The following is a 71,342-nucleotide window of genomic DNA, read 5'->3' as shown; positions in this document are numbered from 1 at the left end:
ATAGGATTAGGAATAGGAATAGAGCTGGAAGGAACCTTGGAGGTCTTCTAGTCCAGCCCCGTTGAAGCAGGAGAACCTATAACATTTCAGACAAATGGCTGTCCAGTTTCTTGATGGAACACGCACAATTTCTAGAGGCAAGCAGTTCCATTGGTTAATTGTCCTCCCTATTAGGAAGTTTCTCCTTAGTTCCAGGTTGCTTCTCCCTTTTTGATTAGTTTTCAACCGTTGTTTCTGGATGTACGATAATTTATAAAAGTAAAAGGATATAAATACGAATGGAGTAGAAAAAAATGAATATAATTTGGAGGAAGGTTCATATGTCATCCATTCGTTTCGCAACTGTTCAAAGTTAGGAGAGTGTTGAAAAAAAAATGACTTACTACTGTTTCTCACACTTATGAGTGTCACAGCTCCAAATGGCACAAAAACGGGCAAAAAATGCCCCCAAAACGGCCCGGAAAACAGCCCCAAAATAGCCTAAAAATAGGCCGTTTTGGGGCTGTTTTACCTGGCCAAAAATGGCCGAAAAATGGCCTGAAAACGGCTCAAAAAATGGCCTGAAAAATAGCCAAAAAACAGGCATGTGCGCACCGGCCCGTTGGTTTTTTGGGTTTCCGGCAGTGGTGGGTTCCTCCTGGTTCGGCCCGGTTCTCCCGAGCCGGTAGCGGTTACGATATGACGTCACTGAACCGGTTCTGGCCCCCCCGCCCCGCCACCCACCCCCGCGTTATTCTTATCTTTTATTTGGCCCCACCCCCAATCTCTTGCTGCCTCCTGAGTCCCAGCTGATGGCTGGAGGGAAAAAAACTGTTTAAACTCTTGCCGCGGGGCTTCAAAGGGCCGCCTTACAGCTGATCAGTGTTAAAAGAAAAGGAATGAGTAGATCAGTGCCTGCAAAAATACATGACTAGATCAGTGCCTGCAAAAATAAATGGGTAGACCAGTGCTTGCAAAAAATAGATGGGTAGATCGGTACAGCTCTGCAAACAGTTAAAAGCCTGGTAGACCAGAACCTCTGCTAAATCCTAAATAATTGTCACATGACCATCAAGCCACGCCCACAAAATAAGCCATGCCCACAGAACCGGTAGCAAAAATTTTTTAGAACCCACCCCGGTTTCCGGTGCTCTGGCAAACGCACTTGCAAGCACATGCACATGCATTCCGGTTTGGCCACTCGGTGCCGAAAAGGTTTGCCATTACTGACCTATACATTCTCGTAACAGAGTTCGAATTACAAACCCGTAGTGGGAACATATGTGTGTATTTATGCGTGTATGCCTATGTGCATCTGTTTACTACTACAGTTCCAAAAAGAGACAGCCATCTCCACTTTCCTTCAGATGCAAAAGCGAGTGACTCATCGCTCAATTAAATTTAAAACTTATGTAATCTATTATTAAAAAAAAGAAAAGAAAAGAAAAGAAGCAGCAGCGAAAGTTAGTCCCTGAAGTGAATTGTGCAAGCTAAGGTTTTCGTGGAAGCAAATGTTGGACTTGGAGGGAGAGAAAGACAACTTTGAATTTTGGTGTTGGAGAAGACGCCCGAGAAGACCGTAGAAAGCCATGAGACACAAAACCTGGAGGTCTCACTCAAGGCCCAAATGACCAAATTTATCAAACTAACTATCCTTCTTTTTGGGCATATCATGTTGTCAGGGAATTGTGCATCTGGTGTCCAAATGGAGTCAGAGACGCCAACAAGAATTGGTGGTTTTATATAAATATAAATAAATATCCTCATTTTAGCCATTGTCTATCCACTGCAGGATGAAGGCCTCTTCCGCCTTCATAAATAAATAAATATTTATTCATAAATAAATATATTTGCAGTAAATAAGAGAGGTTTTGTGGTCCGCCAGCAGCCTGCGGAGCTAGCAGCGGAGTCGGACAACGATGAGGCTGAGGAAGAACATGGGCCAGTCCTGGAGGCTGGGGAAGGCCCGGATAGGGCTCTGCGTTGGAGGCAGAGCTGGGGCCAGGGCCATCGGGGAGTGACGTGAGGACTCTGGAGCCTCCAGAGGCTGACAGTAGAGAAGCAGAGAAACAGGAGGAGCCTATTCTTAGTGTACGCATGAGAAGGGCTGCCAGAAGGCAGGAACAGATAAAGCAGAGAGGACGACTCAGGAGTAGGGCCAAGAGATGATTGGCCCCTCCCATAAGGCTTAAAAGATCAGCAACGGCTCTTGGCCTCTTTGTCGGAAAGCAATGTTGATAGACTTGTTCTTGTCTTGCTGCATTTATCTCTGCGTCTTCTGCTTCTGAACTTTTGCCAAGAGAAGCCTTTGGCAGTTTGCCTAATTATGCCAAGGTCGGTGATTAGATTGAAGAATTTGTGTTATGAAAAATTTGTTTTAATTTAGTTTGGACTACACTGAGAATGAGTTAATTCTCAGCTGTTCTAATAAAGTCTGTTTCGGAACTGTTTGCATCTAATACTACCTACTTGGGCCTGGGTCACAACAAGAGGCAAACAGGAGCCTCGTGAGGTAAATCAACACAGCGGGAACATCATGAGGTAAATCACGGAGAGCAGATGAAGGGGAAAAAGGCGGGAAAATAGGAAACTCCCCCTTTAGACTCAGCAACCAATCACAGCTCAGATTCCCTCATGGTGCACCCGACTCTCTTTAATCAATTAGCTACACCTGTGCATTCTTACTCATTGTCTAATCCTTCACTGCTCCAGCTATTAAATTTTAAATATCTTAACAGGCGTGAAGACCCAGCTGTGTTGTGGGTGCTTCATGACTGGAGGTTTTTTTAAGAAGAGGAAAACTCACTTAACAAAAGTCCACAGAAATGTTGGGCTCCACTGTGGCCGAAACTCGAGGACTCCTGTATATTCTTTGCGGTTACCTGGTTGTCAGGCACTCCAAGGGTCCTCCCCTCAGATGACTGCAAAGAATATAAATCCATTGTGTCGTCACTTGTGGACAGCCATTTGTCTGAAATGGTAGATAGGGTCTCCTGCTTGAGCAGGGGGTGGACTAGATGACCTCCGAGGTCCCTTCCATTTTTATTCTGATTGATTGATTGATTGAAAACATTGCTAGCTCTCTGGAGAAGGCTCCGATGTTGTAAAAGGTGGAAGGAAGGAGAAAAAGAAGACGACACAATGGATTTACGGTCCTCTGAGGAGTGCCGATGACCAGGCGACTGCAAAAAATATACAGGTAGTCCTCGATTTATGACCAAAATGGAGCTCAAAATTTCTGTTGTTAAGTGAGACCTTTGTCTCGCATAGAAAAAAGAACTTTTGGGCTCCATTGTGGCTGCAATTCAAGGACTACCTGTAAATCTTTCCTTTCCCTACCATTCACTTAGAACTGAAGAAGCTTCTTAAATGAGAAGTGCAATGTTTTCAAGGAAAAAAAAAATTCAGTTCCCTCTTGGAAAAAGCACCTTTGGGATAAGATGTCAGGAGGAAATTTTTGGTTGAGGGGGTGGGGGGGGAGTCTTATTGACTAATACAGCTTTCTATCACTTCTAAAGCAGAGCCCCTGCGAAATTAAGAGATTTAAGAGATTTAATTAAGAGAGATTTTCTTCTACAGCAATAGAAATTCAGAAAGGAAAAAAAAATCTATCCAATTCCTCCACCCACAAATATGCCAGAGAAATCACGGGGAGATCTTGGCAAAAGTAATCGCTCCTCAGCTAAATAGAAAAGAAGGTGAGGGAGAAAATGGCATTTCTAATTTAAAATGGAAGGAGGCGGAGGAAAGGAAGGCAGGCAGGCAGCCTGGCCCAGATGTGTCCTTTTGTATCAGATGTGCCATTTTTTCCCATCAGTGTTTGGGCATCGAAGTCTTGAACATCTGGGGTGACCCATGTTAGGGTATTTGTGGGGGAGGGAGGGAAGGAAGGAAGGAAGAAAAAAAAAAGAGAGAGAGAGAGAGAGAAAGAGAGAAAGAGAAAGAAAGAAAGGAAGAAAGGAAGGAGAGAGGGAGGAAGGGAAGGATGAATGGAAGGAAGAAGAAAGAAAGAAAGAAAGGAAGGAAGAAAGAAAAGAAAGAAAGGAAGGAAGGAAGGAAAGAGGGAGGAAGGCAAGGATGAATGGAAGGAAGAAGAAACAAAGAGAAAGAAAGAAAGAAAGAAAGAAAGAAAGAAAGAAGCAAGGAAGGAGAGAGGGAGGAAGGGAAGGATGAATGGAAGGAAGAAGAAAGAAAGAAAGAAAGAAGAAGGAAGCAAGGAAGGAGAGAGGGAGGGAGGGAAGGATGAATGGAAGGAAGAAGAAAGAAAGAAAGAAAGGAAGCAAGGAAGGAGAGAGGGAGGGAGGGAAGGATGAATGAAAGGAAGAAAGAAAGAAAAAGAAAGAAAGAAAGAGAAGAAGTAAGCAAGGAAGGAGAGAGGGAGGAAGGGAAGGATGAATGGAAGGAAGAAGAAAGAAAGAAAAAGGAAGAAAGAAAGAAAAAAAGAAAAAGGGAGAGGAAGGAAGGAAGGACGAAAAGAGATATGCAAAACAGCTACCAAGACATTTTGCAGAAATGAAGTGAAGGAGGGAAAACACTTTTAAGCCTCCCATAGTTAATACCTGGATGGGAGACCACCAGAAGATCCCAAGGAAGAGGCCTATAAGATGCTCCTTCGTCCATGTTTTTAATGCACCCTACTCAATTGCCCTGGAGGGTTTGGGGTAGAATAGGAATGGTGAATAAGACACTGCTACGTGTCCTGCACAGATCAATCGACCTTCTACTGCGGCTCCGTGTGTTGTGCGAACGTAAACCAGCGATTCTGTCTGCAGGACCTGGGACAGCCTTCTCTTCAACTACTTTCTGCTTTTCGACTGAGCAAAGGCTCAGCCTTCAAAAGCTGCGCATTGGAGCCTCTGTTAACGCCTACAAATGTTCTTCTGCTGGATGAAAACAGATCAAATGCCAAAGCCGCAGTTGGCAAAATTGCACCAACATGCAGATATTCTGCCAGGGGAGCGTTCCGAAGGGGGAGGTTTGCAAACATGGTGTTGTGGCTCCGTTACCTGAGCCTGTGTCATCGGCAGGAGAGGACTCCGAGAGTGAAGGAGAGGAGTTGGCAAGGCCTCCCTCTCCAGGACCCTCCTCTCTGGCAATGCCTTCGGTGTCCGCCGAAGGGCAAGAGATAGGGCCGGGGCCAAGCACGTCCATGCAGCCACAGATGGACAGTGATGAGGGTAATGAGTCTTGGCTGGATCCACACCAGCGTCGCAGAGATAAGCGCGCACAACAGAAGAAAAGGCGTGCCCGAGATTAGGCTGAGTCACTGGACCACACCCCACAGGATATAAAAGGGAGCGTGGTGGCCAGTCAAACCTTGTGACGAACAAAGCTGAAAGCTTCCACGCCATTCTGCATTGCCGGACTTTTGGCTATAGACTTTGCTGGATTATCTCTGGACTTGATTGACTCCGTAATTATTGAGCTGTTTCTTTTGATGTATCAGAAGTGGGGAGAAGTTATCTCTCCTCTTCATAAATAATAAACTCTTGGCAGGCAGCCACTAGGTTGTTGCTAAGTTCCGTTATCATAAGGAAAAGGATTTTGCCGGCTGGTTTGGTCTTTAACTCTTGAACGTCTGTTGGTGTATGTGCGTGTGGTTGGGGACAGAACACATGGCCTCCCCTGGGGATGGTATCTGAAATCTGGAGCTTCTTTGCTCCAGTTTCATGGATGGAGTGGGGTCACATCGCTAGGCGTTCATACACCATGCAGGAAACTCCTCTCCAGTATACAGATAAGCGGGGATTAACCCCAGACAAACAATCAAGCAGGAAACCATACCTTAATTAAGGAACTACCAAGGAGAAAACTACCAGCCCCCAATTAAGAGGGCACACTACTGTATATAAACAGACAGCATACCCCACTCCTTTCTAGCAGATTATGTAACCTAGTAGGGTTATAAAACATCTGCAAGCAAACAATCAAACTCAGAGGATACCAAGGACCCCACAGTCGTCATCCTCTCCTCCTCCTCCTCCTCCCTGCATACTCCACTCCCTTCTAGCATTGATGATGTTACAGAGTTCGGTAAAACAACATCTACAAGAAAACGGTAAGATGCCCAGCTCTTTCTTCTCGTAATTATTATTATTATTATTATTATTATTATTATTATTATTATTATTATTATCCTTATTATTCTTTCAAACTTTTCTCTATCTTCAGGATCCTGACTTCTGTGTGCCTCTTACCTTGCTAAACGAAAATCGTGCCGAGTATTCCCACCCCGTGAAAAGAAGACTTGTGATGCACCGATAGCCTGCCGTTGTATAATGATTTTCACTAGGGTGCTTAGCAAGTTGGAGTTTATTTAAGCTCTGTCTCTATAGCAGCATAATATCCGTGGGAGATGGAAAAAGCCGGTGCAGGAACGGCAGAAGAACAGAATAGGAAGGGACCTTGGAGGTCTTCTAGTCCAACCCCCAGCTCAATCAGGAGACTATCATTCCAGACAAGTGGCTATTCAGTCTCTTCTTGAAAACCTCCAGTGATGGAGCACCCACAACTTCTGGTGGCAGGCTGTTCCACTGGTTAAATTGTTCTCATTATCAGGAAACTTCTCCTTCGTTCTAGGTTGCTTCTCTCCTTGATTAGTTTCCATCTGTTGCTTCTCATCTGGCCTTCAGGTGCTTTGGAGAACAGGTTGACTCCTTCTTCTTTGTGATGGACCCCCAAGTATTGGAGGGTCCATCGCAGGAATGGATTGCTGTCACCTTTAGTCGTTCTCTTCTTTTACGCAATGACAGAATAACAGAATTGGAAGGGATCTTGGAGATGTAGTCCAACCTACTGCTCAAGCAGGAGACCTTCTACCATTCTGGATAAACAGCTGTCCAGTCACTTCTTGAAAACCTCCAGTGATGATGCATTTACAACTTCTGGTGGCAAGCTGTTCCACTGGTTAATTGTTCTCACTGTCAGGACATTTCTCCTTAGTTCTAAGTTGCTTCTCTCCTTGACTGGTTTCCATCCGTTGCTTCTTGTCCTGCCTTCAGGGGCTTTGGAGAACAGGTGGACCCCCTCCTCTCCGCGATAGCCCCTTCAAAATGTTGGAAGTCAGCTATCACATCATCCCTACTTCGTCTTTTCGATAAACTAGACACACCCAATTCCTGCAACAAAGGTGGGTACAAGGGTGTGAATGAAGGGTGTGTGTGGGGGGGTCTGTGTGGGACCCTTGTAAAATTCAGAACTCTTGTTAGCTGGAAGATGACCTACCCTGTCCCCCCCCCAAGCCCCCAACCCCACGAGTTCTTCCACCAGAGATGGGATAGAAATCCAGGAGACGCTCAGACTCAATCCGAACAAGATGGAGCAACCTGTGGATCCCTCAACCCAACCGATGCCAAGATTATTAATCCGTGTTTGGTCACTGATGTTAGCTGAAGTTGGTTAGTTGTCGCCTGGCAGAGGAGCGAGGAGGAGGAGTTTTGACCAGCTTTGCACCACTTTTGCCTTGAACAGGGACCACTGGGGGACGATTTGGTTGCACCTGTGAGGTCCCTTGATTAGACTACTGCAATTCACTCTCCGTGGGGCTGACCTTGAAGACATGCAGAAATGTTCCCTGATCGGTACGACCCTGTCTGACCTTTGCTGCAGGAGCTGCAACTGCGACAATTTAGAAAGTGCTGGGGGTGGGGGCGGGGGGTGGCAACTGAACGACAACCCTGCGAGGTTGGAATCAAATCTTATCCTGGAAATCTTATCCTTCAGCTACGTTTCTACTTAATGGTTTCCGTTTATAAGTCTAGGTGTGTGTGTGTATGTGTGCATACACTCAACTAGACTTATACACAGAGACCATCAATCTTTCTGTCTTTCCACAGTATCTGTCTGTCTGTCTATCCATCCATCCATCCATCCATGATCCATATCTATCTGTTTGTCTGTCTGTCTATCTATCTATCTATCTATCTATCTATCTATCTATCTATCTATCTATATCTATCTATATCTCCATCCATCCATGATCCATATCTATCTGTTTGTCTGTCTATCCATCCATGATCCATATCTATCTGTTTGTCTGTCTATCCATCCATCCATGATTCATATCTATCTGTCTGTCTGTCTGTCTGATCATCTATCTATCTATCTATATCTATCCATCCATCCATCCATCCATCCATCCATCCATCCATCCATCTCTATCTGTCTATCTATCTATCTATCTATCTATCTATCTATCTATCTATCTATCTCTATCTATCCATCCATCCATCCATGAATGATCCATATCTGTCTGTCTATCCATCCATCCATCCATCCATGATCCATATCTGTCTGTCTGTCTATCCATCCATCCATCCATGATCCATCCATCCATTTAACCATTCTCTCTCTCTCACCTATCCACCCATAATTTCCTTATCATCCATCTATCCATGATCCATCCATCCATCCATCCGTCCAATTCTATCATGTCTCTATAATCTGTCTGTCTGTCTTTCTCTCTGGTCTATCAACTATGTATTCATCTCAGTGGCGAAATCAAAATTTTTTTTACTACCAGTTCTGTGGGCGTGGCGTGGCTTGGTGGGCATGGCAGGGGAAGAATATTGCAAAGTCTCCATTCCCACCCCATTCTGGGGCCAGCCAGAGGTGGCATTTGCCGGTTCTCCAAACTACTCAAAATTTCCGCTACCGGTTCGCCAGAACCTGTCAGAACATGCTGGATTTCACCCCTGCAACCGACCCTCAATTAGGCCAAAACCTGTCCCACCTCAGTAGCTGAATTCTAGGTGCTGAACCTGCTGGATTTCACCCTTGAGTTATCTGTCTACTGCCGACTCTATCTATCCTCTTATCTGTGCCTGTGTCCATCCATCCAATCCATCCATCCATCCAATTCTATCACCTGTGTCTGTCTCTATAATCTATCTATCTGTCTGTCTGTCTGTTTTCGTGGGTGTTTGTATGTAGGTCTTTGGTTATTCGGGTTTTCTCCCGCGTAAAATTGGAAGTGTCTTGGTGACGTTTCGACCAAGTCCTATTCGTCATCTTCAGGCTGGTGTCTTCGGCTTCGTGCTTCTAGGAGCACGAAGAAGCTCCTAGAACAGTGGTTCTCAACCTGTGGGTCGGGACCCCTTTGGGGGGTCGAACAACCCTTTCACAGGGGTCCCCTGAGACCATCGGAAAACACATATTTTCAATGGTTTTAGGAATAATTTTATGGTTGGGGGGGGTCACCACAACATGAGGAACTGTATTAAAGGGTCGCAGCGTTAGGAAGGTTGAGACCCACTGTCCTAGAAGCATGAAGCCGAAGACACCAGCCTGAAGTTGACGAATGGGACTTCGTAGAAACGTCGCCAAGACAGTTCCAATTTTATGCGGGAGAAAACCAGAATAACCAAAGACCTACATATATATATATATATGTGTGTGTGTGTGTGTGTGTGTGTGTGTGTGTGTGTGTGTGTGTATAGTTAATATCTCGGGTTTCTTCCTGTGTAATTGTAAACATATCCTTAAAAGGGGAATGTTTACAATTACATGGGAAGAAACCCGATATATATATATATATATATATATGTAGGTCTTTGGTTATTCGGGTCTTCTCCCACGTAAAATTGGAAGTGTCTTGGCGACGTTTCGACGAAGTCTCATTCGTCATCTTCAGGCTGGTGTTCTCGGCTTCGTGCTTCCAGGAGCCAAGACACTTCCAATTTTACGCGGGAGAAGACCCGAATAACCAAAGACCTACATACAAACACCCGCGAAAACCTGAGAAAACAAATATATATATATAAATATATGTTTATGTAAGTTTTCACGGGTATGTATGTGTGTATAGTTAATATTTCGGGTTTCTTCCCGTGTAATTGTGGATATATCCCTAAAAGGGTAGAAGCGACGTTTCGGCAGAATCCCATCTGCCATCATCAGGCTTATGTTAGCAGTCATTTTGCACTAACTGACTATATAGATATAGATATATAGATATAGATATAGATATAGATATAGATATAGCCATTTTCCCACGACGACAACATCCTTTCCTTTTGGTTCAGGATACGGGATCCGCTCGCCTGTCAGGATTCGCACCCCCAAAAACACCGCACCAGCCCATCCATCCATCCATCCATCCATCCATCCAAAAACCAACCAGGCACGTGGTGGCTTCTCCTCGGGTGGGTCCTTCTCCCCCCTACCTTGCATTCCCACGTTACACTGCCCCCCCCCCTCCTTCCCATCAGGGCGCTCCGTGCACGTGGGAACCCACCCCCTCGACCCACCCCCCCACCCCGAAGCCGGCTCGCTCTCCGCCGGCAGCCCAGCTGGAGAATCGCTCTGCGGGGAGAGAAGAGTTACGAAGCCGGGCGATCCACCCTCCTCCTCGATCCTGCCCGCTGATAGGCTGAGGCCGGGGTGGGGGGGGCGTGGCCGCCGTTTGCCGCAAGAAAAGGGAGCAAGACGCGTGTCGGGCGAGGGCGCGCGTGGGGAAGCGGCTGACTCGCGGAGGCGGGGGGGCGGGCTCGCTCGCTCGCTTGCTTGCCATGCCGGTGGCGGCGCTCGCCTTCCTCCCTTGCGCTGCTCGTCTGGATCGCTCCCGTAGCCGCGCAAGGAAAGCTGCGCCGGTTTGCCTGGGCTCGGCTCGGGGTGGATGAACCCCCCACGCCCGGAAAAAGCCGGACCTCGGCTTGCAAAGAGTAAGAAGGGCAGCTGGGGGTGGGTGGGAATCCCGGGGGTCTCCCTCCCCCCACAGGCCCCCCCTACCTTCTTTGCAACCCCCCCCCTTTTCCTCCAGGGCCGGAGGGATTTTGGGGGAAGGGCAGGGGGGCGTGGAAGGGCTGGGAGGGGGGGGCGGCGTGTGTTTGCACGAGGGACCGGCATGCTTGCGCGTGGGCTTTTTTTTTTTTTTTTTTGCAACCTTCCTTTGGCCCGGATTGCTGCACGACGAGCAGCCGCGGCTCCTCCGTTTGCGCGGGCGCGCGCCTGTGTGTGTTTTGTGTGTGTGTGTAGGTGCGTGTAAAGCACGCCCACCTGGGGAGAAGAAGAAGAAGAAGAAGATACCTCGCGGTGGAGGATGCTCCTGGATGGCTCTGTGTGTGTGTGTGTGTGTGTGTGTGTGTGTATTGTGATTGTGCAAATCACACATGCACACACATAGAGAGATTGTGCAAATCACACACACACACATAGAGAGAGAGATTGTGCAAATCACACACACATAGAGAAATTGTGCAAATGACACACAGAGAGAGAGATTGTGCAAATGACACACATAGAGAGATTGTGCAAATCACACACATAGATTGTGCAAATGACATACCCACACATATATAGAGAGATTGTACAAATGACAGAGATTGTGCAAATCATACACACAGAGAGAGATTGTGCAAATCACACACACATATAGAGAGAGATTGTGCAAATCACACACATAGAGAGATTGGGCAAATCACACACACACACACACACACACATAGAGAGAGATTGTGCAAATCACACACACATATAGAGAGATTGTGCAAATCACACACACACACACAGATAGATAGATAGATAATACATAATTGGTTGACCAGAGAGCGAGACAGACAGACAGACAGATTATAGAGACATGATAGAATTGGATGGATGGATGGAGAGAGAGAGAGAGAGAGATTGTGCAAATCACACACACATATAGAGAGATTGTGCAAATCACACACACACACACACACAGATAGATAAATAGATAGATAGATAATACATAATTGGTTGACCAGAGAGAGAGAGAGACAGACAGACAGACAGATTATAGAGACATGATAGAATTGGATGGAGGGAGGGAGGGAGGGAGGGAGGGAGATTGTGGAAATATATATGCGCATTGGAGGTGGCTGTGTGGTCCAGAGCATCTTTCAGCGTGCAAACAGCGGCGCTCCGTTGGGCTCCATCCCTGTGCAAAGGTTTGCACGGACGATGCACGCGTCTATCCGCCCGCCTCTGGTGGAAGTCTTCCCCCCCCCCCGTGTGTGTGTGTGTGTGCAAAATATGGGTGTCCCCGAACCTATCTCCCGTGGAGAGAAGGCGTTGTGGGGAAGGGGGAGAGAAAAAGGGGGAAGGATGATGCGTGTTAGGTGCAAGCGGGAGAGAGGGGGGGGATGGAGCGAGCTAGGATGGGATGGGGTGGGGTGGGGTGGGCTGATTTTGGAGAGCAGCCCTGAGGCTCCGATTATGTCATCGTGTGTCGTGGGGAGGCTGGCTGTGATCGCGCCACCCTTTTGGGGCTGAGTAATGATGCAGAAGGTGGAGGATGGGGGTGGGGTGGGGAGATTGGAAAAGAGAGCAGAGAAATGCAAGGAATTTTAATCCTAATTTTTTATTTATTTATTTGCAAACCTATCCAGGCTTAGGACCAGAAAGCATCCTCTCGCTTGTCATTGGGAAGCCAGGAGAAGGCGGGATATGTAACCCCCCCTTTCCCCCCCCCCAAAAAAAAGAAGGACTGGACTTTATTTTGGAAAGAGGCTACAATATTTAAAAAGTGAGCGGCTTTAAACTGAAGGCTGTGCACTTTTTAAATATTGTAGCCTCTTTCCAAAATAAATCTCATCATTCATTGGCATTCTTCAGTCTCAAGGGACTATGGTATCGTGCTCTGGAAAGAGGTCCTAAAACAGCATTTAGTGTGACTAAAAAGGCCAGTTCGAGAGTGGCAATCCCTTCCACACATAAAATAAATCGATGCCTTCATATATTTATTCCGTCCAGTATCTGATTTTTTTTCCTCCCCACTGTGCTTCGATGGTAAGACACTGGTATCTGGAGAGAGAGAGAGATTTTTGGAACTGTTCATATTTTTTAATCGAGGGGAAACATTAATATGTACTGCAAATCCCTGTTAGGATAATGCCAGTAAGATAAATCAATAAATACGTTTTAAAAGTATCCTCCTTTTTTATTATTTTTTTTGCAAGTCTTTTGCTTCTTTCGCTGGCCTTTGATCCTATGCCCTGCAAAAAAAATACATTTCTGAAATCCCCATGCACGCCAGATATTTGGGGTTTTAATTAATTAATTTATATTTTTCGCCCCAAACATATTTTTCGCCCCTCCAAACATTTGGAGAATGTTTTAAAAGGCGATTCTTAAGGCCTCTCCGGTTTGATTGGAAATTGGTCTTATTTTTTTTTTCCCCCAGAAAATGTTTTTTTTAAATTTCCGTAGACATTTTTTTTAAAAGCCATTTTTATGACTCTCTGGTTTGATTGGAAATTGGCCTTATTTTTTTTTTTTTTTAGACCTAGTGGATGTAAAAATCTGACCTGGTCTCCTTTCGGTAGCTGCCAATGTTTCTTAAAATAGTGTGAATTTGTGTGTATGTGTGGATAATAGTGTATCTCTTCCGCACCTTCCTGAATTCTTCCTGGAACGCTTAATGTTAGCGTGCACTGATGGCAGGAGAGCCATAAATTTTTCCTGACTGTCTAGCAGGAGAGGAGAGAAATAAAATGGCTTATTCTGCTGAATTCTGCTGAATATATGTATATATATTTAGATTTTCCCCCTAATCATGGTCTGGTCTGGTCTGGTGGATAGCTTGGCTGTAGGACAATCCAGAGAGGGGTATTTTCTGTAGCTTGGCATCTAATCCTAGTGCTTTAGGGAGTGTGTAACCTGTGTTTTAGTGACAGTTTTTTTTTTCTAAAAGAGCGACTCAGATCTGCAGTGCTGCATTCAGGAAAAATCCAGGAAATAATCCTCTTTTAGCTGGCCCTGGGTACCGAGCACTTGTGTTTTATTTCCAGACTGGCTGGGCATGTTATAAGTGCGTTGGCAAGGACCGAGGCAGAGATGTGACACACAACCACAGAACTCGGCACTCAGTCGGAGGCCGAGCGGTTCATTGCATATCATCGTCATCTTCTTTTAAAGATCCCATAATTCCTTGCGAGTGTTGTGGCTCCGTTACCTGAGCCTGTGTCATCAGCAGGAGAGGACTCTGAGAGTGAAGAAGAGGAGTTGGCAAGGCCTCCCTCTCCAGGACCCTCCTCTCTGGCAATGCCTTCGGTGTCCGCCGAAGGGCAAGAGATAGGGCCGGGGCCAAGCACGTCCATGCAGCCACAGGTGGACAGTGATGAGGGTAATGAGTCTTGGCTGGATCCTCGGCAGCGTCGCAGAGATAAGCGCGCGCAACGGAAGAAAAGGCGTGCCCGAGATTAGGCTGAGTCACTGGACCACACCCCACAGGATATAAAAGGGAGCGTGGTGGCCAGTCAAACCTTGTGACGAACAAAGCTGAAAGCTTCCACGCCATTCTGCATTGCCGGACTTTTGTTATAGACTTTGCTGAATTATCTCCGGACTTGATTGACTCTGCAATTATTGAGCTGTTTCTTTTGATGTACCAGAAGTGGGGAGAAGTTATCTCTCCTCTTCGTAAGTAATAAACTCTTGGCAGGCAGCCACTAGGTTGTTGCCAAGTTCCGTTATAGGGAAAAGGATTTTGCCGGCTGGTTTGGTCTTTAACTCTTGAACATCTGTTGGTGTGTGTGCGTGTGTGACGGGGACAGAACATCGGGATGGAGTCTTGGGCAACCGAATGAGCTGAGTGTTTACTGGCCGGATGCCCTTCCTGTTGCCAATACGGAGTTTTGTTCAGCAGACATATTCTCAGTGTGGATCCAGAGAGAGAAATATCTGCCTCTACCTAGGATCGAAATCACAGCTTCCTGATTGTGAGGCAGGAGCGCCACCTCTAGGCTACTGCACCCCTCTTGATTTACGAGCACAGTGGAACCTAACGTTTCTGTTGCTAAGCGAGACAGTTGTTAAGTGAGTTTTGCCTCGTTTTACGACCTTTCTTGCCGCACTTGTTAAGTAGATCCCTGCAGTGGTTTAGTAAATAACACGGTCATTAAGTGAATCTTCTGGCTTCCCCATTGACAAGCGAAGTCGCAAAGAAGGTCGTAAAAGGGGATCACATGTCCCGGAGACACGGCGACCGTCATAAGTAACGACTGCAACTGTGACCACCAAAATAATGATGATGATGATAATAACAATAACAATAACAATAATAATAATAATAATAATAATAATAACCGTGTTGCTAAGATCATTCACTGGAAATTGTGCCAGAAGTTTGGATTTGAGTACAGCAAAAACCACTGGGAACATCAGGTTGAGAAAGTTTTAGGGAATGAGAAACTCAAGATCTTGTGGGACTTTAGGATTCAGACTGACAGGCACTTGGTCCACAACACACCTGACATAACAAGAGTTGAAAAGAAAAAAGGATGGTTCATTGACATTGCAATACCTGGTGATGCACGGATTGAAGATAAGCAGCAAGAAAAAAATCACAAAGTACCGAGACTTGCAAATTGAAGTTGAGCGACTGTGGAAAAAGAAATCGTGTGTTGTCCCGATTGTAATTGGAGCCCTTGGAGCAATACCCAAAGGGCTACCCCGCTATTTAGAAATTCTAAATTTGCCAGACTTGAACATTGTGACTCTACAAAAAACCACCTTACTCGGAACAGCTTCCATCCTCCGACGATACCTTAACAGTTCCTAGGTCCTTGGTTAGGACTCGAGCTGCTGAGCTATTAACCAGCCTCAAAGGCTGTGAATCTCACTAAAGATTAAATAATAATAATAACAATAATAATAACCACCTTACTCGGAACAGCTTCCATCCTCCGACGATACCTTAACAGTTCCTAGGTCCTTGGTTAGGACTCGAGCTGCTGAGCTATTAACCAGCCTCAAAGGCTGTGAATCTCACTAAAGATTAAATAATAATAATAACAATAATAATAACCACCTTACTCGGAACAGCTTACATCCTCCGACGATACCTTAACAGTTCCTAGGTCCTTGGTTAGGACTCGAGCTATTAACCAGCCTCAAAGGCTGTGAATCTCACTAAAGATTAACATAATAATAATAATAATAATAATAATAATAATAATAATAATAATAATAATAATAATAATACATCCTCCGATGATACCTTAACAGTTCCTAGGTCCTTGGTTAGGACTCGAGCTGCTGAGCTATTAACCAGCCTCAAAGGCTGTGAATAAGGTATCGTCGGAGGATGTAAGCTGTTCCGAGTAAGTGGTTATTATTATTATTATTATTATTTTATTATTATTATTATATTATTGGACTGCCTACTGTAACTGCCATGTACAGAGAGTCCTCGACTTACAACAATTCATTTAGTGACCGTTCGAAGTGGAAAAAAAGTGACCGTTTTTCACACTTATGACCGTTGCAGCATCCATTAAAATTTAGGATGTCCATATTATAAGCGTTAAATTATTTGGCTTTTCCATCCAAGGAGAGTTAGAACAGCTGTGATTCCCATCAAAATATTTGTGATACAGTAAAGATTTCAATCTTCACCTGATTATTTTACACCAAAGTCTCCATTTGTTTTGCAAAAGAATTAAAAACACCAGAAAGAGGGGGGAAAAAAGAAAAGAAAAGGGAAAGTAAAAAAACAAACAAAAAAACACAACAGTTGGGTTTCTGATTTTTCCCTTTTAATATATCTACCAATTTGCAGTATACGTAGACAAATATTCTAAATATTCCCATTTAGAAGCCAGACTCCAAGGGATTATATTTGGCCTGCTGTTTTTTCAATGGGATGCAAACGGGTTCCAATAATAGTAATAAGAGCAATTTATTAAATTGATATACCTGCTGACACCCGGTGACTCTATTTTATTTATTTATTTTAATATGACAATGGCTTTATAAAGTGCTAATAACAGCCTCTGCCTTTCATGGCGTTAAATATATACTCTTCAACCCATCACTCTGACACATAGATATTTTTCTAGGGGGTTTAAATTTGGGGCTAGGCAACCTCATGTGTGGCGCTCATGAACTCATACAAGCCCTGGTTCTGAGCAAAATCCCCGACTTACGACTACAAGTTCAGCCCCAAATATAGGTTGCTAAAACAGGCTGTCGTTAAGGGAGTTTTGCCCCACCCTATTTTACCACCTTCCTTGCCACATTCGTTAAATGAATCACCGTAGTTGTTAAGTTGTCAAACCATCGCTAAACGAGCGGTCGGAAGTCGAGGACTGCTTCTATTATGCCTATCACATTTAACTACAGGCAGTCCTTGACTTACGACCACAATGGAGCCCAAAATCCCTGTGGTTAAGCGAGACATTTGTTAAGCTTGGCGCCATTTTACCACCTTCCTTGCCACAGTTGTTAAGTGAATCACCGCAGACGATATGTTAGTCACTCGGTTGTTAAGTGAATCTGGCTTCCCTGTGGACTTTGCCTGCCAGAAGGTCGTAAAAGGGGATCACATGACCCCGGGACCCTGCAACCGTCATATCCGTGAGTCAGTTGCCAAGCATCTGAATTTTGATCATGTGACCATAGAGATGCTGCAATGGCCATAGGTGTGAAAAACGGTCACAAGTCATTTTTTTTCCGGTGACGTAACTTCAAACGGTCACTAAGTGAACTGTTGTAAGTCGAGGACTACCTGTATATTTGGTTGCTCCCCTACATAGAATCAAAATTGGTTGGAAGAGAAACAAGAGAATCTGTAGGTCAGGGTTGAACTGAGCTGTCTTTGGTTTTCTGACTTCGGCTTCCTGAGTCATTAAAACACACGAGTAGTCCCAAAAAACTCTTTTATGGCAACAGCTGTTCTGTCCCCAACGACACGCACACACACCAACAGATGTTCAAGAGTTAAAAGACCAAACCAGCCGGCAAAATCCTTTTCCTTATGATAACGGAACTTGGCAACAACCTAGTGGCTGCCTGCCAAGAGTTTATTATTTACAAAGAGGAGAGATAACTTCTCCCCACTTCTGGTACATCAAAAGAAACAGCTCAATAATTACGGAGTCAATCAAGTCCAGAGATAATCCAGCAAAGTCTATAGCAAAAAGTCCGGCAATGCAGAATGGCGTGGAAGCTTTCAGCTTTGTTCGTCACAAGGTTTGACTGGCCACCACGCTCCCTTTTATACCCTGTGGGGTGTGGTCCAGTGACTCAGCCTAATCTCGGGCACGCCTTTTCTTCCGTTGCGCGCGCTTATCTCTGCGACGCTGGCGTGGATCCAGCCAAGACTCATTACCCTCATCACTGTCAATCTGTGGCTGCGTGGACGTGCTTGGCCCCGGCCCTATCTCTTGACCTTCGGCGGACACCGAAGGCATTGCCAGAGAGGAGGGTCCTGGAGAGGGAGGCCTTGCTAACTCCTCTCCTTCACTCTCGGAGTCCTCTCCTGACGATGACACAGGCTCAGATAACGGAGCCACAACAACAGCTGTGAATTCTGTTCATTCACAGCTGAGTCCCAATTAGTTATAAAGAGTCCTTCGGGAGAAGTCCTTCGGGGTAATCACTCACCTTTATCTTTACCTTTACCTTGCGGTGGGACCGGAACTTGGCAAACAGGTCGTTTCCCGCCTCCGAAAGGCCTCCGGGCGGGTTGGGGAGGGGAAGGCCATTTTTTCGCCCTCCCCAGGCTCCTAGAGAGGTTCTGGAGCCTGGGTAGAGCAAAAACGGCCTACCGGGCCCACCGTGCCATTGCGTGCCAAAAGCGGGAGGAGCACGGGGGAGTCGTGCTCACATGCACAGGGGGTGGGGCGCATATAATTATGGGAGTAGGCATGCGCGACCCCCCCGCACTTTTGGCAAGCGACGGCAAAAAGGTTAGCCCTCACTGCCCTATACCATTTCAGATAAGTGACTTTCCAGTCTCTTCTTAGAAGCTTCTAGTGATTCTCGCTACAATTTCTGGTGGCGAGCTGTTCCACTGGTTAATTGTCCTCACCGTGAGGAAGTTTCTCCTTAATTCCAAGTTGCTTCTCTCTTTGATTATTTATTTATTTATTTAATTTGATTTGATTTTTATACCGCCCTTCTCCAGCAGGACTCAGGGCGGTGGACAGCCAAAGTAAAAACACAACATACAAAAATTAAAACAGTTTAAAAGATATTAAATAATGTCGGCCACAATTTATAATAACCCAGTTAAAATTAATTAAAAATTAAAACCAAAACGGATGGGATCAAGCCAGCCCGGCTAGATGAAATAAGTGAGCCTTAAAGGCCCGACGAAAAGTCCGGAGGTCCGGTATCGTGCGTATCTCTGGGGGTAGGTCGTTGCAGAGGGCCGGTGCCGCCACAGAGAAGGCTCTCCCCCTGGGGGTCGCCAGCCGATATTGTCTGGCCGACGGTACCCTGTGGAGGCCCTCTCTGTGCGAGTGTACTGGCCGGTGGGAGGCAATTGATGGCAGAAGGCGGTCTCCTAAATTAGTTTCCATCCCTTGTTTCTTGTCCTGCCTTCAGGTGCTTTGGAGAATAGCTTGACTCCCTCTTCTTTGGGGCAGCCCCTGAGATATTGGAACAGTGCTATCATGTCTCCCCTAGTCCTTCTTGTCATTAAACTAGACATACCCAGTTCCTGCAACCGTTCTTCCTATGTTTTACTCTCCAGGCCTTTAAATCATCATAGTTGCTCTTCTCTGCACTTTTTTTGGAAAAGCATTTTTGGAACAACTATGACCTAGATTGATTGAGACGTTCCCTAGAGTCTCTGAGCTTATGCCCTCGTCACTTCCCGCCTGGACTACTGCAATGCTCTCTACATGGGGCTCCCCTTGAGGAGCACCCGGAGGCTCCAACTGGCGCAGAGTACGGCCGCGCAGGTGGTTATGGGAGCGACGTGGCGCTCCTATGTAACACCTCTCCTGCGCGAGCTGCACTGGCTCCCGGTTTTGGTTACCACCTTTAGAGCGCTCCATGGTTTAGGGCCTGGTTATTTACGGGACCGCCTGCTGCCGCAAACAGCCTCCCACTGGCCGGTACGCTCTCACAGAGAGGGACTCCTCCGGGTGCCGTCGGCCAAACAATGTCGGCTGGTGGCCCCCAGGGGGAGAGCCTTCTCTGTGGGGGCACCTACGATCTGGAACGAGCTCCCCCTGAGATACGGAGGATCCCGGATCTGCGTACCTTCCGCTGCGCTCTTAAGACCTTTTTATTTCATCAGGCTGGTCTGGCCTAACCTTTCCCATTCTCTTTTTAATGTAAATTTTAATGTAAATTTTAATTCGTTCTTAACCTGGAGTTTTAAATTTGTCTTGGGCTAAATTGATTTAATTCGATTTGACTTCTGTTCTTAATTTTTGTATTTTACGTGTTTTATTCTGTGCCTGTTCACTGCCCTGAGTCCTTCGGGAGTAGGGCGGTATATAAATCAAATAAAATGAAATGAAATTTGTTTGCTTGCAAAATGACTGGGCTTGCAAAAATGCAAAAGTCTTCCCATTGGTTTGGTAGAAGTATGGCTGTGAAGAAGGTTTTTGCTTTGAATTCAGGCCCTTTCCGCAGTCACTTCTCGTAAGCAGGGGCCTCAGTAGACCTCCAAACAGCTGCTAGGACCTCTGCTGAGAAATCCTTTAATGCATGTCCACTTCCCTCCTTTTTCCTTATCGTGGCTTTTAAGCATGGAGTCGAACGCATTGATTCATTTAATGGCCCCATGAATCAACTGCCTCCCAACCTTATCAATTATTAGAAGAGGTCATTGCAAGGCCCTGTTCTAAGCTGCCGTTTCGTCCCTTGCATAAAGAGTCACGGCATTTATGGGTAAAATTTATTCATAAAATGTATTGGCTGCCCATTGTGCCACAGGGTAATTCTGGGCAGCTGACAGTCATCAAAATGTATCTTATGCATATACAGATAGTCCTCGACTTATGACCAATGTTTCTACCGTGTTTCACCGAAAATAAGATCCTGTCTTATATTTTTTTTTGAGCCCTGAAATAAGTGCTTGGCCTTCTTTTCGGGGAGGTCTTATTATTTTGGGGTGCATGGAGCAAGACGGGGCTCCTCTTGCCGTCTTACCTGATTTCCAGCTCTGTCTCCTAACTCAGGGGTCGGCAACCTTAAACACTCAAAGAGCCATTTGGACCCGTTTCCCACAGAAAAGAAAACACCGGGAGCCACAAAACCCTTCCCGCGCCTGACTATTTCTTGAGAGGCCACAAAACTAGCATATGTAGTTGAATTAAACGTTCTGTTTTCTTCTGAAACTTTTCTTTTCTTGGATTTATCCATGGTTGGCCTACCGGGGGTTGAAAAGCTCAATAATAAACCGTGTGCCGGTGGGTGTCGCACATTGGCGGTTGTGACGCATATTTTGAGTGACAGGGAGCTGCAGGAGAGGGGCGAAAGAGCCACATGCGGCTCCAGAGCTGCAGGTTGCTGACCCCTGCCCTAACCCTAACCAGAGGAAATTAAATTATTTTTAAGCGAGACATTTCTTAAGGCCCCCAAAATTGCTCGCACCACCCTAAAGGATCCTTGGTGCTCTCTGAACTTGGGTGCTTTCTTGCAAACGTTTCATGACCCAGCTAGGTAACCTCATCAGTGCTAGAAGGGAGTGGGGTTTGCAGAGAAAAAGAGCAGGAGACAGAGGTGGAGGACAACGACGACAACGACTTTAGGGTCTTTGGTGTTCTCTGAGCTTGGTAGTTTTCTTGCAGATGTTTCATGACCCAACTAGGTAACATCATCAGTGCTAGAAGGGAGTGAGGTGGAGGAGGAGGAGGAAGAGAAGGAGGAAGAGGATGAGGAGAACTGTGGGGTCTTTGATGTAACATCATCAGTGCTAGAAGAGAGTGAGGTTTGTGGAGAAGATGAGGAGGAGGAGGAGGACAGTGACTGTGGGGTTGCACTATCCAAACTAGGTTACCTCATCAATGCTAGCTAACCACCTGCTAGTTAAGCCTGTTTCAAAGCTAGTGAACACTTAAGCCTGTTTCGAAGCCAGATCTCTGGATCGACCCAGAGATCTGATGGGCGAAAGGAACGGCCTTGAGGAAACGGGAGGAAAAGTTGCAACCAAGACCACGGTCAGATAAAAGAAACCTGAATCTGGTCCAGAACCGTAACCTGAGAAAGCGTCTCAGACAAGACCCTCCCTGGTTCTCACAAAGACAGAAAGAGGAAGGCGGGAAGCCCATTCAGACCTGCAGGGATTCTATTACCGTAACTTTAGAGTGAAAATGGGATTAGCCGGCGTGATTGTGGTTCGGTAGGTATGGCCTACGTAGAAGGTTGGCAGGGGAGTACGAGGAAAAAGGCCGCTTCAAAAAAAACACCTGATCCTCCTGTGATCTGGGGGAGAGTGGCTACAGACTGGAGGGATTGTGTGTGTGTGTGTGTGTGTGTGTGTGAAAACTCAAAGTCAAATGGGGAAAGCCGGATTCACTTAACAACCGGGCTACTAATTTAACCACTGCAGTGATTCACTTAACAACTGTAGCAAGGAGGGGGTCATACAACAAGGCAAAACTCGCCTCGCAAATGTCCCAAAGGTGCTTTTTTTTCAAGAGGCCACTGGACTTTCTGGTTTGTTTTTTTTCTTTGAAGACATTTCGCTTCTCATCCAAGAAGCTTCTTCGGTTCTGACTGGATGGTGGGGAATGGAAGGATTTATACTCCTTGCAGACAGCTGGTCATTTGCATCCTTTTTAGAGAGATGTTGCGGTCTCATTAAGGTCGTAAACCTCCAAGCGGCCTCAACGACTCTCTAAAAGGATGCAAATCAGTGGTGGGTTCCTTCCGGTTCGGCCCGGTTCGGCCGAGCCGAGCCGAGCCAGTAGCGGTGATGATATGATGTCACCGAACTGGTTCTCTTTGTTCGGGAGCTGGGCCCTCCCCCCCGCGTTATTCTTACCTTTTATTTGGCCCCGCCCCAATCTATTCGCTGCCTCTCAAGTCCCAGCTGATTGGCTAGAAGGAAAAAAACTGTTTAAACTCTTGCCGCGGGGCTTCAAAGGGCCGCCCGACAGTTGATCAGTGTTAAAAGGCAGTGTGGTGGTAGACCGGTGCCTCCAAAAACAAATGGGTAAACTGGGACACTCCAAGGACAAATGGGTAGACCGGAACAGCTCTGCAAACAGTTAAAAGCCTGGTAGACCAGTACCTCTGCTAAATCCTAAAGAATTGTCACATGACCATCAAACCACGCCCACAAAATAAGCCACACCCACAGAACTGGTAGTAAAAAAATTTTAGAACCCACCCCTGATGCAAATGACCAGCTGTCTGCAAGGAGTGTCAATCCTGCCATTCCCCACCATCCAGTCAGAGCTGAGGAAGCTTCTTGGATGAGAAGCGAAACGTCTTCAAAAGAAAAAAAACACAGAAAGTCCAGTTGCTTCCAGAAAAAGCGCCTTTGGACGCCATGACCTGGATGACTGAGAATTTCCATAAACATTCACTTCGCCAATGTCTCACTTCTTCAGGGTGGATAAAAATGAATGATTTTTTTTAAAAAAAAATCAAAAAAATCAGATTTTTTTAAATTTAAATCGGATTTTTTTTTATTTAAATCAGATTTTTTTTATTTTTATCAAATTTATTTTAATAAAAAACTTTTGGGGTAAAAATCTATCGTAAGATAGTTTTCTATTTGAGATACATAAATAATTTAGTTTATTCAGCATGAAATGGAGCTTAGTTATGTAGCAGGAGGCTGTATATTCTGCAACACTGGGACTATCGGTGAGTCAACAGCGGGTCAAAGGAGTAGCAGAGATGACAGTTGCTCTTTAAAAATTATGATTTAAATCGAGCCTTTTTACTAGTGATTTAAATCACCATTTAAATTGTGATTTAAATCAACTCGATTTAAATCAAATCCACCCTGCACTTCTTCTTGTGCCATATTCATCATCGGACGTTGGCAATCACGTTGGCGGTCCTATTTTTATCAACAGCCGCACGAAAAAAGTGATGCTGAGCCCCTTAGATTTTGAAGCCACGATTTTCTTCTTCTGCCTGGACCTCATTGGCCTTCAATCTTACCCTGCCTGGAGGATTAAATGAAATAGGTGGCGTATTTTTCCGGGTGTCGCATCCCATGTCCAAAATATTCTAACTAAACGTCTCACTTAACAAGAGAAATTTTGAACTCCCTTGCGGTCGTAAGTCTGCGAAGGATGATTAGCTCTTTGCAGTCCCCTTCGAATTCTTTGGCGGTGTCCAAATCGGAGTCCCTTTTCCGTCTGGCTTCACTCTCCTGTTATTATTATTTTTCTTTTTGAAAAGTTGCCAACTTGCCAAAGAAGAGTTAATAAATCTGGCCGCTTGCAAGCTTGAGAACTTCCTGGTTGGTTTTCAGCCATCTGCAGGAACAAGGCTCAATCCAGCTTCAGTTGAGCGGACAGGTGATGGACGGACTTCCTCCAAGTATTAGCGTCTGCTTTTCTTTTTTCTCTCTTTCTCCAGAGTGCCTACGAGGCGAGGAAGCCCCTTCAACCCGAGTGTTTGGTGGGAGTTATATGAAGAAAACCTCCTGGAACATCCAGGTAAGGTTCCGGAGAAAAATTAAGTTTTGTTTTCCCAAAATGTCCTGCGTCGTTCTTTGTGTTCAACGGGCTTTTGCAAGAAGACAAGCTTCTTTGGAAGATGATTTGAGGAGCAGGGGGCTTTCAAAGAACGTGGGGGTGGGGAGATGTCTTTCATCCCCTCCACCTGCTTTGAAAATTCTGATTTTGGGTAGGTAAGTGTCTTTTTTTTCCCCCTCCCGTGTTTCCTGGCTAAATTTCTCGTAGCATTAAGATTGTTTTGCTGAGCCTTGCCTGGATTTGCAAACCCATATGTGAGTCCAGGAATCAAAAGCTCGGGTTGCGTTCGCACAACCCGTTCAAGCCCAAGATTCAGCCCACACCCCGTTTAGATTGAGTGAGGTTTTCTGCACTCGTCTCTTGGGGTGAGTTTGGGATTTGTGTGTGTGTGTGTGTGTGTGTGTGTGTGTGTGTGTGTGTGTGTGTGTATACAGCGGAAAAATCCTGATTAATTGATTCGAGAGTGTATATTTACTTAAGTGTGGGCAAAGGTACTGGGTGAGCCCAAGCCAAGAATGCCAACTATGAAGGCAGAGAGCGAATTATCTTGAAATAAACAACGATTGAATGTTCCACTTGGAATGGCATGCGGAGCGGAGCTTAAAAATAACTTTATTTGGGTTCTTAAAGCCAGCCTTGACTGTTTCTCTTCGGAGAAAATAAACTCCGGAGGGACAAATTCGTTGTAGGAAAAACAGAATAATTGCAACTGTGGGTCATTGTTTAAAAATGGCTCTCCGGCAGGCTGTTTATATCGGATGCATTTGGGAGGGTGGCAGTCGGCTTGGCTGGCACTCTGCGCATGCTTTGAGCAACTCTTGGTTTTTGAACAACGGCTCTTGGCCTGCAGAAGAATTTCAGCTGGTTTTTTTTTTTTTTTTTTTGAGAACCTGACCAGAGGCTCAGTCTTTATTCCGGTTTGGTGTGAAGTTGGACAATTGTGGCTTCTCTTTTTTGGGTTTATTTTCTAGAAACTCTCGGGCAGTTTTGCAAAGCAGAGGCAGCTTAAATGAGTGAAGGGTTTTCTTCTTTTTTTTGCCAAAGTTAGAATACAAAAAAGAGAAGAAAAAAAAAAAAGAAGAAGACACAAGCTGACAATCCTCTGACACTAATAGTAAAAATTAAAACAAAAAATGTGTCTAAAAAAATAACAAATATATCGTTCATATTAATACTCAGCGTAAAAAGCCCACTCTGGCTAAATGCTGATATATACCGTATTTTTCAGACTAGAAGACGCACCTAAATTTACAGTAGGAAAACAAGAAAAAAATGATTTTGGCCTCCGTGCATCGCATTTTCATCCTCCCCGGCCCCCAGAAGCAAAAACGGGTGCATTTTGGTGAAAACAGGCTGTGCAAAGCACTGCAGAATGCTCCTGGGGGGATCTGGGAGGGTGAAAATGCAACACGGGGAGAGTTCGGGAGCCCAAAAACGCCCGTATTTGGTCTATAACAATGGATTACTGCAATGCCCTCCACATGGGGCTGCCCTTGGGGTGCACCCGGAGGCTTCAACTGGTCCAGAATGCGGCCGCGCGGGTTGTTACGGGAGCCTCCCGTTACTCCCGTGTAACACCTCTCCTGCGCGAGCTGCACTGGTTACCGGTGGCCCTTCGGATCCGCTTCAAGGGGCTGGTCTTGACCTATAAAGCCCTACATGGCATGGGCCCGGGGTACTTGCAGGACCACCTCCTACTGGCCTCCCACCGCCCAGTGCGGTCACATAGGACTGCCCTCCTCCGGGTGCCATCGGCCAGACAATGTCGGCTGGTGGCCTCCAGGATGAGGGCGTTCTCGGTGGCCGCATCGACCCTCTGGAATGAATTACCCACTGGCCTTCGGACGGTCCCCGACCTCCGTGCTTTCCGCGCTGAACTGAAGACATGGCTTTTTCAGCAAATTCCCTGATCTGCTATGAGATTTTAGTTGTTGGGGGTTTTTACATTTGGATGTTTTTAGTTCTATTTATTGTTATATGTTTTTATTCTGTGAGCCGCCCTGAGTCCTACGGGAGAAGGGCGGCATAGAAATCTAAGAAAATAAATAAAATAAATAAAAATATAACAGGGCTCTGCAACCTTAAACACTCAAAGAGCCATTTGGACCCATTTCCCACAGAAAAAAAAACACCGGGAGCCACAAAATCCTTCTTGTGCCTGACTATTTCTTGAGCGGCCACAAAACTTGCATATGTAGTTGAATTAAACGTTCTGTTTTCTTCTGAAACTCTTCCTTTCTTGGATTTATCCATGGTTGGCCTACCAGGGGTTGAAAAGCTCAATAATAAACCATGTGCCGGTGGGTATCGCACATTGACGGTTGTGATGCATATTTTGAGTGACAGGGAGCCACAACAGAGGGGTGAAAGAGCCACATGTGGCTCCAGAGCTTCAGGTTGCTGACCCCTGGTCTATAAGATGCACCTAAATTTCCACCCACTTTTAGGGGGGGAAAAGGTCCATTTTATACTCCGAAAAATACGGTATATCAAAAATACCTTATGTGTTATCCCCTTACACAGCAGGTCTACAAATAGTTATAAACTCTCCCAAACTTCATAAAACTTGACACAAGTATTCGGCTACATAAAAACGGGACATTCAAAAGGGACAGGAATCTAGAACCTGAACCGTTCTAGAGTATTATCTATGCTATCTTCCGGGTGCCGCAGGATTTCTATAGAAATTTTATAATGTGGTGCTCACAGATGTCAGGCCTTGAAGTTGATTTGAATGAGCTGCTTGAGGGTTCGGCTTGCAAAGGATCGACCGATCTGGCACCAGAGCCGCGGAATGAAGTCACCGGTTAGGGACCTGGCTTCGGAGGGTGGAGTGTTGACTTGGATCCCAAAGGATCCCAAAGGAGAGCTGAGAGAAGACGATAAACAATTGCATCAGGCGCCCTGACAGCGATGTGCACAAAACAGAAGGAAAGCCATTGGAGAAAAGAAAGGATGTTTGTTTATTTATTCGTTATGAAGAAAATTTTTACGGCTGCCCGTTTCACTCACGGCGACTCTGTGCAGTTTACAGCAAAACGTCTGTTAGAGATTCTCCGTCATCCCGGTCATGATTTTCTCCCAAAGGTGCTTTTTCAGGAGGCAATTGGACTTTCTGGTTTGTTTGTTTTTTCTTTGAAGAAGTTTCGCTTCTCATCCAAGAAGCTTCTTCAGCTTCTCATCTAAGAAGCTTCCGTTCTCTTCCATCCAGTCAGAGCTGAAGAAGCTTTTTAGATGAGGAGCAAAATGTCTTCAAAGAAAAGCAAGAAATTCCAGCTGCCTCTTGAAAAGGCACTTTTGGGGAAAGGAAAGGAAAGGAAAGGAAAGGAAAGGAAAGGAAAGGAAAGGAAAGAAGGAAAGGAAGGGAAGGGAAGGGAAGGGAAAGAAGGAAAGGAAAGGGAAAGAAGGAAAGGAAAGGAAAGGAAAGGAGAAAAGAGCCTGTACAGGCTTAAGAGCCTATAGTACAGTGGACTAAAGCACTGTTATTAACATCTGCTACTTGCAATTACTGCAAGTTCAAATCCCACCAGGCTCAAGGTTGACTCAGCCTTCCATCCTTTCAAAGGTAGGTAAATTGAGGACCCAGTTTGTGGGGGCAATAAGCGGACTTTGTATAAATATACAAAAGTATGAAGGCTATTGCTTAACGCATTGTAAGCCGCCCTGAGTCTCCGGAGAAGGGCGGCATGTAAATTAAAAGAAAAAAAAAGGAAAGGAGGAAAGGAAAGGAAAGGAAAGGAAAAAAGGAAAGGAAAGAAGGAGAAAAGGAAAGGAAAGGAAAAGAAAGGAAAAAAGGAAAGGAAAGGAAAATATTTATGGAGATTCTCAGCCATTCAGGTCATGGTTGTCCTAAAGATGCTTTTTTCAGGAGGCAACTGGACTTCCTTGGTTTTTCTTTGAAGACATTTCGCTTCTCATCCAAGAAGCTTCTTCGGCTCTGATAGGATGGTTGGGAATGGAAGGATTGATATTCTTTGCAGACAGCTGGTCATTTGCATCCTTTTTAGAGGTTCCTGGAAGCCCTTGGAGGTTTCTCTGTGACCTCGGGGTCACCTGAGTGGTGCAAATGGTTCCTGTAGTCTTCCATTTTTTTCCCTGGAAATTTTTCTCTGGGAAAAAACAAATTGCAAAATAAAAGAAATGAAAAAATTGGGTGACTTTGGGCCAACAATCCCCAGGAGATGGTGAGTTCTAATCCTGCCTTATGCATGAAAGCTGGTTGGGTGAATTTGGATTAGCTCCTCATCCTCAGCCCAACTCACCTCACAGGTTTGCCTTTCTAGATCGGGACTCCTTACGCACAGTCACTCAGGCACTCGTCACTTCCCGCCTGGACTACTGCAACGCTCTCTACATGGGGCTCCCCCTGGGGTACACCCGGAGGCTCCAGCTGGTCCAGAACGCGGCCGCGCGGGGGATTATGGGGGCGACGAAGCGCTCCCATGTGACACCTCTCCTGCGCGAGCTGCACTGGCTCCCGGTGGTCTTCCGGGTGCGCTTCAAGGTGTTGGTGACCACCTTTAAAGCGCTCCATGGCTTAGGGCCGGGGTACTTACGAGACCGCCTTCTGCCACCAATAGCCTCCCACCGGCCAGTTTGCTCCCACAGAGAGGGCCTCCTCAGGGTGCCAGACAATGTCGGCTGGCGACCCCCAGGGGGAGAGCCTTCTCTGTGGTGGCGCCCACCCTCTGGAACAACCTCCCCCCAGAGTTACGTACAATAACAGACCTCCGGATCTTTCGTCGGGCCCTGAAAACCCATTTATTTCAACTAGCTGGGCTGGCTTGAGTCAAATTTTAAATTGATTTTAAATTGGAACAGTTTTAATTATGGCCAAGATATTTAATTATTTTAATCAGTTTTTTAGATTTTGTATGTTTTGTATGTATGTCTTGTTTTTACTTTGGCTGTTCACCGCCCTGAGTCCTATATTGGAGAAGGGCGGTATAGAAATTTAAACAAATAAATAAATAAAATAAATAAATAAATAATGGTGAGGAAAATAGGTGGAAGAAGGCGGGTTGGATCTGTTTGCCGCCTTGATTTATTTGTAAATAAATAAATAAATAACTAAGATAGGTTATTAGTAACAAAACAACGGGAAACTGAGGCTAGGAAGCAAAATTAAGCGCATATCCCAAATCCCGGCTCCTGAGAGAGAAGGAAAAGCCACATTTTGCATTTGTACGAATGTGCAAAGTTTGCGCCCTCTTTAAGAAATGCAACACAAGGGAACACAAGGCCGATTTGTCATTAACTAGGTATAAATATTTTCAAGGGCAGCAATTCAGTTCCCACCCACGCCCTCCTGGTCTGGCACCAAGAAGGGAAAATGCTACGATTTATTGGCGACAGCCCCTCACCAGGGAAGAGAACCTGAAATCACAAATTGTGTATAGGTAGTCCTTGATTTATGACCACAATTGAGGCCAGCATTGATGTTGCTAAGCGAGCAATTGCAGAGCAAAGTCACCTAACTGGCTTTCATGCCTAAACCGGGACTAGAACTCACAGTCTCCTGGTGATTGGCCCAAAGTCACCCAACTGGCTTTCATGCCTAAGCCGGGACTAGAACTCACCGTCTCCTGGTGATTGGCCCAAAGTCACCCAGCCGGCTTTCATGCCTGAGGCGGGACTAGAACTCACTGTCTCCTGGTGATTGGCCCAAAGTTACCCAATTGGCTTTCATGCATAAGGCAGGACTAGAACTCACCATCTCCTGATGACTGGCCCAAAGTCACCCAACTGGCTTTCATGCCTAAACCGGGACTAGAACTCACCGTCTCCTGGTGATTGGCCCAAAGTCACCCAGCCGGCTTTCATGCCTAAGCCAGGACTAGAACTCACTGTTTCCTGGTGATTGGCCCAAAGTTACCCAATTGGCTTTCATGCATAAGGCAGGACTAGAACTCACCGTCTCCTGGTGATTGATCCAATGTCACCCAGCCAGTTTTCATGCTTAAACTGGGACTAGAACTCACCGTCTCCTGGTGATTGATAGAAAGTTACTCAATTGGCTTTGATGCCTGAGGCGGGACTAGAACTCACTGTCTCCTGGGGATTGGCCCAAAGTCACCCAGCTGGCTTTCATGCATAAGGTAGCACTAGAACTCACTGTCTCCTGCTTTCTATCCTGGCGCCTTAACCAGTAGACTGATCCGGCTCTCTCTTTGCTGGAACAACTTAGATCGCACCCATTCTTGCATTGTGTGGGATGGGCTAGACTTGAATACAAGACGGTCCTTGACTTGTGACCGTAATGGAGCCTGCCCATCACAGTTTTTCGTGGTAAATCAGGTCATCCGCGTGGCTGATTTTTTTATCTTTTCTGTAGTGACCGTTAAGCCAAGGCCATGGTCGTTAAGCGAGTGTCCTGGTTGTTAAGCGAACCAAGGGTTTGCTGTGGGACGATAGGGCCCCAGACGGGGAGTAAATGCTCATTTTTGGCAAAGCCGTTGTAAAACACACCACAATACAAATAGGAACACAGTTGTGTTAATTGAATCTGGCTTCCCCTTTGACTTGGCTTGTCAGAAGGTCGCAATAGGGAGTCACATGACCCCGGTACACTGCGACCGTCATAACTATGAGCCAGTGGCCAAACGTCTGAATGTCGATCATGTGACCCTGGGGATGCTACAATGGTCGTAAGTGTGGAAAATGCACCCAAGTCACTTTTTTCAGTGCCGTTGTAACTTTGGTCACTAAATGAACTGATGTAAATCAAGGACTACCTGTATTTATGACAATCATACGCGGTGTCCCAGGGTCACGTCATCTCGCTTTGCGACCTCCTGACAAGCAAAGTCAATGGGGAAGCCAGATTCACTTAACAACGGTGTTATTAACCACTGGTACGATTCACTTAACAACTAAAGCAAGAATGGTAATATGAGGCAAAACGCAAAACTTAACAAATGCCTCACTTAACCACAGGAACGTTGGCTCCGTTGTGGTCGTAAGTCGGGGACCACCAGCATAAAAGGGGGCCCTTTCAGGAGAAAAATGTAGGCAGGTGAACCTATTTTTTTATTTTATTTTTTTAGATTATTGTGGTCGTAAATCGGGAACCACCTGCATAAAAGGAGGCCCTTTCAGGAGAAAAAAACTAGGCAGGTGAACCTATTTTTTTATTTTTTTTAGATTATTGTGGTCGTAGGTCGAGGACCACTTGCATAAAAGCGGGCCTTTTCAGGAGAAAAATGTAGGCAGGTGAATCTATTTTTTATTTTTTTTAGATTATTGTGGTCGTAGGTCGAGGACCACCTGCATAAAAGCGGGCCTTTTCAGGAGAAAAATGTAGGCAGGTGAATCTATTTTTTATTTTTTTTAGATTATTGTGGTCGTAGGTCGAGGACCACCTGCATAAAAGCGGGCCTTTTCAGGAGAAAAAGCTAGGCAGGTGAATCTATTTTTTATTTTTTTTAGATTATTGTGGTCGTAGGTCGAGGACCACCTGCATAAAAGCGGGCCTTTTCAGGAGAAAAATGTAGGCAGGTGAATCTATTTTTTATTTTTTTTAGATTATTGTGGTCGTAGGTCGAGGACCACCTGCATAAAAGCGGGCCTTTTCAGGAGAAAAAACTAGGCAGGTGAATCTATTTTTTATTTTTTTTAGATTATTGTGGTCGTAGGTCGAGGACCACCTGCATAAAAGGAGGCCCTTTCAGGAGAAAAAACTAGGCAGGTGAACCTATTTTTAATTGTTTTTTAGATTATTGTGGTCGTACGTCGGGGACCACCTGCATAAAAGGAGGCCCTTTCAGGAGAAAAAACTAGGCAGGTGAACCTATTTTTAATTGTTTTTTAGATTATTGTGGTCGTACGTCGGGGACCACCTGCATAAAAGGAGGCCCTTTCAGGAGAAAAAACTAGGCAGGTGAACCTATTTTTAATTGTTTTTTAGATTATTGTGGTCGTAGGTCGGGGACCACCTGCATAAAAGGAGGCCCTTTCAGGAGAAAAAACTAGGTAGGTGAACCTATTTTTTATTTTTTTTTAGATTATTGTGGTCGTAGGTCGGGGACCACCTGCATAAAAGGAGGCCCTTTCAGGAGAAAAAAACTAGGCAGGTGAACCTATTTTTAATTTTTTTTAGATTATTGTGGTCGTAAATCGGGGACCACCTGCATAAAAGGAGGCCCTTTCAGGAGAAAAAAACTAGGCAGGTGAACCTATTTTTAATTTTTTTTAGATTATTGTGGTCGTAAATCGGGGACCACCTGCATAAAAGGAGGCCCTTTCAGGAGAAAAAAACTAGGCAGGTGAACCTATTTTTAATTTTTTTTAGATTATTGTGGTCGTAAATCGGGGACCACCTGCATAAAAGGAGGCCCTTTCAGGAGAAAAAAACTAGGCAGGTGAACCTGTATTTTTTATTTTTTTTAAAGATTATTCGTTTCTGGGGGCGACATCAAATACGGCAGAGTTACAATGCTCCCTTTATCTTCCCGTGACACCCGAAGCTTTGCGAAACCGGCTGGAGCCGAGCCCGATTTTTCTGGCAGGAACCGATCAAAGAACGATGCCTTTGATGCCGAAATATTCCTTTTTTTGGCGCTGGGCCATTCTCTGCTTTTGTTCCTGGTTCGGTTTAAGCCGAAGGAGACCAGGAACGCCGTGAAATAAAAACAAAGAACCAAATAGAAAGGAATTTCTACCGTGACCTGGGCATTCCCCCAATTCGGGACAGGTAGTTCTCGACTTACGGCCTCAATTGAGAGGGGAATTTCGGTTGCCCAGCGAGGCGGCTGTTCAGTGAGACACTCTCGATTTTACAACCTTCTCCCCCCCTCCGGTTGTTAAATGAATTGCTCTGGTTGTTAAGTGAATTCACATTTCGCCATTTTGGCTGGGCATTCCCCCAATTTGGTATAAATAGTCCTCGGTTTACGACCTCAATTGAGATCGGAATTTCGGTTGCCCGGCGAGGCGGCCATTCAGTGAAACATTCTGGATTTGATAACCTTTCCCCCCCCCCATGGTTGTTAAGTGAATTCAGATTCCGCCATTTTGGCTGGGCATTCCCCCAATTTGGTATAAATAGTCCTCGATTTACGACCTCAATTGAGATCGGAATTTCGGTTGCCCGGCGAGGCGGCCATTCAGTGAAACATTCTGGATTTGATAACCTTCCCCCCCCCATGGTTGTTAAGTGAATTCACATTCCGCCATTTTGGCTGGGCATTCCCCCAATTTGGTATAAATAGTCCTCGATTTACGACCTCAATTGAGATCGGAATTTTGGTTGCCCGGCGAGGCGGCCATTCAGTGAAACATTCTGGATTTTATAACCTTTTACCTCCACGGTTGTTAAGTGAATTCAGATTCCGCCATTGGCTGGGCATTCCCCCAATTCGGTACAAGCAATCCTCAATTTACGACCTAGACTTCCCTAGACTAGTCAAACCCAATTCCTGCAACTGTTCTTTATACGTTTTCGTCTCCGGGCCTTTAAATCATCTTAGTTGCTCTTCTCTGCACTTTTGCCAAAGTCTCAACCTCTTTTTTTTGTAACGTGGTGACCAAAACTGGATGCAGTACTCTAGGTGTGGCTTTACTAAGCCTTTATAAAGCGGTACTAACACTTCACGTGATTTTGATTCTGTACCTCTTGTTTATACAACCAAGGATCATATTAGCTTTTTTTGGCTGCTGCCCCACACAGCTAGCTCGTATTTAAGCGACCGTTTACTAGGACTCCCAAGGTCCCTCTCACAGCGACTGTTTTTGAGCCAGGTTTCTCCTAATCCGTACTTTACACCTTCCCAGGTGTAAAATCTTGCTTTTCTCCACATTCAAATTCGATTTATTGGATAAGGCCCCCTCGTTCAACTTTGTCAAAATCCTTTGGGATCCTGAGCTTGCCTTTTGGGGTGTTGGCTACTATTCCTACCAGTTTGGGCTCATTTGCAAATTTGTTGAGTTTCCTCTTCCATTCATTCCTCTAAGTCAGTGATGGCGAACCTTTTCGGCACTCACATGGAAACGTCGCGTGCGCGAGCGCTCGTCTGGGCCGCACTCCGGAAAAGCCGAACTTCCAGGTTCTAGTGTGCATGCACGCCTGACGATCAGCTGGCTGATTGTCAAAAATCATTGTCAAAAAATGATGCAAAGGGATTGCACTCCGGAAAAGCCGAACTTCCGGGTTCTAGTGTGCATGCACGCCTGACGATCAGCTGGTTGGCGTGCATACACAGGTTGGTTTTCGACACTGCTGCGCGCAAAGGGATTGCACTCTGGGAAAGCCGAACTTCCGGGTTCTAGTGTGCATGCACGCCTGACGATCAGCTGGCTGGCATGCATACACAGGTTGGTTTTCGGCACTGCTGCGCGCAAAGAGATTGCACTCTGGAAAAGCCGAACTTCCGGGTTCTAGTGTGCATGCACGCCTGACGATCAGCTGGCTGGCGTGTATACACAGGTTAGTTTTCGGCACTGTTGCGCACAAAGAGATTGCATTCTGGAAAAGCTGAATTTCCGGGTTCTGGCATGCATGCACACCTGACGATCAGCTATCTGGCGCTCATGACCACACCAGTTTTCGGCACTGCTGCACGCGGGAAGGACAGCTGATTGTTATGCGCACATGCGGGCCAGAAATCCAGAAGACAAACAGGCAAGGCCACATGTGCCATAGGTTCGCCATCACGGATCTAAGTCATTTTCTCTCATCTAAGGCAATTTGTGGGAATTCTCGCTTGACTCAGCCTCCCCCTTTCCAATTTTCTCATACCTTCCCAGGGCAACCTGATCTTAAATCTTTCTTGTCTTTTTTCACACTTCTTGCCAATAATAATAATAATAATAATAATAATAATAATAATAATAATAATAATAATAATAATAATAATAATTTAGAAATCCTAAATTTGCCGGACTTGAACATTTTGACTCTCCAAAAAACCACCTTACTCGGAACAGCTTACATCCTCCGACGATACCTTAGCAGTTCCTAGGTCCTTGGTTAGGACTCGAGCTGCTGAGCTATTAACCAGCCTCAAAGGCTGTGAATCTCACTAAAGATTAACCAATAAATAATAATAATAATAATAATAATAATAATAATAATAATAATAATAATAATAATAATGGCCTGATTTTTCTCTGGCTGTTTAAGCAGCTACGTCAAACTCTTCCCTTACTTCGTTCCCAGAATTGATATTCCGTAAGCCGCTCCTTGCCTTGCACTCTCGCGTACAAAGATTCTACACTTTTACACAATAGGACCTGTTGTGGAAAGGAGGCTGATGTCAAACAGGAAGTCATTTACTTAACAAGCATGGATTTGGAGACCATTCAAAGTTTCAGTGGCCCTGGGAAAATGGATTTACAACTGATCCTCGCTCTACATGGAGCTACCCTTGAAAAGTGTTCGGAGACTACAGTTGATCCAGAACGCAGCCGCGCGAGCTGTCGTGGGTGCACCTAGTTACACCCACATTACACCAATTCTCCGCGAGCTGCATTAGCTCCCCATTGGTCTCCAGTCACAATTCAAGGTGTTGGTTATTACCTTTAAAGCCCTACATGGCTCAGGGCCAGGTTATCTTTGAAACCGCCTTCTACCGCATAGCTCCCAGCGACCGGTAAAATCCCACAGAGTTGGTCTCCTCAGGGTCCCGTCAGCTAAACAATGCCGGCTGGCGGGCCCGCAGGGGAGGGCCTTCTCTGTGGCTGCCCCGGCTCTCTGGAACCAGTTACCTCCTGAGGTCCGGACCATCCCCACCCTATTGGCCTTCCGGAAAGCGGTGAAGACCTGGTTTTTCCGGCAGGCCTAGAGCCGTTGATCTCGCTCTTGTGATCTGGCGAGGTCCGGCCATGGATGGTGTGAATGAGTTTTTAATGTTTTTAATTTTTCAATGGTTTTTTATAATGATTTTTTAAAATGTATTGTGAGCCGCCCTGAGTCTTCGGAGAGGGGCGGCATATAAATTTAATTAATTAAATTAAATTAAATTAAATTACGACCAGGAACAATGTAATCTGACAGGTGGGCCCTGACTGACCGTTTGCGCAAGCCTATTGGTCAGCCAAAGGGAGTTCTGATTGGCTAAAGGGGTACCCTGCCATTTCTCTGCATTCTAAGATCAGCTGTGCATTTTGTTCTTTTTTATTTCGTTTTATTGAAAACATTTATATAGCTGCCCCATCTTATAAGAAACTCGGGGGTGGCTCCCAGTCGAAAGTCATTTGCCCAAATTAGCTCAATCAATAGCTCAATCAATAGGATGTTAATAGGAGAGAGAGTTTGGGCTAGTGGTTAAAGCATTAGGCGAGAAACCAGGAGGCTGTGAGTTCTAGTTTCGCCCTAGGTATGAAAGCCGGCTGGGTGATTTTGGGCCAGTCACCAGGAGATGGTGAGTTCTAGTTTCGCCTTAGGCATGAAAGCTAGCTGGGTGATTTTGGGCCAATCACCAGGAGATGGTGAGTTCTAGTTTCGCCTTAGGCATGAAAGCTGGCTGGGTGATTTTGGGCCAATCACTAGGAGATGGTGAGTTCTAGTTTCGCCCTAGGCATGAAAGCTGGCTGGGTGATTTTGGGCCAATCACTAGGGGACGGTGAGTTCTAGTTTCGCCCTAGGCATGAAAGCTGGCTGGGTGATTTTGGGCCAGTCACCAGGAGATGGTGAGTTCTAGTTTCACCTTAGGCATGAAAGCTGGCTGGGTGATTTTGGGCCAATCACTAGGAGATGGAGAGTTCTAGTTTCGCCCTAGGCATGAAAGCTGGCTGGGTGATTTTGGGCCAATCACTAGGAGATGGTGAGTTCTAGTTTCACCTTAGGCATGAAAGCTGGCTGGGTGATTTTGGGCCAATCACTAGGAGATGGTGAGTTCTAGTTTCACCTTAGGCATGAAAGCTGGCTGGGTGATTTGGGGCCAATCACCAGGAGATGGTGAGTTCTAGTTTCGCCTTAGGCATGAAAGCTGGCTGGGTGATTTTGGGCCAATCACCAGGAGATGGTGAGTTCTAGTTTCGCCTTAGGCATGAAAGCTGGCTGAGTAACTTGGGTTAATTACCTGGAGACTGCTAGTTCCACCCTAGGCATGAAAGCTAGCTGGGTGACTTTGGGCCAATCACCAGGAGACAGTGAGTTCTAGTCCCACCTTAGGCATGAAAGCCAGCTGGGTGACTTTGGGCCAATCAGCAGGGAATTGTGAATTTTAGTTCCGTCTTAGGCATTGGGTGTAACTTTGGACCAATCACCAGAGGACACTGAGTTCTAGTCCCGCCTTAGGCATGAAAGGCAGCTGGGTGACTCTCTTAGTCCAACCCACCTCACAGGATTGTTGTGGGGAAAATAGAAGGAGAAAGCAGGATTAATTAGCTTTGGAGTTATTTATCAAAATAAGAAAAGGCAGAATAAAAAATAAATCAGATTTTAAAAATTGTTCTCAGGATAGGCACGTTCTGATCTCAGAATATATATATATATATATATATATTTTCCAGGACCTACATGGTCGAATTTAACATGGATGTAAGGACAGGGGAAACTGAGGACAAGGAAGAGCGATTTTGCTTTTCTGCCATTGTTAACTATTGCATAGTTGTTTGTTTCAATCAGTGTCAGTCTTAATTGTCCTTTGTCTTCCACCCATGGGCGATGCAAGCCAGAAACTGCAATATTGTTTTCCAGACAAGAAAACCCTACAATTATCTCATTATTGGCTCGGAAAAGACACAAGCAATTCTCTGTGTTTTCTTTTCTCGCCCCTTTCCCCCCCCTGTGCTGCTAATGGAGGGTTTAGGAACTCCCAAACTCACTGGTGCATCATTTAAAAATAAATAAAATTATACAATTCTGGGGACTCGTTCAACTTCTTCAAAGTTATTCAAATCAGGCCTTGGGGTGGGGTGGGGATAAATGAGTTATAAATGAGATAAATAAATAAAAAACCTACGAAGAACGGTTGAAGGAGTTGGGTTTGGCTACTTTAGAGAAAAGAAGGACTGGGGAGGGGGCATAATATTAGTATTCCAGTATTTGAGGGGTTACCCCAAAGAAGAGGGGGTCAAATTATTCTCCAAAGCACCAGTGGGCAGGACAAGAAGCAACGGATGGAAACTAACCAAGGAGAGAAGCAACCTGGAATTAAGGAGAAACTTCCTAACAGCGAGGACAATTAACCGGTGGAACAGCATGCCACCAGAAGTTGTGGGTGCTTCATCGTTGGAGGTTTTTAAGAAGAGACTGGATAGTCACTTGTCTGAAATGGTGTAGGACAGTGGATGGCAAACTTTTTAGAGACCGAGTGCCCAAAACCCACTTATTTATCGCAAAGTGCCAACGCGGCAATTTAACCTGAATAATGAGGTTTTACTACCTAAAAATAATGAGCTCAGCTCCAGTGCACATGTGTGCGCCGGCCAGCTGATTTTCCGGCCTTCCGGGCCCACTGGAAGTAAGGAAATGGGCTATTTCCGGCTTCTGGAGGGCCTCTGGGAGGGAGGGGGGAGACAGTTTTCACCCTCTCCAGGCTCCAAGAAAGCCTCTGGAACCTGGGGAGGGCACAAAATGGGCCTTCCAGGACCACCAGAAGTTGGGAAATGGGCCGTTTCTGGCCTCCAGAGGGCCTTGGGATGGCGGGGGAAGCCGTTTTCGCCCTCCCCAGGCTCCAAGAAAGGCTCTGGAGCCTGGGGAGGGTGAAAAACGGGCCTACCAGGCCCACCAGTAACCTTTTTGCCGTTGCGTGACAAAAGTGAGGGGACCGCGGGGGGGGGTCACACACGCATGCGTGGTGTGACGGGGCAGGGGGGCATTGAACTTTAGGTGTGGGCACGCGCGTGCATGACCCCCCCCCACGCTCCCCCCACTTTAATATTTTTTTTTTTTAATTTGATTTATATGCCGCCCTTCTCCGGAGACTCAGGGTGGCTTACAATGCGCTAAGCAATAGCCTTCATACTTTTGTATATTTATACAAAATCATCTTATTGTCCCCACAACTGGCCCTCAATTTACCTACCTTAGAAAGGATGGAAGGCTGAGTCAACCTTGAGCCTGGCGAGATTCGAACCTGCAGTAATTGCAGGCAGCTGGTCTTAATAACAGGGTGCTTTAGATCACTGTACTACCAAGGCTCTTTTGGCACGTGATGGCAAAAAGGTTAGCCATCACTGACCTATACACCATAATCTAGCCAAAAAGAAAATGTGAGTTTCCTTTGAACATTTTGAAAGGAGTGGGGTCGTGAACCTAGAATTAGCAAAGCAAATAGCTCCAATTCAGCCTCCAGCATCCCTCCCTGCGGAAAGAGCCGCTGAGATTGGCATCAATAAAAGAAAACCATTTTTTTCTTTTTTTTTTCTTTTTTTTAAATAAATCTCTTAATGGGTTTTTGGAAAGCCAATGCCTTTGGAGTGGGGAGGGGCTGGTTAAATATTGACTGTTGGTTTAGTGGAGTTTTGTGGAGTAAATCCTCCCCAGGTTCAGCCAAAGTAAACAAAAAGCATTCTGGATAAAAGCAGTCATAAAAACTTTATTAAAAGTTTAATTGCGTTGGAATTAGGAAAAAATCGGCCTTCTGAATGGCTTTGCTTAGAATGATCCGTCTATCCCGTCATGGCCAAGTTGAACACCCAGGAGGAAATCAGATCTCGGATTTAGAGGATGCGGTTTATCTAGCCGAATTGGTGAAGATTTTAATCCAGTTCAAGCAAATTAAAAAAAAGCAAGCAAGAGGCTAGTCCTCTGCGAGTCTAGCGAATCATCTTCGAGCGCAGTGTTTTTCAAACTTAGAGCATTGCTTGCTGGAGAATTAAAGTCCACGCATGTTGGCGGGGGGGGGGATTCTGGGAGTTGGAAGTCCACCCCGTCTTCCAGTTGGCAAGGTTGAGAAGCACTATTATACGGTACAGGCGTTCCTCGACTTACAACAGTTCATTTAGTGACTGGTCAGAGTTACAAGGTCGCTGAAGAAAGCGACCCATGACCATTTTTTTTCACACTTAATGACCGTTGCAACGTCCCTATGGCCACGTGATTGAAATTCAGACACTTGGTAACTGGTTCATATTTACGACGGTTGCGGTGTCCTGGGGTCACGTGATCCCCCTTTTTTTGGGGTGACTTTCTGAACAAGCATCGCCGACGGGGAAGCCAGTTTCACTTAACGACGGTGTGATTAACTTAACAATCGCAGCGAATTCCTTAACCACAGAAAGCAATGAAAGATTGTAAAATGGGGCCCCCACTCACAGAACTACCTGTCTTGCTTAGTAACGGAAATTTGGGGCTGAATTGTGGTCGAAAGTCGAGGATTACCTGCCCTGAAAGGAAAGTTTGGAGCTGACAGTTCACACCTGTTATTTCTGGTGCTGGTTTCTCTGGTGGTAGGAAAAAGTTATGGTGTTGGAAGAAAATTCTGACCCCAGTTCAAAGCCAGATGCTGGAAATAAAATGGAGGCAGGCTGCATTTTGGAAAGGAGGCCTCGGTTTATTTAGTAGCCAGAAACTTCAGTGACAGCAGCATGTTTCTGGGGTGGTCATAAGTTACTTTTTTCAGTGCCGTTGTAAATATACTTGTTGGAAGGAAAATCCATCTGGTTCAGGTCCAAGCCGGGAGAAAGGCACTGGAAATAAAATGGAGGCTGACTGGAAAGGAAGATTCTGTTTAGTGGTGAACGGAACCACCAACAGCATGTGGTTCTGGGGCAGCTGACCAAATAGAGTTGAGAGTGGGTTGGTTTTTTATACCTTATTTGGGTTTTGTATTAGAGCTTCCTGTTCCTGAGCAGGAACATATCCTTTAATAGTCTATTGGCTGTTATCAGAGTCAGATTCCTATGGGGTCATGGCTGTCTCTTACAGCAGGGGTGTCAAACTCGAGGCCCATGGGCTAGATCTGGCCCATGGGGCCACCCTGGAACCAGCGACAGACTGGCCCCTGGTGCCTCTGCCAGCGAAAATGAGCTGCCAGCGAAAATGCGGCCCTCCCGACTCCATTTTCACTGGCAGAGGGTTGCAGGAAGCCGTCACAGCCGAAAACAGAGCTCGGGAGCTCGTTTTCACTGGCAGAGTGCTCAGGCCCCACGCGCACCCCCCCAAATGAGTGATGTTGAGCTGGCCACACCCACCCTAGCCACGCCCCCCCCCGGTCAAACATAACCCTGATGCGTCCCTCAATGAAATCGAGTTTGACACCCCTACTCTATAGGCAAAAGAGGAAATGCAAATCCTAGGTGCTTGTCGGAGCTAATCCCCTCAACCCTTTTGGCTCGCTCAACTGCTTATCTGGAGTTTCCGTCTGACCCAATCTTTCTGAACGGATTACCAAATCTGCATTTCTAAAAGCTGACCTCCTCAGTTTCTGCTTGGGGCAGGGAGACCCCCCCCCCCGGGCTGGTTTCTGCCTCCCTTAAGATTTTTTTCCCCCCATTTCTCCTTTAGGGGAAATATTTTATCTTTTGGGTGCGGGGTTTACTATATACCGAAAAGCATGCCCTCTTGTGTATGGCTGGATATTTGCCACCCAGATTCAGTATTTTTAAAAAATTGTCCTTGTGTTGTGACCTAGGCTCAAGTAGTTATTACCAGACACAATCAGTCCTAAACAAACATATTTTATTAGAACAGCTGAGAATTACTTCATTCTCAGCTTAGTCCGAATTAATTCCAAAACAAATCCTTCATAAACAGTCCTTCGGCCTTATCACCAACCTTTGTCTTCTTTGGCACCCTGCCAAAGGCTTTTCTTGGCAAAACCCAACAAAGTACAGAAGCAAGAGACACCGACAAGAAACAAATGTAGCAACGTTGCTTTCCTACAAAGATCCCAAGAGCCCTTGCTGCTCTTTTAAGATTTCTGGGAGGGACCAATCATCTCTTGGCCTTACTCCCGAGTCGTCCTTTTTGCTTTAGTTGCTCTTGCTTTCTGGCAGCTCTTCGCATGCATGCACTAGGAACAGGCTCCTCCTGTTCCTCTGCCTCTCTGCTGTCAGCCTCTGGAGGCTCCGGAGTCCACACATCGCTCCCAGATGGCCCTGGCCCCATCTCTGCCTCCGACGCAGAGCCCTCGTCGGGGCCTTCCCCAGACTCCAGGACTGGCCCATTGTCATCCCCAGCCTCCTCACTGTCCGACTCTGCTGTCAGCTCCATAGGCTGCTGGCAGACCACAACATCTTGAAGAATTTTTGTTGTTAGTTGTGAAGTCGTGTCCAACCCATTGCGACTCTATGGACCATGTTCCTTCAGGCCTTCCTGTCCTCTACCATCCTCTGGAGTCCATTGAAGCTCCCGCCAACTGCTTCCGTGACTCCATCCAGCCACCTCGTTCTCTGCCGTCCTCTTCTTCTTTTGCCCTCAATCTTTCCCAGCATTAGGCTCTTCTCCAGCGAGTCTTTCCTTCTCATTAGGTGGCCAAAGTATTTTGAGTTTCATCTTCAGGATCAGGGTTTGCTGTGATCCAATTCCTGGGCTTTTCACAGCTAAACGAGAGGCAGCACACAGAATGAAGGGGTGTTTTTCTCATCTTTGCATCTCCATTGGCTGCTGAAATGTCTCCCTTCCAGGCAGTTTTCTCACCCTTTAGAAAGTGGGAGAAGTAACACCTCTCCGAATCGCCAGGTGTTACTGCTGTCCAGTTTTTAAAGCGGCCGTAAATGTTTGTTGAAGGGCGGTCTCGCTTGGAATGGATTGTGGGTACATTGGGAGCCAAAATCCAAGCAACTTTGCTCAGCCACCTATGCAACAACACACATTAACTTTTTCCCTTCTGCCTTTGTTTTGCACAAGGCTTGTTGTTCTGTTCTTCTGTTTTGCACGTGATGAGGTTACCTAGTCTGATAAATGAATAATAAAATGTTTGCCAAGAAAACCACCAAGTTCAGAGAGCACCAAGGACCCCACAGTTCTCCTCCTCCTCCTCCCTCTTCCCCCTCCCCCTTTTCCCCCTCCCCCTCCTCTCTGCAAATACCACTCCCTTCTAGCACTGGTGATGTTATCTACTTGGGTAACAAAACGTCTGCAAGAAAACCAACACACTCAGAGACAAGTATAGACTTCACAGACCTCCTTCTCTCTGCCAACCACCCTCCTTCTAACATTGATGATGCTATCTAGTTGGGTAATGAAACGCCTGAGAGAAAATCATCAAGCTCAGAGAGCACAGAAGGACCCCACAATTTTCCTCCTCCTCCTCTTCCTCTTCCTCTTCCTCCTCCTCTTCCTCCTCCTCCTCCTCCTCCTCCTCCTCCTCCTCTCCCATTCCCTCCTAGCACTGGTGATGTTATTTAGTTGGGTCATGAAACATCTGCAAGAAAACCACCAAGCTAAGAGAGCACCAAGGACCGCACAGTTCTCCCATCTCCTCCTCCTCCTCCTCCTCCTCCTCCTCCTCCTCCTCCTCCTCCTCCTCCTCCTCCTCCTCCTCCTCCTCCTCCCAATCTCCACTCCCTTTTAGCACTGATGATGTTACCTAGTTGGGGCATGAAATGTCTGCAAGAAAAACACCAAGCTCAGAGAGCACCAAGGACCCCACAGTTTCCCCCCTCCCCCTCCCCTTCCCCCTCCTCCTCTCTGCAAACCCCACTCCCTTTTAGCACTGAAGATGTTCCCTAGTTGGGCGATGAAACGTCTGCAAGAAAACCACCAAGCTCAGAGAGCACCAAGGACCCCACAATTTTCCTCTTCCTCCTCCTCCTCCTCCTCCTCCTCCTCCTCCTCCTCCTCCTCTCCCATTCCCTCCTAGCACTGGTGATGTTATTTAGTTGGGTCATGAAACATCTGCAAGAAAACCACCAAGCTAAGAGAGCACCAAGGACCGCACAGTTCTCCTCCTCCTCATTCTTCCCTTCCTCCTCCTCCTGTCCTTCCTTCTCCTCTCTGCAAGCCCCACTCCCTCCTAGCACTGATGATGTTACCTAGTTGGGTCATTAAACGTCTGCAAAAAAAACAAACACATCAAGCTCAGAGAACGCAAAGGATCTCATGAAGTCCTCCTCTTCTTTTCAACTCCTCTTCTTCACCTCCTATTCCCAAACCCCACTCCCTTCTAGCACTGATGACGTTACCTATTTGGATCATGAAACGTCTGCCAGAAAACCACCAAGCTCAGAGAGCACTAAGGACCCCACAGTCTTCTCCTCCTCCTCCTCCTCCTCTCTGCAAACCCCATTCCCTTGCAGCACTGATGATATTGCCTAGTTGGATAATGAAATGTGCAAGAAAAGAACGAAGCACAGAGAGCACCGAGGACTCTTGAATTAAAGTTCCTTGATCAAGCAATTCCCTAATTAACTAACTCCCTAATCAAGGAACTATCAAGGAGAAAATCAGACACACACACTCACACACACACACACATAAACACAACACTGGCATGGCAAACAATTGTATATAACAGGGATCTCACCCCACTCTCTTCTAGCACTGATTATTTATTTGTTTATTTGTTTATTTGTTTGTTCGATTTATATGCCGCCCTTTTCCGGAACTCAGGGCGGCTTACAATGCGTTAAGCAAAAGCCTTCATACTTTTGTATATACCTGCTTAGTAGGGCTTTCGTGCCCCCCCCCAAGCGGTGTTCTTTTTTATACAAAGTCATCTTATTGCCCCCACAATCCGGGTCCTCATTTTACCTACCTCGGAAGGATGGAAGGCTGAGTCAACCTTGAGCCTGGTGAGATTCGAACTTGCTGTAATTGCAGGCAGCTGGCAGCTAAGTGCTACTTTAACAGCAGTTTAGTCCGCTGTGCCACCAAGGCTCTTTTTAATGTTATCTAGTTGGGTAATGAAACGTCTACAAGGAAAGCACCATGCTCAGAGAGCGCCAAAACCCCCCACAATCCTCCTCCTCCTCCTCCTCCTCCTCCTCCTTTCCCACCCCCTTCTAGCACTGATGATGTTATTTAATTGGGTCATGAAACATCTGCAAAAAAACCCTACCAAGCTCAGAGAGCACCAAGAACCCCTCCCTCCCTCCTCCTCCTCCTTTTCCTCCTCCTCCTCTCCCCAAACCCAACTCTTTTCTAGCACGGATGATGTTCCCTAGCTGGATCATGAAATGGTCTGCAAGAAAACAACCAAGCTCTGAAAGCATCAAGCATCCCACAATTCAACCCCTGAGCTACAAATTTTTTTTTTAAATTTGATTTATATGCCGCCCTTCTCCGGAGACTCAGGGCGGCTTACAGTGCGTTAAGCAAAAGCCTTCATCCTTTTGTATATTTTATACAAAGTCAGCTTATTGCCCCCACAATCTGGGTCCTCATTTTACCTACCTTAGAAAGGATGGAAGGCTGAGTCAACTTTGAGCCTGGGGAGATTCGATCTTACTTTAATTGCAGACAGCTGGTGTTAAATTACAGTGCTTCTGTCTGTTGAGCTAAACCAGGCTCCTCTGGTTTTGGAAGAGAAAATATTCTCTTCCAAAATGAGATTCATCCTTATTCCTAGTCTTAACTTTAAGAGCTCCCAGATGGTTGTGCTACAGGCTCCGTGTTTCTTTAATGCTCACTACTGCATGGGGGGAAAAAAATAGCATTTTTTTCCCCCTCTATGCTCTTTTTTTTGGGGGGTGGGGCTGTTTTCTTCTCTTTCTTCCAGAGCCACTGACTTCCCACCTTTTGCCATGGCCAAATTAGAGACCCTCTCCATCCTGAGCGATGCCAGCTACCACAACCAGGAGACCTTCCATGCCTTCCACCCCAGAAGCTCCGAATCCACCTCGCAGAGCAGCGTGGGCAGCGGCGTCGCTCACGAAAAAGACTTTGGCGTGAAGAGCCTGGTGGTCACCAGGCCTCAGAACACCAACCAGCCGCTGGACGGGACGCGGAGTAGCTACTCTCTCTCCACGCGTCACGCCGGGGAGGAGAAGGTCTCCGGTTCCATCTACATCAACGGGGACTTGCGCAAGTGCGAGAAGGGAAAGAGCGATGTTGGTGGGAACGTGGCGGCCAACAACGAGAAGAACATGCCTCCGCCGCTGCCCCAGTACAGAGAAGCCAATAAACCACCAAAGATATTGCCAGTCTCTGGGAAACTGGACCAGGTGGGTGTCCATCTTCAGATGAGAATCGGAAGAGTTGGAAGGGACTTTGGAGGTCTTCTAGTCCAGCCTTCAAGATGGTGGTTGGTTCCGTGCCAGTCAACAGAGAACCTAATAGGGGTGGCCCCTTTAGGACTTGTGGACTTCAACTCCCAGAGTTCCTGAGACAGCCATGCTGGCTGAGGAATTCTGGGAATTGAAGTCCACAGGTCATAAAATGGCCATCATTCCTCATGCTGGCTGAGGAATTCTAAGCCGCCCTGAGTCTCCGGAGAAGGGCGGCATATAAATCAAATTTTAAAAAAAGGGCCATCATTCCCCATGCTGGCTGAAGAATTCTGGGGGTTGAAGTCCACAGGTCATAAAAGGGCCATCATTCCCCATGCCGACTGAGGAATTCTGGGGGTTGAAGTCCACAAGTCATAAAAGGGCCATCATTCCCCATGCCGGCTGAGGAATTCTGGGAGTTGAAGTCCACAGGTCATAAAAGGGCCACCATTCCCCATGCCGGCTGAGGAATTCTGGGGGTTGAAGTCCACAGGTCATAAAAGGGCCACCATTCCCCATGCTGGCTGAAGAATTCTGGGGGTTGAAGTCCACAAGTCATAAAAGGGCCATCATTCCCCATGCCGGCTGAGGAATTCTGGGGGTTGAAGTCCACAGGTCATAAAAGGGCCATCATTCCCCATGCCGACTGAGGAATTCTGGGGGTTGAAGTCCACAAGTCATAAAAGGGCCACCATTCCCCATGCCGACTGAGGAATTCTGGGGGTTGAAGTCCACAAGTCATAAAAGGGCCACCATTCCCCATGCTGGCTGAAGAATTCTGGGGGTTGAAGTCCACAAGTCATAAAAGGGCCATCATTCCCCATGCCGGCTGAGGAATTCTGGGGGTTGAAGTCCACAGGTCATAAAAGGGCCATCATTCCCCATGCCGGCTGAGGAATTCTGGGGGTTGAAGTCCACAAGTCATAAAAGGGCCATCATTCCCCATGCCGGCTGAGGAATTCTGGGGGTTGAAGTCCACAGGTCATAAAAGGGCCATCATTCCCCATGCCGGCTGAGGAATTCTGGGGGTTGAAGTCCACAGGTCATAAAAGGGCCATCATTCCCCATGCCGGCTGAGGAATTCTGGGGGTTGAAGTCCACAGGTCATAAAAGGGCCACCATTCCTCATGCTGGCTGAGGAATTCTGGGAGTTGAAGTCCACAAGTCATAAAAGGGCCATCATTCCCCATGCCGGCTGAGGAATTCTGGGGGTTGAAGTCCACAGGTCATAAAAGGGCCACCATTCCTCATGCTGGCTGAGGAATTCTGGGGGTTGAAGTCCACAGGTCCTAAAGGGGACACAATTCTCCACCCCTGACCTAAGATGTTGCTTTATTTATTAAATTTACTTGTTTCCAAGTGGCTCTATGGGAGGCTTTAGGAAGAATGGTGCTTGTCTTCCATGCCTTTCCGGTTTAGGCTGTCCTTGATTTACGACCACAATTGAACCTCACATTTCCGTTGCTCAACGAGGTACCTGTTAAGGGAGTTTTGCCCTGTTTTACGACCTTTCTTGCCACAGTTGTTCAACGAACCATTGTTAAGTGAGCAACACATTTGTTAAGCGAATCTGGCTTCCCCATTGACTTTGCTTGTCAGAAGGTCGCAAAGGGGATCATGCAACCCCGGGGACATTGCAACCGTCATAAATACGAGCCAGTTGCCAAGCGTCTGAATTTTGATCACGTGACCATGAAGATGCCACAATGGTCGTAAGTGTGAAAAACGGTCATATGTCACTTTTTTTCCAGTGCTGTTGTAACTTTGAACAGTCCCTAAATGAGAACTCTTTTAAGTCGAGGTCTATCTGGAAATGTAATAAATAAATTTAATAAATGTGATAGATGATAGATAGATAGATAGATAGATAGATAGATAGATAGATAGATAGATGATAGATAGATAGATAGATAGATAGATAGATAGATAGATAGATAGATAGATGATGGATAGTTGATAGAGGTAGGGAGGTAGAGATAGATGATAGATACTGGTAGGTAGGTAGGTAGGTAGACAGGTACGTAGGTAGACAGGTAGGTAAATAGATAAATAGGTAAATAGGTAGGTAAATAGATAGGTAAATAGATAGGTAGGTAAAGAGATAGATTGATAGATAGATAGATAGATAGATAGATAGATAGATAGATAGATAGATAGATAGATGGATGATGGATAGTTGATAGAGGTAGGGAGGTAGAGATAGATAGATGATAGATACTGGTACGTAGGTAGATAGGTAGGTAGACAGGTACGTAGGTAGACAGGTAGGTAAATAGGTAAATAGATAAATAGGTAAATAGGTAAATAGATAGGTAGGTAAAGAGATAGATTGGTAGATAGATAGATGATAGATAGATAGATAGATAGATAGATAGATAGATAGATAGATAGATGGATGATGGATAGTTGATAGAGGTAGGGAGGTAGAGATAGATGATAGATACTGGTAGACATGTAGGTAGGTAGACAGGTACGTAGGTAGACAGGTAGGTAAATAGGTAGGTAGGTAAATAGATAAATAGGTAAATAGATAGGTAGGTAAATAGATAGATTGGTAAATAGATAAATAAATTGAACTGTTTTACTTGGTGTCTTCTTCTTCTTTTCCCTTTCAGAATACTGAGCCCTTAGTTAGACCTTCAGCCTTTAAACCAGTTGTTCCTAAAAACTTCCATTCCATGCAAAACCTGTGTCCACCGCAGAACAATGGCGTCGCCACCGAGAACCGCAAGACTTTAAACCACACGCACAGCAATAGTCCTGCGCCGGTCAAAAGCGGCCTGGAGAAGGCCAGCCTTAACAGGACTACCAACCCAGGAGTTGGTCTCTCCGATTCTGGCCGCAACTCTTTAACCAGCTTGCCCACGTACGGCACGGGCTACAGCCAGCACGTGGGCCCCATGAGCGCGTCCACCAGTCACATCAACCGCATCGGGACCACCTACGGCGAGAAGAACGTTGTGGGATACAACGGGATATCTACCTCAGACAGCGGCCGGTCTTCCACGAAGAGCACCTCTTCCTTCAGCCGACTCAACCATCTCAACGAAACGATGCCTTTCCACTCGCCTTCCACGGACGACATCATCCAAGACTTGGAGAACCGCCTGTGGGAGAAGGAACAGGAAGTCCTCCAGATGAGGAGGAATCTGGACAAGAGCGAGGCGGCCATCTACCAAGTCTTTGAGGAGAAACAAAAGATTTGGGAACGGGAGATGGACGAGCTGAGGCAGAACTACGCCAACAAGCTCCAGCAGGTCTCCAAGAAAGCCCAGCGAGCTCAACAAACTCTCCAGCTCCAGATTTTTAAGCTCCAGCAGGAGAAGAAGAAGCTCCAGGATGACGTCGCTCAGCTCCTTCAACAGCGAGAAGAGCTGGAGAAGAAATTTGTGGCTTTCAAAAAAGAGCAGGCTGACTTTCTTCCCAAGATTGAAGAGACCAAATGGGAGGTGAGAGTCAACCAGGGTCAACACCGTACAGTGGCCTCCTAAGTGTGGGTGGTTTTGTGAAAAAGGAGTCTTCTTTTACTCCTTCCTCTTCTAAGTACGGGGAGTCCTCAACTTCCGACCATCCATTCGGCCACCCTGAGGCACCATGTGCTCCAGTGGTGAAATTCTAATTTTTTTATTACCGGTTCTGTGGGCGTGGCTTGGTGGGCGTGGTGTGGTGTGGCTTGGTGGGCGTGGCAGGGGAAGGATACTGCAAAATCTCCACTCCCAATCCACTCCAGGGGAAGGATACTACAAAATCCCCATTTCCTCCCCACTCCTGGGGAAAGGATACTGCAAAATCCCCATTTCCTCTCCACTCCAGGAGAAGGATACTGCAAAATCCCCATTTCCTCCCCACTCCAGGAGAAGAATACTGCAAAATCCCCATTTCCTCCCCACTCCAGGAGAAGGATACTGCAAAATCCCCATTTCCTCCCCACTCCAGGAGAAGGATACTGCAAAATCCCCACTCCCACCCCACTCCTGGGGGAAGGAGACTGCAAATCCTAACCCTAACCCTTCCTCCCACCTCTTTCCTTTCCTTTCCTTTCCTTTCCTTTCCTTTCCTTTCCTTTCCTTTCCTTCCTCCCACCTACCTCCTTTCCTTTCCTTTTTCCTTCCTTTCTCCCACCTCCTTCCCTTCCTTTCCTTTCCTTCCCTTCCTCCCTCTTTCCTTTCCTTTTGTTTCCTTTCCTTTCCTTCCCTTCCTCCCTCTTTCCTTTCCTTTCCTTTCCTTTCCTTTCCTTTCCTTTCCTTTCCTTTCCTTTCCTTTCCTTTCCTTTCCTTTCCTTTCCTTTCCTTTCCTTTCCTTTCTTTTCCTTCCCTTCCCTTCCCTTCCCTTCCCTTCCCTTCCCTTCCCTTCCCTTCCCTTCCCTTCCTTCCTCTTCCCTTCCCTTTCTTTTCCTTTCCTTTTTTCCTTTCCTTTCCTTCTTTCCTTTCCTTTCCTTCTTTCCTTCCCTTCCCTTCCTTTCCTTTCCCCTTCTTTCCCTTTCTTTCCCCTTTCCTTTTTCCTCTTGAGATTGTCCTTTGGGACAATCTATCAGGTGACTGTAGGACTTCAAAAGGGCTCAGTTTTATTTCCTGTGCAGCTCTTGAGACAACATTGGCTCCTGCCCAGCAACTGACTTTGTTTAAGATGTGATCTCATGAGAATCTCTCTCTCTCTCATCCAGGTGTGCCAAAAGGCAGGTGAGATCTCCCTGCTGAAGCAACAGCTGAAGGATTCTCAAGCGGACGTGTCCCAAAAGCTGAACGAGATCGTTGGGCTGCGTACCCAACTCAAAGAAGGCAAGAGCTTCCTCCGAGAGAAAGAAGAGCAGTTCATGACTCTGAAGGACTCCTACAGCACCAAAAGCGTCAGCCTGGACTTCTGTGAGAATGAGCTGCAGCTCAAGATGGCGGAGGTCCAGATGCTGAGGGAGAAGCTCAGCCAGTGTGAGCTGGAAGTCTCCAACTTGAAGCAGACCTTGGCTCACCTGGGAGGACACCCCAATCACGTCGCTTCGGAACTCCCGGAGAAGCTCACGGCGAGGGACCCCTTGGCTTGCGAGAGCGACGAGGCCAAGATGAAACGGCAGAGCGAGGAGAACCTCAACGCCTTGAGGAGAGAAGTGGAGAGGCTCCAGGCGGAGTTGAAAGCGGAGCGCCAGTTACGGGAGCAGCAGATTTTGGACTTCGAGGAGGAACGTTGCACGTGGCAAGACGAGAAAGAGAAAGTCATCAAGTATCAGAAGCAACTGCAGTTGAACTATGTGGAGATGTATCAGAAGAACCAACTCCTGGAGCACAAGGTGAACGAGATGGCCAGCAAGGCCAACAGCCTCTCCCACACCGCGGATGAAAAGAAAACGTGGACTCCATCCAGACTGGAAAGGATAGAGTCCACAGAAATCTAAGGAAAAGAACCGAGGCATTTTGGAGGACAATGTTTTTTCCTAATTATGGTGCCTGTAATTCAGCTGGAGATCTTCCCAAGTAGAATATGTGACGTAACCAGCAGCCTAAATCTTTGCACTTGGCCCCTCAGATATACTTCGGTGCTCTACAAATTACTTTTATGGGGTGGGGGGTGGGTGGGGGGGGGAAGCCACTGGTGTACTTTTGTGTTCCAGGGATGGTTTGACATCAGGAGGTCTCGTGTGTTGTCCTGTGGGCTTTTAGTTGCTGCGCTTTCTGTTCTGACTCCAATGTACTACAATCTCGGGTCCCTTCTCGAATTCTTCACATGGCACGCTTAGCTCTGTGGGGTCCTTGGGGCTCTCTGAGCTTGGTCGTTTCCTTGTAGACGTTTCATGACCCAACTAGGTAACATCATCAATGTTTTGTAGGATAAACAGGCAGGAGACCAGCAGAGTGTCTCCAACAGAAGATGAAAACTCCTATATATGGACATAGATTTAACTATAGTTTCAGCTGGGAAAGTGTGATCGTCTTAGACCCATGGTGACGAACCTATGGCACGCGTGTCCGAAGTGGCACGCGGAGCCATGTCGCCTGGCACACACGGCATCACCTGTTCCTCTTCTGGGTTTCTGGCACGCATGCACGCACGATGATCACGCCTTCGTGCGCGTAGCAGGGCCGGAAACTGTTCTGCCCCAGCTACGGATCCCAAAGAACACAGCACAAACTCTGAACAAAACTTAGTTTACTCAAATAACGCAGTTTTAGCAAATGCCGGCTGTTAATAAGCGTTCTTAACAGCCTGCCAGAATTCCACAGATAAGATAGTTAGAGTCTTACTGGAGTTGGCAGAAACTCTCAGAAGCAAAGTTGCAGAGATATCCCAATGCAATGATTAGCGAACTAAAGTTGTTCCCTACAGCTTGCTGCAATTGGTGTTCCTCCTTAAATAGGCTAAGGGAATGGCCAATTAGCCCCAAGCCTTACTCTCGAGGAGCCCTCCTCCTGAGGAACCACTCCTGCCTTTTGGCAGCTCTGCGTGCCCGTGCATTGAGAAGAGGCTCCTCCTCTTCATCCTTTTCACTTAAAGGAGCCTCTGGAGGTTCTGAAGGCCCTGGCTGAATCCCTGTCTCTGGCACCACATCTTCTTCAGCCTCCTTGCTGTCCGACTCAAGCGCCGGCTGCACAGGCTGTTGACGCAGCACCACACCAGCCTCCTCGTCGTCGGGATCAGCAACAATCCGCGCAGGCCGCTGGCGGGCCACAACAGAAACTGGAAAAGCTGATCTTCTGTTTTCCTGCGTGATCATGAGCGCCGGCCACTTTATCGTCGCACACGCATGTGTGCCAGAAACCCAAAAGAATAGCTGGCCGGGGCAACTGGAAGTTTATTTTCAGGTGCACGTATGGCCCTGGGTAGCTTTTCATCTGAATTGCGACCCAGATGAGCATGCAGTGCCGAAAAGGTTCGCCATTACTGTCCTAGACCAAGTTAAGTCCATAAATGCTAGAGAATTCCTGGAAGCTGGGCACTCTGACAAATCAGCCATCAACAGACACATAGGGGTAAACAACATTTACACGCCATTCAAAAGAGACAATCAAAAAGCCCAAAAGGAAACAAAAAACACTTCCTCACCAGCAATCATCACCCAGATAAGGCAGAGATTAAAACCGAGATTAATACTAGACTAGTCCTCAAGAGGCTTGGTGTATGTACCCCAATCAAGGAACAGTGTACCCCAATCAAGGAACTACCAACTCAAGCGAACAATAAACAACAGCCTAACGAAGGAACTACCTGGCATAACCTCCCACCAGCACCAACTTGTATATAAACAGAGAGCAAATCCCACTCCTTTCTAGCACTGATGATGTTACCTAGCTGGATCATGAAACGTCTGCAAGAAAAGCCCCGAGCTCAGAGAGCACCAAGGACTCCTCAATTCAACCCGGAGCTACAAATATTCTCTTCTGTGAGAATAGAAGTTCGGAAGTCACGGCAGGTGGGATTTTTCTGACCCACCTGCTCCTTTGCTCTATCCCTCGGTGAAACTCTCTTTTAACTTCCATCACTCCAGGAGAAGACAGTGTGTGTCTCGCCCAAAGAATGCCACGTTTCTCTGAGAAAAACAACCATTCCCAAGCTTCATTGAGAGGAACCCCTACCTACCTGTTGAGTAGTTTAAAAATAGTCTTCAATTATAGGATACCTTTTTTAAAAAGCCTGCCAGAAATTAAGGGACATCATTTGAAATCCTTTCAGAGTGATCTTAGGTTTGGAAGCAACCCTGATCCTGACTGGGTACTTCTGGCACTGTTATATAACTGTGGGGTATGGTGAGGTCCTTTAGACCAGGGGTCTCCAACCTTGGCAACTTTAAGCCTGGAGGACTTCAACTCCCAGAATTCCCCAGCCAGCAAAGCTGGCTGGGGAATTCTGGGAGTTGAAGTCTTCCAGGCTTAAAGTTACCAAGGTTGGAGACCCCTGCTCTAGACTAAAGATTGGAGCTAGTGAATTCAGGGAGTATCTACATATCCTCCTGGTTGTAGCTCTTTGTCCAATCCAGCTCTCTCCCACATCGTGTTCCTGATTTGCTGATGGGAAGATCTTCATTGCAGGCAAAGGTTGTGGATCCAGAATTGGCGTTTCTGCGTTCCACTTACAGACGAGTTGGTCTTTTTAAGATTCTCTACAGGTAGTCCTCGTCTTACGACTGCAGCCGAGCCCAAAATTTCTATCGCTAAGACAGTTGTCAAGCGAGTTTTAACCCCCTCCGACGACTTTTTCTTGCCACAGTGGAACGCTGCCGTTGTTAAGTTAGCAACACAGTTGTTAAGTGAATCTGGCTTTCCCCGTTGACGTTGCTCGTCAGGTCGCAAAAGGGGATCACGTGACCCACACCCCACACCCCAGGACACCGCAACCGTCATAAGTACAAACCAGATGTCAAACGTCCGAACGTAAATCACCATGCCGTAAGCATGAAAATCGGTCGTTAAGTCCCTTTTTTTCAGTGCCATTGTAAACTTTGAACGGTCACTAAAATAACTCTTGTAAGTCGAGGACTACCAGTGCTTCGTTCCTGTTTTCAATTTCTTGGGATCCACCAAGAATGGAACGGAGCTATGGAAGGAAGAGAATGGGATGAGCAAGGAGAAAGGATAAAATTAAGTTCTACATAGAATTCAACTACTGAGGTGGGACAAATTTTGGTCTAATTGAAGGCCAGTTGCAGGGGTGAAATCCAGCAAGTTCTGACAGGTTCTGGCGAACTGGTAGCGGAAAATTTGAGTAGTTTGGAGAACCGGCAAATACCACCTCTGGCTGGCCCCAGAGTGGGTTGGGAATGGAGATTTTGCAGTGTTCTTCCCCTGCCATGCCCACCAAGCCACGCCCACCAAGCCACACCACACCCACCAAGCCACACCCACAGAACCGGTAGTAAAAAAAATTGGATTTCACCACCGGCGGGTTGATAGATGTTCTCGGAGTCACGATTCCAATATTGCTGACAGATTGAAGAACCAGATGGAAACTAGTCGTCGCGTAGATTTTGATGAGATTTCCCTGGTTGAGTTGGAATGAGAGAAGATGACTTTCTAGAGCAGGGGTGTCAAACTCAGGGCCCAGGGGTCAGATTTGGTCCAGGTGGTTGCCCTGGAAACAGTGAAGGACCAGCCTGCGGTGCCTCTGCCAGGGAAAACGGAGCTCAGGAGGGCCGCGTACAGCCCTCCCGAGCTCCGTTTTCCCTGGCAGAGGGTTGCAGGAGGCCGTGGCAGCCAAAAACGGAGTTCAGGAGTCAGAGGTAGGCTTCTCATACTGTTACAACCGGTTTGGGAACGTGCGCCCCCTGCGCATGTGCGCGACGTCAGAAAACTTGGCAATTGGTTGCGCGCGCCGTCCCCGCATGCATGCGGTGTCAAAAACACAGCGATATAGGACGGGATTGCACCCGGGCGGTGGTGGGCCCACCGCCTAATCACAGGTCGTCACTACCGGTTTGCCTGAACCGGCTGAATCCCTCCACTGTCGGGAGCCCATTTTCACTGGCGGAGCACTACCTGTGCCCCCAACACGAGTGACGTCGAGCCGGCCACGCTCACCCCAGCCCCCGGAGGTCAAACACAACCTTGATGCGGCCCTCAGTGAAATCGAGTCTGACATCCCTGTTCTAGAGAAAGCTGGTTTTATCACGTTTTCTCTTATTTCTGTACCGGTAGTCCTCGACGTATGACCACAATGGAGCCTAAAACTTCCACTGCTAAGCGAGGCCGTTGTTAAGGTGAGTTTTGCCCTGTTTTTATGGCCTTTGGCGTCGCAGCCGTTCAGCGAATCATTGCAGTCGTTAAGCGAATCTGCCCCCCTCCCTCCCGACTTTCCTTGTCAGAAACCGGCTGGGAAGGAAGGCTGCAAATGATGATCATGCTAGTTGCCAGGCGGCCAAATTTTGATTGCGTGACCGCAGGGATTGCTGCGACGGTCAGAGGCATGAAAAACAGGTTTTTTCAGTACCGTTGTAACTTCGAATGCTCACTAAGCCAACGGTTGTAAGTCGAGGAGTACCTGTAATCACTGCCTTGCATCTGAAGCCAGTTGGATTTGCTAGGACTTAAAAACAGCTACGCTCAGACTTTTAGTGTTATAGGGCAGGAAGGAAGTTTCTCTCCTTTATCCCACAGAAAAATGATTTTTAACCTACAACCCTCCTGCAAAATCGCCGTCTCTTGTTCCCAAGATGTCCTCTCTTCTTCTTTTCATTTCCTTTCCTTTCTCCTCTTCCTCTTTTCTTCTCTTCCCTTCTCTCTTCATTCCTCTTCCCTCCTTTCTCCTCTTTTTCCTCTTCTCCCCTCTTCTTTCCTCTTCCTCCTCTTTTTCCTCTCCTGTCTTCTCTTCTTCCTTTCCTTTCCTTTCCTTTCCTCTCCCTCCTCTCCTCTCTTCTTCCTTTCCTCTGTTCTCTTTCCTCTCCCTCTCCTGTCTTCTTCCTCTTCCCTTCCCTACTCTCTTCAATCCTCTTCCTCCCCTCTTCTTCCTCTCCCCTCTTCTTTCCTCTCCCTCCTCTCCTGTCTTCTTTTATCTCCACTCTTCTCTCTTTCCTCTTCCTCACTCCTCTCATCTTCCTCTTCCTCCTTTCTTCTCTTCTTCCTCTTCCTCTTTCCTCACTTCTCTTTCTTCTTCCTCCTCTTTTTCCTCTCCTGTCCTCTCTTCTTCCTTTCCTTTCCTCTCCCTCCTCTCCTCTCTTTTTCCTTTCCTGTTCTCTTTCCTCTCCCTCTCCTTTTTCCTTTTCCCTTCCCTACTCTCTTCATTCCTCTTCCTCCCCTCTTCTTCCTCTCCCCTCTTCTTTCCTCTCCCTCCTCTCCTGTCTTCCTTTTATCTCCACTCTTCTCTCTTTCCTCTTCCTCACTCCTCTCATCTTCCTCTTCCTCTTTTCTCTTCTTCCTCTCCCTCTTTCCTCACTTCTCTTTCCTCTCCCTCCTCTCTTCTTCCTCTCTCCTCTCTTCACATTTCCTTTCTTTCGTTTTCTTTTTTCTTTTCTTTGGTTTTTTTTTGTGTTGACTCAAAAGACCCCCATCAGGTCTTTTCGTAAACTGTGACTTGTCTTACCTGTGGGAAGACATTTATCAAGATTTTTTTTTTCAAAAAAAAAAAAAAGCACTTTTTTTTTTGTACCTCGCCTGGTATATATATATATATGAACCTACCTATCCGAGACCAAGGCAAACCAATGGAATAGATTGCCAGTAAGTGGAAATGAATATAGATGGAAACGCAGAAGAGAAGGATTTACTGATTAATGCTGCTAAAATTCTACAGAAGCAAAGTTACTTAGATGTAAATACTCTCTGTATCTGTTTATGTGATGATTAAAGCAAAAAGACATGTACAAAGAGAGGGTGGAAAAAAAAAATTCTGTGATTTAACTATGTTGTGCAATAAGAGCAGAAAAGCTCAGAACAAAAAGTTTCCAATTATAAAAGGACATCTTGCCAAATTCTCAATTTTGAGGTTCATAGTCATTCTGGATTACAAGAAGTCGTCTCCTTTTCTGTTTTAAGTTTTGTCTCAAGGGTTCATAATCTTGTTGGGCTTTGGTAGATTGAATCAGAATAGAGGTGGGAGGGACCTTGGAGGTCTTCTAGTCCAGCCCCCTGCTCAGGCAGGAGACCCTATACCCATTTCACACCAGCGGCTGTCCTACTTTCTTCTTCAAAACTTCCACAACTTCTGGTGGCCAGCTGTTCCACTGGCTAACTGTCCTCACTGTTAGGAAGTTTCTCCTTACTCGGTGAAGGTGAATCTGGCTTCCCCCCCCCTTGACTTTGCTTGTCAGAAGGTCGCAAAAAGGGATCACATGACCTCAGGACCCTGCAACCATCATAAACACGAGTCAGTGGCCAAGCATCTGAATTTTGACCATGGGGATGCTACCGTGGTCGTAAGCGCGAAAAGCAGTCATTGACCTTCACTTATTTTTTCAGGGCCGTTGCAACTTCAGTCACTAAGTGAACCAAGGACCACCTGTAGATTGGAAGCAAAATTGCCTTGATGGATGTTCTTTTATATCCTTATTTAAAACCCCTCCATCCGTTTTTCTGCTCTTACTGCGAATTTTTTAAGTCAGGCATCCCGAATCAAAACTGTTAATGCTTTTGTCACATACTCGATACTCGACTGTTGATTTTTATTATTATTTTTTTGGTTTGGAACTATCTTTGAGGAGAGTTTGTTCTTCTCCAAAGCGAAGGAAGGAAAAAAAAAAAGAGAATTAAAAACGCTAAAAAAATAAAAAAAAATTCTCTTATCTAGTTTTTTGCATGCCAACCTTATTTGAGTGACTCTGCCTTTCTGATTAAGTCATGGTCTCTTTGTATAACAAAGACAGCTGCTTAACCTCTTCTGTCTTCGATTTTAATTTTCTTTTGACCTCAGAGTGTTCTCTCAGATAATATATTTAAAAATTATCTCACCAAGCCGACACACTTTCTTTCCAACTTTTTCTGTTTCGGACCTGTCCCAACTTCAGCAGCTTCAATGGCTGCCTCTTCACTGCTGGAAAAAGGGGCTTCTGGATCAACCAGAGACTTTGCGATGTCCCTGGAATCAGCAGGATGTGTCCTCCACTATCACCATCTCTACGGGACGGTGAGGTCCAAAACGGACCATCCGGTGGCGAAGATGTCGATGGTGATCTTGGAGCTTCAAGATCGCCCGCCGTACCGTCACGACGCCAGCTCCGCCCCCCATCAAGACAGCAATTTTTAAACAGTTGCTTAAACCTATCGCCAGGGGGTGGTATAAACTTGTTTTTCCTATTGGTTCGTAAATATGAGTGCGCGCGCATCCACGCAAGAGCACCAGGGGTGAAATCCAGCAGGTTCTGACAGGTTCCGGAGAACCGGTAGTGGAAATTTTGAGTAGTTCGGAGAACCGGCAAATACCACCTCTGGCTGGTCGCAGAGTGGGGTGGGAATGGAGATTTTGCAATATCCTTCCCCCAGGAGTGGGGAGGGAATGGGGATTTTGCAGTATCCTTCCCCTGCCACGCCCACTAAGCCACGCCCACAGAACCAGTAGTAAAAAAATATTGGATTTCACCACTGATTGGCACATCCTTCTGTGCATGTGCTTTGCTCGCTCGCACACCTTCCGCACATGCGCAAAAACGTGGCTAAATAGGACGGCATGCTGCTGGGCCTACCAGTGATTTCCGCTACCAGTTCGGGCGAACTGGTCCGAACCATCTGAATACCACCTCTGACTATGGCACACAATTTCATCACACGTCTGCATTCTAAAGACGAAAACAGCTATTACCTTCCAAGGTTGGGGGGTTTTTTTGTTTTATAATTTAAATATAGATATATATCAATATATATTTACAAAATATAAATATATATTTATGTGTTTTTCTATGGAGGCACCTGGTCTACCCCAGCATGAGGGAGCATACTGCATCCTCCCACATGCTGGGGTAGACCAGGTGCCTCGATAGAAAAACACTTAATCTCTCCCCTGACTCAAGCTTGATGAAGGGAGGAGAACTTGTGGCTCAGAGGTTAATACAACTGCCTAACATGCAGGCAGCCCAAGTTCGAATCCAAGTAAGGGTATGGCTAGCTGATGAGAGCTAAATAGCTTGAAATAGCTTTATCAGCAAAATATAAATTTGATATATATTTATATATACGTACACAAAGCTATATAGAAGTATTGTGTATATATATTTGTAACAGATATAAATATATTCAGTCTATATATACAGATATTATATATGTATTGATCTGTCTTAATCGCCACCTGGCTCTGAAAAGTTTTATTCCAGGAAGGGAAAAAAAATGGAGCGAGACTTCCCTTCCCTTTAAAAAGGTAAAAGAGATGGCAACCTTTATATTCATAAAAATCAGAATACAGATATGGCGAGGTCTAGTCCCACCTTAGGCATGAAAGCCAGCTGTGTGACTGGCCCAGCGGTGATATCCCCCCCCCCGGTTCTATCCGGCTCGCCGAACTGGTAGCGCCGGTGGCAGGGAGGCTCCGCCCACCCGCCGGGACTTCATTACGTCCCTTGTTTTACCATGTCCGCATGCGCAGAAGAGGCGCGCCCCCACAACTTCTGAAGGGAAGCCATTCCACGGATGAATGGTTCCATCCGGAAATTTCTCCCTTATTTCTAAGTTGGGTCTCTCCTTGATCAGTTTTCATTTTCAAAAACTAAAACATTTCTTTTCAAAAAGAGCCTTGGTGGCGCAGCAGACTAAAGTGCTGTTAACTAGCACCAGCTGCCTGCAATTACTGCAAGTTCAAATCTCGCCAGGCTCAAGGTTGACTTAGCCTTCCGTCCTTCCGAGGTAGGTAAAATGAGGACCCGGTTTGTGGGGGCAATAAGCTGACTTTGTATAAAAAAGAACACCGTTTGGGGGGCCCCCGAAAGCCCTACTAAGCAGGTATATACAAAAGTATGAAGGCTATTTCTCAACGCATTGTAAGCCGCCCTGAGTCTCCGGAGAAGGGCGGCATAGAAATCGAACCAATAAATAAATAAATCCATTTTGTGTCAATGAAGACTCAATCATCCAGGCTAAAAGTATCTAAAAGGTTGAATCATGTCAATTGGACAATTCATTGATATATTGCAATACATTTTGGGAGTGAAAACCCTTGAAGTTGGAGTGGCGAGAATGGGTACATCCCAACAACTCTCGGCCTAACTCCAGGTAGTCCTCGATTTACGACAGTTCCTTTAGTGACCGTTCGCGAGGTTACAACGGCACTGGAAAAAGGGACTTATGACCACTCTCCACACTTAACAATCTTTGTGGCATTCCCAGGATCATGCGGTCAAAATTCAGACCCTTGGCAACTGACTCATACTTGTGACCGTTGCTGTGTCCCTGGGCCAGGTGATCCCCTTTTGCGACCTTCGGATAAGCAAAGTCCACGGGGAAGCCCGATTCACTTAACAACCGGGTTACTAATTTAACAACTGCGGCGATTCACTGAACAGTTGTGGCGAGAAGGGTCATTAAAGGGGGCAAAACTCACTCAACAAATGTCTCGCTTAACAACATAAAATTTTGGGCTCAGTTGTGATCGTAAGTCGAGGACTACCTATCCTTTTTTTATTCTGACCAATGAAGTTGTTTGGACGAGCAAACAACTCAGATTAACAAATTTTGGTCCAGTTGCCATGATTCAACCTTTCAGATATTTTCATCCATTGTGTTGTGGCCTCTCCTACAGCCGAATCGGAGGAGGAGGAGGAGGAGGTGTGGGAGTCAGGGTCAGAATCTGGAGCTCCGAGGGGGAAGAGGGAATGGAGATGGCAGAGAGAGAGAGACAGAGGTGGAGCCTGGGCCATCCGTCAGCCCTCAGATGGAGAGTCAACAGCCCCCAGGTCCGGAGGTGGCTGATGAGGAAGAGGAGGAACAGCTGGGTCCAGTGCCTGATGCACAGAAGGCAAGAGGAGAGGAGAACCGTGGAAATCTATGGGCCGGTCCTTGGGACGGAAGAGCCACTGCTGCTAGCGAAGCCCCACCTTAGCTCTGGGGATAAAAGGCAGGGGGCGGAGATGAATCGATGTGGCAGACAACTATTCGTCTCCCTGCCAGACGGACTTGTTAGCCTGCGGTGAGAGAGAGAGAAACTTTTTGCGGAGGATGCTGGCGCTCCTAATAAAGGAATCATTGCTGCAACTACAGAGGGATTGTCGTGTTTGGGGAGTTGGGTCAGAACATATTACTTCTTGTCCTGCCTTCAGGTGCTTTGGAGAATAGGTGGATCCCCCTCTTCTTTGGGCAGCCCCTCAAATAATACGGCTATCACGTCACCCCCCCCAGTCCTCTTTTTCATCAAACTAGACATACCCAGTTCCAGCAACCGTTCTTGATATGTTTTAGCCTCAAATCCCCAGTGGCATACTTTAGAGGGCTAAAGGGCTAAAATTAGGTAGTGGGCTACAGGGAGACCCTCTTCCACTACCCTGCCACACCCAGAGCATCCATTGGGCAATGGATCTTGAAGGGAGCCTCAGCTGAAACCCAGCAATTGGGGAAGCTTTACCTGTCGAACGTCCGCCTGCCACAAAGCCTTCGGCAGGGTTAGAGGGGAGGACTGCAGGAAGACCCTCTCCCCAGATTATCAATGAGGCAAGAGAGAGAGAGAGATCTTGGAGGGGGTCTCAGCTATAACTCCAGCAGTTGGAGGAACTTTACCAGGTGAACATCTGCCCGCTGCAAAGCTTTGTGGGCAGCGTCAGAAAGGGAGGTTCCAAGATCTGCCACCACCCTGCCACCACGCCATCATCAATGGAGCAAGGAGGCAATTTGGATCAATTTGGAGGGAGGCTGAACTCCAATAATGGGGGAAGCCTTACCTGGCGAACATCTGCCTGCCGCAAAGCCTTGGGCAGGGCCAGAGGGGGAGACACATCCTCCCCCCCTTCAGCTGGTCCAAACGGGGGGGGGGGAATCCTGCTTAGGGAGATTTGGAGAGTGGCGTACAAGGGGCAATTAAAGGACCTGTTCTGTCCCAGCTACGGACCCCAAAAAACGCAGCACACACAAAGTCCATTCAAACCTTAGTTTACTAAATAAACCAGTCTTTTACAGCAATGGCTGTTAATTAATTGCATTAACAGCCGCCGATAATTCAAAGAATAATACCTGAAAGCTTACTATGGTTGGCAGAATGCCCAGAAGCAATTTGCAGGAAGCTGATAAGATAAGCAAGACAAGACAAGGTATGTGAACGAAGTTGTTCCCTGCAAATTGCTTCAGTCAGCCTTCCTCCTTAAATAGGCTAGGGGAGTGGCCAACTAGCCCCAAGCCTTACTCTTGAGGAGACCTCCTCCTGAGGAGCCACTCCTGCCTTTTAACAGCTCTGCGCGCTCGTGCATCGAGAAGAGGCTCCTCCTCTTCTTCCTCTTCACTTATGGGAGCTTCTGGAGGTTCTGAAGGCCCTGGCTGAATCCCTGCCTCTGGCACCACATCTTCTCCAGCCTCTTCATTGTCTGACTCGAGCGCCAGCTGCACAGGCTGCTGGCGCAGCACCACACCAGCCTCCTCGCTGTCGGAATCAGCTCCTAGCTGCACAGGCCGCTGACGGGCCACAACAGGACCCCTTCGGACAGTGATGGCAAAGTTCGCCTGGAAATATTGCACACATGCGCGCACTCAAGGCTGCACTCCGGAAAAGCTGAACTTCCGGGTTCTGGCACACACGCACGCCCGACAATCAGCTGGCCGGCACGCATGTGCACACCGGTTTTCAGCACTGCCCCACGTGCAAAGGACAGCTGATCGTCGCGTACACATGCGCACCGAAAACCCAGAAGATAAAACAGGCAAGGCCGCTCGTGCGCGGCCACATGGCTTCACGTGCCACTTTGGGCACGCGTGCCATAGGTTCGCCATCACAGCCATAGGACGTCCCTCTCACAGGTAATGGGACCTCACAGATAATAAATATTTATATATGCAGGACTTTCAGTCGGTTATTCAAACCCAGAGAGCAAGCACTGCATTAATAAGAACAGATGAGTAATAAGACTCTTCACTGCACTTATTCCGGGAACAAGTCACAGACCAATTAAGGCCTTTGCTAAAACAGCAGATTTAATTAATGAGCCTGTCATCCATTTCCACGTTATTTTAGTCATGCCTCTTACTAAGAGGCTTTTTTTTTTTTTTTGAATCTCATTTTTACTGGACAATCTGCTACTTGTAAACTTCTTGATTTTTTTTTTTTTACATTCGTAAATTATTGAACTAAAAGTCAACAGCGGTGAGACTTTCCTAGGCGCCAAGATAGCTTTCAGCTAAGTAGATTGTAATTCGAGTTATTATTTTTTTTAAAAAAAAAAACTAGGGTGATATTTACTAAAAGAATTTTGTTAGGCAACCCAATGTAAAACCTGGATTGTAAACGTGGAATGTTTGTTCTGGAGAACACTGGGGAAAAAAAAAGTGATTTATTTGGGTTATTTATTAGCTTGGTCTTCCTCAGTCAGCCTCTCTGCTGATAAAAACAGAAAACAGGTTCGGCAGAACCGGTAGCGGAAATTTTGAGTAGTTCAGAGAACTGGCAAATGCCACTTCTGGCTGGCCCCAGAGTGGGGTGGGAATGGAGATTTTGCAGTATCCTTCCCCCAGGGGTGGGGAGGGAATGGGGATTTTGCAGTATCCTTCCCCTGGAGTGGAGTGGGAATGGAGATTTTGCAGTATCCTTCCCCTGGAGTGGAGTGGGAATGGGGATTTTGCAGTATCCTTCCCCCAGGAGTGGGGAGGGAATGGGGATTTTGCAGTATCCTTCCCCCAGGGGTGGGGAGCGAATGGAGATTTTGCAGTATCCTTCCTCCAGTAGTGGGGTGGGAATGGGGATTTTGCAGTATCCTTCCCCCAGTGGTGGGGAGGGAATGGGGGTTTTGCAGTATCCTTCCTCTGGAGTGGGGTGGGAATGGAGATTTTGCAGTATCCTTCCCCCAGGAGTGGGGTGGGAATGGGGATTTTGCAGTATCCTTCCCCCAGGAATGGGGAGGGAATGGGGATTTTGCAGTATCCTTCCCCTGCCACACCCACCAAGCATAGAACCAGTAGTAAAAAAATTTGAATACTGCTTTGAACGGTCACTAAGGGAATTGTTGTAAATTGAGGAGTACCCATATACTAAAGGCAGGGACATTCTGGTGAAAATATATGTCAACAGCAAGACACATAATTATATTTGTACTGGGTCACGGTTGGCCTGATGACCAATAATTTAGGATTTTAACTTGCAGGTGATGCCGAAATATTCAAAATGGTAAGAATCCCTTGCAATTGTAAAGGAACTCTCCAAATTTCTTTGTAACTGTAAGGAAGAATAACGAAAACCGAGTGAATAAAAAATCCTGAAAGGACAAAACCGCATGGAAGTTAAGAAGGAAAACAGCCCTGAAGAGATGCACATCACGTGTTCTCAGATCTCTCAACGTTTGAACCAATTTTAAGACGTTTGGACACTTTTTAAGAAGGGCGGACTTAGAAATGGGGAAAAAACCCAAAAAATTTGGGGAAAGAAGTGTTTTTTGGGAGGGCTCAATTGTGGTCGTACGTTGAAGACTCCCTGCATTGGAATTTAGCATTATGCAAGCACAAGCAGTAGAACAAAGCCAGACTAGAGTTTTGGATTTTTAAGAGGGCCGATTTCAATAAATTTAGAGAGAGTTTGGGAAGGATTCCATGGATGAGAAGAATCCTGAAGAGCAAAACAAGCCAAGAAGCTTTGGGAAACTTTGAAAGGTGAGATTATTATAAAAGCCCAGTCTAGCACAACGTAGCTTTAAAACATGGAAAGTGAATGGAGCGTTACGTCTTAGATTAACTCTCAAGTGATTCTGGATCTGCACGATGGCATCGGAAACTTAAATCAGATTTAATCAGAAGTAAACGCCACTGAATTCCAAAGGGCTCCAGGCTAGGATTCTACTTGTTGTTATTTCTATAGCCACAAACTTAACAATACTTTAAAAAGATTAGACCGGATAGCGTGACTGTCTTCTGAACAAACACGTCTAGGATTATTAGGCTCTAAACCGATTTAATTCTTGCCCGTGAGGACAACTAGCTGTACAGCTACCTCCTCGCTAGAATTCCCGTTTGAAAATATTTGATTTTGATTTATCAAAAGCTGCGGGGAAGTTGTAGTCCTCGCTTTATAAGAGTTCATTTAGTGACTGTTCAAAGTTACGACGGCACTGAAAAAAATTGACTTATGACTGTTTCTCACAGTTATGACCATTGCAGTTTCTCAGAGTTATGACCGTTGCAGCATCCCCACGATCACATGATTTTACATTTGGACGTTTGGCAACTGGTTCATATTTATGACGGTCGCAGTGCCCCGCGATCCCCTTTTTCTGACCTTCCAACCAGCCAAGTCGACGGGGAAGTCAGGTTCACTTAACAACCGTGTTATTACCTTAACAACTGCAGTGATTCGCTTAACAACTATGGCAAGAAAAGTCGTAAAATGGGGCAAAACTCACGTAACAAATTTCTCCCTTAGCGATATAAATTTTGAGCTCAATTGTGGGTCGTAAGTCGAGGACTCCCTGTAACCTTTTGAGGAAAATCCGGCTGAAAGAAATCTGAGCCTCATTTTGAGAACGGACTTGAATTCAACCCAATATTTTAATATTTTAAAAAACAGCACTGTTGTTTCCTGATTTTACAAGGACTCCTTGATTTATAACTATTCATTTAGTGATTGTTTATGATTACCAAGGCACTGAAAAAAATAACTTATATGGCTGTTTTTCACACTTACGACGGTTGTAGCATCCCCGTGGTCAAGTGATCAAATTTTGGATGTTTGGCAATTGACTCGTACTTGTGACGGTTGCAGTGCCCTGGGGGGGTGTCATGTGATCATGTTTTATGGCCTTCTGACAAGAAAAGTCAATGGGGGATGCCGATTTCCGAATCGGAATGTAGAGCTGAAGGGGCCTCGGAGATCTTCTAGTCCAGCCCCCTGTTCAAGCAGAAGATCCTCTACCGTTTCAGACTTTTCTTTTCTTAAAAGCCTCCAGTGATGGAGCAGCCACAACTTCTGGTGGCAAGGTGTTCCACTGGCTAATTGTCCTCACTGTTTAGGAAGTTCCTCCTTAAATCCAGGTTGTTGAAATTTCACACATAACAGGTGTTTTTTTTTTTTTAATTTGATTTATATGCCGCCCTTCTCCGGAGACTCAGGGCAGCTTACAATGCGTTAAGCAATAGCCTTCATACTTTTTGTATATTTATACAAAGTCAGCTTATTGCCCCCACAAACTGGGTCCTCATTTCACCTACCTTAGAAAGGATGGAAGGCTGAGTCAACCTTGAGCCTGGCGAGATTCGAACCTGCAGAAATTGCAGGCAGCTGGTCTTAATAACAGGGTGCTTTAGACCACTGTACTACCAAGGCTCTTTCGTGATGAAAAACGTCACTTTTTTTTTCAGTGCCGTTGTAACTTCGAGCGGTCACTAAACGAACGGTTGTAAGTCTAGGACTACCTGTAGCTGCCCCATCATCCCTTCTGATCCCCCCCCCTCTGGCCAGCAGACGCACTGCCTGAAGCTGAAGCGTGTACATGTTGCACGTGAGAATGCTCCAAAGGAAATAATAGAAATAATAAGGGACACCTGTAGGTCATCTAGTCCAACCCCGCAGCCCCTCCAAGCAGGAGACTTGGCAAAGCAGGTTGTGCAATGGGGAATGGGGCTTATTGGCAGAGGCCCATCCAAGGGCACCTAGCAAATCCCATCCTATCTACGATGCGCCTTATTTCTCCCCGCAAAATAATTTCCTCCTAATTATGAATATTAACGAATTGGGGGACTCCACGACTGCAGAGCAAGCTCCCGAGCGCCCCCTGGCGCCTGCGCAATGGCGTCGCCGGCTCCACTACTTTTTTTTTCCTTCCCGGGTATGCGCGCGCAGCAAAAGAGGCCCCGCCTCTTTTCCCTTCCGGCCCCCTCGGCGCTCGCTCTCTCTTTTTTTTTTTCCCCTCCACACGGCGCCTGCGCGAGATTCTCTCTTTCGGCGAGGTTAACTCCGGCCGTTAAGGGGGCTCTTCGCCGGAAGTGCGTAACGCCACCTGACCGGAAGTGGTCCTGAGGTGGGAGAAAGAGGAGCCTCGCCGAGCGGCCGTGACAGAAAAAGAAAGGAAAGGGAACGGTTAGGCCGCGGTGAGTATGCGACGGGGAAGAAGGGGCGGCCCGTGTTTTCAAGCCGAGAGGGGTGAAGGGACGAAGCGGACCGATTCTGGCCCCTCCCCGCCCACGTCCCTCACAGAGGGCGAAAGGTTGACGCATTCGCGGGGGAAGGGCTGGCGCGCGAAGCCCCGCCCCTTGCGCGTCTTACGTCACAGCCCCGGCTTGCGTAACCCCGCCCCCGGGCAGGATAAGCTTGGTGGTCTGCAGGGCGCTACGTTGGAGAAGGCTGTGACGTCATTGCCCGGGAATTGCGCAATCGGTCGGTAGGATCGAGTAGGGGGGTTCCTGGGGGGGATCCCTTCCTCCTGCCCCCCCATAAATGGACTCTGGGGGGGGTCTCCTGTCTCCCCTCCCCCCTCCCTTTTTCTCAGGTGCACCTGCTGTCATTTCAAGAGTTTGCTGGAGCCTGATTGGAAATAGTGGTGGGTGGAGCCTCTTTGGAAAGGGGGAGGGGCAAGGGGAGGGGCTTTGGTATCCAGCCTGGGTAAGTGCCAAGGTTTTTTTGCCCTCTGCCCACCTTAAAAAAACCTGACTAGGTGGCTCAGTGGCTAAGACTCTGAGCTTGCCGATCAGAAAAGTCGGCAGTTCGGCGGTTCGCATCCCTAGTACTGGTCTCCTGGGTTGGACTAGATGACCTCCAAGGTCCCTTCCAACTCTGTTACTGTTAAGTTACCTAGATAGCCACAGGTGGACATCCCAAGGGCTCCTGAGTTCCCAACTGCAGGTAATCCTCGATTTACAACCACAATTGACCCCAGCATTTCTTTTCTTTTTTTTTTTTTTGGACAAGTTTTATTGGTTTTTCCAATAAGATTGGAGACCCCCTGCTTTAGATCTATATTTAGATCTATATCAGGGATGTCCAACCTTGGCACCTTTTAAAGACTTGTGGACTTCAACTCCCAGATTTCCCCAGCGACCCATGCTGAGAGTTGAAGTCCACAGGTCTTAAAGTTGCCAAGGTTGAACACACTGGATTTATATCTTGCAAGTCCCGTGAGATTCTTGCAAACGAGTGATCAACCATCAAGAAATCTTGTCTGATCTATTTTTAGAGCTGTTCCGGTTGCATACGCCATAGGTTGCAAATCTCTTTCTCCAAGTAACAAGCGATTTAATTGCTTAAATGGTTATCCGTTGCTCAAGGAAAGCCAGGAAATACTCTAGGAATTTATAGCCTTGGTGGCGCAGCAGACTAAAGCACTGTTAAGTAGCACCAGCTGCCTGCAATTACTGCGAGTTCAAATCTCACCAGGCTCAAGGTTGACTCAGCCTTCCATCCTTCCGAGGTAGGTAAAATGAGGACCCGGATTGTGGGGGCAATAAGCTGACTTTGTATAAAAAGAACACCGCTTTGGGGGGGGGGGGGGCGAAAGCCCTACTAAGCAGGTATATACAAAAGTATGAAGGCTATTGCTTAACGCATTGTAAGCCACCCTGAGTCTCCGGAGAAGGGCAGCATATAAATCGAGCCAATAAATAAATAAATAAATTAGCAGTTAGACTTATATACTGCTTCATAGTGTTTTTACAGCCCTCTCTAAGCGGTTTACAGAGTCAGCATAATATTGCCCCCCAACAATCTGGGTCCTCATTTTACCCACCTCGGAAGGATGGAAGGCTGAGTCAAACCTTGAGCTGGTGAGATTTATCTTTTTCTTCTGTCAAATCCTGGCGTGTGACTCAGTGGGGGGGGAAAAAACCCCAAACTGGTCTAGTTTTCCACATACAGCCCCTCCCACCTAGGCCAGGGAGAGCCTGCAATAGTGCACTCTTCAACCCTTTTGTGAAATGCACAAAATGTCTCCAGCATGGGGTTGATGGAGGCTGCCCCAAGGCCATTTTCATCCTTTCTGCTTAGGTTGCAAGGCCTGAAGACCAAAACCTATGAAGAACGGTTGCAGGATTTGGGTTTGGCTAGTCTAGAGAAAAGAAGGACTAGAGGGGATATGATAGCAGGATTCCAGTATTTGAGGGGCTGCCCCAAAGAGTAGAGGGGTCAATTTATTTTCCACAGCATCAGAAGGCAAGACAAGAAACAATGGATGGAAACTAATCAAGGAGAGAAGCAACATGGAACTGACTGAGGAGGGATTTCCTGACAGTGAGGACAATTAACCCGTGGAACAGCTTGCCACCAGACATTGTAGGGGCTTCATCGCTGGAGGTTTTTAAGAAGAGACTGGACAGCCACCTGTCTGAAATGGTATAGGCCAAGGTCTCCTGCTTGAGCAGGTGGCTGGACTAGAAGACCTCCAAAGTCCCTTCCAGCTCTATTGTGATTGAAACATTCTGCTGTTAGCATGCCAGCCACCTAGATAGGAGACCCTCCAAAGTAACTCTTGAATATTTAGTACCATTTTTTTAAAAACTTCCATTGTTCCTCCTCCTTATTGTAGCCCCCAATTCATGCTCTTGTTTTTCTGAGGAGTGCTGCTACCATGTTTCCCTGAAAATATGACCCTGTTTTATATTTTTTTGAACCCTGAAATAAGCGCTTGGCCTTATTGCCATGCGCTCAAAAGACCAATTGGGCTTATTATCAGGGGAGGTCTTATTTGGGGGGAGACGGTATCTATCTATCTATATAGTATCTATCTATCTTATCTACCTACCTACCTACCTACCGTGTTTCCCCGAAAATAAGACCCTGTCTTATATTTTTTTGAACCCTGAAATAAGCGCTTGGCCTTATTGCCATGAGCTCAAAAGCCTGATTGGGCTTATTATCAGGGGAGGTCTTATTTTGGGAGAAACGGTATCTATCTATATAGTATCTACCTACCTAGCTACCTACCTACCTACCTACCTACCGTGTTTCCCCAAAAATAAAACCCTGTCTTATATTTTTTTGAACCCTGAAATAAGCGCTTGGCCTTATTTTCAGGGAGGGCTTATTATTTTGAGGCGCATGGAGGAAGATGGGGCTTCTCTTGCCGTCTTACCTGATTTCTAGCTCTGCATTTAAATATTTTCAGGGAGGGCTTAGTTTCGGGGGGGAGGCTTATTTTAGCGCATGCTCTCAAAAAGCCCGATTGGGCTTATTATCAGGGGATGTCTTATTTTCGGGGAAACGGGGTATCATAGGGCCTGGTGGCTCAGCAGACTGATAGCATTGTGATTAACACCAGCTGTCTGCAATTACTGTAAGTTCGAATCTCACCAGGCTCAAGGTCGACTCAGCCTTCCATCCTTTCTAAGGTAGGTAAATTGAGGACCCAGTTTGTGGGGGTAATAAGATGGCTTTGTATAAATAGACAAAAGTATGAAGGCTATTGCTTAACGCATTGTAAGCCGCCCTGAGTCTCCGGAGAAGGGTGGCATATAAATC

The 71,342-nt window shown here is 46.5% G+C and overlaps 2 protein-coding genes across 2 annotated transcripts in view; both read left to right on the top strand.

Moving 5' to 3' along the window:
- Positions 1–24,271: 24,271 nt before the first annotated feature.
- On the top strand, positions 24,272–51,865 carry LZTS3 (leucine zipper tumor suppressor family member 3). Its single transcript, XM_070948731.1, has 4 exons — positions 24,272–24,305; positions 45,893–46,337; positions 48,998–49,831; positions 51,046–51,865. Exons 2-4 carry the CDS (start codon positions 45,918–45,920, stop codon positions 51,766–51,768), a joined length of 1,977 nt encoding a protein of 658 aa, XP_070804832.1. The 5' UTR covers positions 24,272–24,305; positions 45,893–45,917; the 3' UTR covers positions 51,769–51,865.
- Positions 51,866–67,909: 16,044 nt separating this feature from the next.
- FASTKD5 (FAST kinase domains 5) overlaps positions 67,910–71,342 on the top strand; it is a 12,845-nt gene continuing 9,412 nt past the window's right edge. The window contains exon 1 of the mRNA XM_070948349.1: positions 67,910–67,984. The gene's annotated coding sequence lies outside the window, so the exon portion shown is untranslated. The remainder of the gene's footprint in view (positions 67,985–71,342) is intronic.

The sequence above is a fragment of the Pituophis catenifer genome, unplaced genomic scaffold (assembly GCF_029215685.1).
Source record: "Pituophis catenifer annectens isolate HBS135680 unplaced genomic scaffold, rPitCat1.0.hap2 SCAF_8, whole genome shotgun sequence".
NCBI lineage: Eukaryota > Metazoa > Chordata > Lepidosauria > Squamata > Colubridae > Pituophis > Pituophis catenifer.
The sequence above is the reverse complement of the archived record's forward strand: the minus strand, read 5'-3'. Positions and strand labels throughout refer to the sequence as shown.

Bases quoted from the DNA above. Each gene is read 5' to 3' on its own strand.
- LZTS3 (XM_070948731.1), top strand. From the start codon at position 45,918: ATGGCCAAATTAGAGACCCTCTCCATCCTGAGCGATGCCAGCTACCAC. The intron at 46,338-48,997 runs GTGGGTGTCCAT...TTTCCCTTTCAG, and splicing joins TCTCTGGGAAACTGGACCAG to AATACTGAGCCCTTAGTTAG. The intron at 49,832-51,045 runs GTGAGAGTCAAC...TCTCTCATCCAG, and splicing joins TTGAAGAGACCAAATGGGAG to GTGTGCCAAAAGGCAGGTGA.